Consider the following 72,089-nt stretch of genomic DNA (forward strand, 5'->3'; position numbering starts at 1 on the left):
ACACACAGATATCCCCCTAAAATAGCTAAAACTAAAAACAAACTAGAAACTACTTCCAAAAATATTCAGCTTTGATATTAATGAGTTTTTTGGGTTCATTGAGAACATGGTTGTTGTTCAATAATAAAATTAATCCTCAAAAATACAACTTGCCTAATAATTCTGCACTCCCTGTATGTCACAGGTACAGTAGCGCAGGTTTTGTAAGTGTATGCTCAAATAAATTACACTGAATGTCACAGATATTTAGGATGCGCAAACGTTATACAGGAAATGTAGCGTAGGTAATGTCGCTGTCACCAGCGGCTAAGAAAAAATTACACTGAATATCATAGAAATTTAGGATGCGCAAACATTATACAGGAGATGTAGTGCAGGTAATGTCAAACAATTGCAAGCATTTTAGTGCAGGTTGCGCTAATAATATATATTGCAGCCAGATAAAACAATAGTCCTTAACCTCTTCAGGACACAGGGCGTACCGGTACGCCCAGATGTCCTGGTACTTAAGGACACAGGGCGAACGGGTACGTCCTGTGTATTTCCGATCACCGCCGTCCGGCGGGCGGTGATCGGAACCCGGTCCCTGCTCAAATCATTGAGCAGGCACCTTGGCTAAATGCGCGGGGGGGTCAATTAAGACCTGCGGTTTGCGGATTTATCTGCGGTTTGCGGCGGCAATCGGCGGTGCCATCGGGTCCCCATGCGGCTGTAGTGGGACCCGATGGCATGAAAGGCAGCGCGATGCCTAAGTAAGGCATCGCGCTGCCTTCCGGTGACGAGCCTGTGAGACCCAGCCCCCTGGACCTCATACGCCGGAAGCTGTATGAGTAATACACACAGTATTACTCATACAGCTAATGCATTCCAATACAGAAGTATTGGAATGCATTGTAAAAGATTAGACCCCCAAAAGTTCAAGTCCCAAAGTGTGAGAAAAAATAAAGTGAAAAAAAAAGTTGAAAAAATAAACTGAAAAAAAAAGTTGAAAAAATAAAGTTTTCCCCCCAAAAATTAAAACTTTCAAGTAAAAATAAACAAAAACGTCATTTTCCCCAAATAAAGTAAAAAAAAAAGGTAAAAAATTGGGTGGGGAAAAGTATACATATTAGGTATCGCCGCGTCTGTATCGACCGGCTCTATAAACATTTCACATGACCTAACCCCTCAGATGAACACCATAAAAAATAAAAACTGTGCTAAATAAACAATTTTTTTGTCACCTTACATCACAAAAAGTACAACAGCAAGCGATCAAAAAGGCGTTTGCCCATCAAAATAGTACCAATCTAACCGTCACCTCATCCCGGAAAAAATTACCCCCTACCTGAGACAATCGCCCAAAAAATAAAAAAACTATGGCTCAGAATATGGAGACACTAAATATCTTTTTTTTTTTTTTTTAAATCTGTTATTGTGTAAAACTTACATAAATAAAAAAAAAGTATACATGTTAGGTATCGCTGCGTCCGTATCGACCGGCTCTATAAAAATATCACATGACCTAACCCCTCAGATGAACACCGTAAAAAGTAAAAACTGTTTTGTCACCTTTTTCACAAAAAGTGTAATAGCAAACGATCAAAAAGTCATATGCACCCCAAAATAGTGCCAATCAAACCATCATCTCATCCTGCAAAAAATTAGACCCTACCTAAGATAATCGCCCAAAAACTGAAAAAACTATGGCTCTCAAAAATATGGAGACACTAAAACATGATTTTTTTTTTTGTTTCAAAAATGATATTATTGTGTAAAACTTACATAAATAAAAAAAAGTATACATATTAGGTATTGATGCGTCCGTATCGACCAGCTCTATCCGTATCGACCAGCTCTATAAAAATATGACATGACCTAACCCCTCAGATGAACACCGTAAAAAAAATGAAATAAAAAATGTGCTAAATAAACCATTTTTTGTCACCTTACATCACAAAAAGTGTAAAAGCAAGTGATCAAAAAGTCACACGAACCCCAAAATAGTTCCAATAAAACCACTACCCAAGGTAATCGCCCCAAAAAAAAAAGGGCTCTCAGACTATGGAAACACTAAAACATGATTTTTTTTGCTTAAAAAATGAAATCATTGTGTAAAAGTTACATAAATAAAATAAAAGTATACATATTAGGTATCGCAGCGTCTGTAATATCTTGCTCTATAAAAATATCACATGACCTAACCCCTCAGGTGAATACCGTAAAAAAATAAAAATAAAAACGGTGTAAAAAAAGCCATTTTTTGTCACCTTACATCACAAAAAGTGTAATCGCAAGCGATCAAAAAGTCACACGCACCCCAAAATAGTGCCAATACAACCGTCATCTCATCCCGCAAAAATATTATTACTCTAACCAAGGTAATCGCCCAAAAACTGAAAAAATTATGGCTCTCAGACTATGGAAACACTAAAACATGATTTTTTTGGTTTCAAAAAAGAAATCATTGTGTAAAACTTACATAAATAAAACAAAAGTATACATATTAGGTATCGCCGCATCCGAGACAACCTGGTCTATAAAAATATCACATGATCTAAACTGTCAGATGAATGTTGTAAATAACAAAAAATAAAAATGGTGCCAAACAGCTATTTCTTGTTACCTTGCCTCACAAAAAGTGTAATATAGAGCAACCAAAAATCATATGTACCCTAAACTAGTACCAACAATACTGCCACCATATCCCTTAGTTTCTAAAATGGGGTCACTTTTTTTGAGTTTCTACTCTAGGGGTGCATCAGCGAGGCTTCAAATGGGACATAGTGTAAAAAAAAACAGTCCAGCAAAATCTGCCTTCCAAAAACCGTATGGCATTCCTTTCCTTCTGCGCCCTGCCGTGTGCCTGTACAGTGGTTTACGACCACATATGGGGTGTTTCTGTAGACTACAGAATCAGGGCCATAAATATTGAGTTTGGTTTGGCTGTTAACCCTTGCTTTGTAACTGGAAAAAAATTATTAAAATGGAAAATCTGCCAAAAAAGTGAAATGTTTAAATTGTATCTCTATTTTCCATTAATTCTTGTGGAACACCTAAGGGGTTAACGACGTTTGTAAAATCAGTTTTGAATACCTTGAGTGGTGTAGTTTCTTAGATGGGGTCACTTTTATGGAATTTCTACTCTAGGGGTGCATCAGGGGGGCTTCAAATGGGACATAGTGTAAAAAAAAACAGTCCCGCAAAACCTGCCTTCCAAAAACCGTATGGCATTCCTTTCCTTCTGCGCCCTGCCATGTGCCCTACAGTGGTTTACGACCACATATGGGGTGTTTCTGTAAACTACAGAATCAGGGCCATAAATATTTAGTTTGATTTGGCTGTTAACCCTTGCTTTGTAACTGGAAAAAAAATTATTAAAATGGAAAATCTGCCAAAAAAGTGAAATTTAGACATTGTATCTCTATTTTCCATTAATTCTTATGGAACACCTAAAGGGTTAACAAAGTTTGTAAAATCAGTTTTGAATACCTTGAGGGGTGTAGTTTATAGAATGGGGTAATTTTTGGGTGGTTTCTATTATGTAAGCCTCGCAAAGTGACTTCAGACCTGAACTGGTCCCTAAAAATTTGGTTTTTGAAAATTTCATAAAAATTTCAAGATTTGCTTCTAAACTTCTAAGCCTTGTAACATCCCCAAAAAATAAAATATCATTCCCAAAATGATCCAAACATGAAGTAGACATATGGGGTATGTAAATGAATAACTATTTTTGGAGTTATTACTATGTATTGTAGAAGTAGAGAAATTGAAAGTTAGAAATTTGCAAATTTTTCCAAAATTTTTGTAAATTTGGTCTTTTTTATAAATAAAAATGCATTTTTTTACTTAATTTTACCAGTGTCATGAAGTACAATATGTGAAGAAAAAACTATCTCATAATGGCCTGGCTAAGTAAAAGCGTTTTAAAGTTATCACCACATAAAGTGACACTGGTCAGATTTGCAAAAAATAGCCTGGTCCTTAACCACTTCCCATCTGGGCCCTTTGCCCCCTTCCTGACCAGGCCAAATTTTGCAAAACTGACATATCTCACTTTATGTGGTAATAACTTTGGAACACCTTTATTTATCCAAGTCATTCAGAGATTGTTTTCTCGTGACACATTGTACTTCATGATAGTCATAAATTTGAGTCAAAATATTTCACATTTATTTATGAAAAAATCCCAAATTTACCCAAAAATTTGAAAAATTCGCAATTTTCTAAATTTCAATTTCTCTGCTTTCAAAACAGAAAGTGATACCTCATAAAATAGTTATTATTTAACATTCCCCATATGTCTACTTTATGTTGGCATCATTTTAGAAATGTCATTTTATTTTTTTAGGACGTTAGAAGGCTTAGAAGTTTAGAAGCAATTCTTCAAATTTGTAAGAAAATTGCCAAAACCCACTTTATAGGGACCAGTTCAGGTCTGAAGTCACTTTGTGGGGCCTACATAGTGGATACCCCCATAAATGACCCCATTGTAGAAACTACACCCCTCAAGGTATTCAAAACCGATTTTACAAACTTTGTTAACCCTTTAGGCGTTCCACAAGAATTAAAGGAAAATGGAGATCAAATTTTTAAATTTCACTTTTTTGGCAGATTTTCCATTTTAATCAATTTTTTTCTTTAACACATCGATGGTTAACAGCCAAACAAAACTCAATATTTATTACCCAGATTCTGCGGTTTACAGAAACACCCCACATGTGGTCGTAAACTGCTGTATGGGCACACGGCAGGGCGCAGAAGGAAAGGAACTCCACATGGTTTTTAGATGCCATGTCCCATTTGAAGCCCCCTGATGCACCCTTACAGTAGAAACTCCCAAGAAGTGACCCCATTTTGGAAACTAGGGGATAAGGTGCCAGTTTTATTAGTACTATTTTTGGGTACATATGATTTTTTGATCATTCATTATAACACTTTATTGGGCAAGGTGACCAAAAAATTGGTTGTTTTAGCACAGTTTCTATTTATTTATTTTTACAGCGTTCACCTGAGGGGTTCAGTCAAGTGACATTTTTATAGAGCAGATTGTTACGGACGTGGCGATACCTAATATGTATACTTTTTCTCATTTATTAAAGTTTTACACAATAATAGCATTTTTGAAACCAAAAAATTATGTTTTAATGTGTCCATGTTCTGAGAGCTATAGTTTTTTTTATTTTTTGAGAGATTTTCTTATGTAGGGGCTCATTTTTTGCGGGATGAGGTGACAGTTTTATTGGTACTATTTTGTGGGACATACGCGTTTTTGATCACTTGGTGTTGCACCTTTTGTGATGCAAGGTGACAAAAATTGCTTGTTTTGACACAGTTTTTTTTATTTATTTTTTACGGTGTTCACCCGAGGGGTTAGGTCATGTGATATTTTTATAGAGCTGGTTTTTACGGACGCGGCAATACCTAATATGTATACTTTTTTTTATTTGTTTCACTTTAACACAATAATAGCATTTTGAAACCAAAAAAATGATGTTTTAGTGTCTCCATGTTCTAAGAGCTATAGTTTTTTTATTTTTTGAGAGATTTTCTTATGTAGGGGCTCATTTTTTGCGGGATGAGGTGACGGTTTTATTGGTACCATTTTGTGGGACATACGCGTTTTTGATCACTTGGTGTTGCACCTTTTGTGATGCAAGGTGACAAAAATTGCTTGTTTTGACACAGTTTTTTTTATTTATTTTTTACGGTGTTCACCCGAGGGGTTAGGTCATGTGATATTTTTATAGAGCTGGTTTTTACGGACGCGGCAATACTAAATATGTCTATTTTATTTATTTATTTATTTATTTTTTTATTCCTTACTTGGGATTTTTTTTTTTTTTACATGTGAACCTTTTTTTTATTTTATTTTTTCAACACTTTATTTTATTTTTATTTTATTTTACACTTTTTGTCCCCCATAAGGTCATACAAGACCTCTGGGGGACATTTACTTCACTTTTTTTTTTTTTTTTCACTATTTGATTTCTCCTGTAACTGGGGCTGACATAGTAGCCCCAGTTACAGTGAAAATGCACCCCTATAGAGGCTGTACAGCAGCAATCCTGCGCTGTACAGCCTCACAGCAGGGCTGATCGAGGTCTCTGAGAGACCTCACACAGCCCCTGCACTCTCCGGTCCCGGCGGTCACATGACCGCCGGGCCGGAACAGGAAGCGCACAGCGCTTCCTGCTCTGCAGACACAGCGCTCGGTGAGCGCTGTGTCTGCAGCGATCGTGAAGGCAGGGACACCTGGGCACTGTCCCTGCCTTATCTCTGGGTTGCCCTGCTGTCACTGACAGCGGGCAACCCGATCAGCAGCTGCACGATTAGCGTGCAGCTGCTATTTCTGACAGGACGTTTTAAAACGTGCTGTCAGAAATAGACGTCCACCCATAGGACGTTTATATCCTATGGGCGGACGTGAGGCGGTTAAGGTGAAATAAAGCTGTGTCCTGAAGGGGTTAAAAGGACTTTTGGGTCTCTAACACCTTTCAACACTAAAATCTGCCTAAAAAAATAATAATAATTCCTGTCCCTACACTATCTGTCCCTTCTGCTGCAGCTCGCCCTAACTAGGACTGAGCGAACCACATTTCATTGGGTGCTATATAGCACCTGATGACACGTTCCGGCCAGCCAATCACTGTAATGCCAGTAAACAACATGGCTACGGCATTAAAGTGAGTGCCAGTACTCCCCCACATGTTTATTGGCTGCGTAGCAGCCAACAAACATGTGGGGAGGAGAGTTGAGCATCGCGCTCGAGCACACGCGGTGTTCGGCCAAACACCGCGATATGCCGAGCATGCTCGAGTCAGAATGGTGTTCGGGCAAGCATACTCGCCCAACACTAATAGTTTCCCTTTAATAACCTTGGAATTTACAGAAGGAAATAGCAAATAGCAAAATAAACAAAATATCTTGTAACTTTTTGCCATTTCTACAAGGACATTGCAATTCCTTCCATTTCTCACTTTCAAACAGTCCTAACAATTCTGTTGACTTGTTCAGTGCAGACAGATGTTCAGTTATCCCTGTATCCCTGTTCTGTCTAAGACAAATGTGGTTCATGTCTTCCGGGAATTGTTAAATCAAGTCTCATTAGACTGAAGAAAGGATGTGATAGTGTGAATTGAAAGTGATACATTGTTTCATCCACTGTTGGGACAGGTATTTTCTATGTTTGGGTTTTATTTCTTCTCTGGACACAGTTGAGTAATTTTGAGTCATATTTCAATACAAATGTCAAAATATATTAATATGAGTAATGAGATTTAACATAGAAAGTTTCTCATGATACTCCATGAATTAATTAGTTTGTGATTAATATGTGTAGGCTATCAATTTTGAATGTATTAAAGGGATCTGTCATCATGAAATTTATTTGACTAGCTCGACCAGGGCCAGTTCAAGGATTTATGCCAACACAAGCAAAGCTACATTCCCCCCCCCCCCTCGCAGCTTACCTGGCCCTGGTCCCGTCTGCAGCAGCTGGCTTCTCCTCTGTGTAGTCCTGTTATCTTCTCTCTGCTTCAGACAATCAATGGTTTGACGCACGGGCCCATAAGGTTTTAGAGGAGGATAATAAGAAAAAAATATTTTCCATTGCACCTCAGGTCAGACCAGCAATCAGACCCCCAGTGTTAATCAGACCTCAGATCAGACCCCCAAAGCCTCAGATCAGACCCCCATGTCAGCCATCAGCCATCATGTCAGCCATCATGTCCCCCATGTCAGCCATCATGTCCCCCATGTCAGCCATCATGTCCCCCATGTCAGCCATCATGCCCCCATGTCAGCCATCATGCCCCCATCATGTCAGCCATCATGCCCACCATCATGTCAGCCATCATGCCCCCCATCATGTCAGCCATCATGCCCCCCATCATGTCATCATCATGCCCCCCCATGTCAGCCATCATGCCCCCCCATGTCAGCCATCATGCCCCCCCCATGTCAGCCATCAGCGCATATAAAAAAAAAAAACTTAACTCTTAACCGATCCTCACCACTAGCGCTCTCGTTCTTCTTCCTGGTTCTCAGCTGTCAGCTGTGAAGGCTGCGCACAGTGAGGTCATATGGTGCGCAGGCCTTTACAGCAGACAGCCGAGCGGAGGACCAGGAAGCGGTGAGTACAAATCCTTCACCGCTTCCCGGTCCTTCGGAGTGTACACTAATAAAAAAAAAATTAAAGCCAAAAACCAGTGTTGGCTACCTCATCCTCCTCCACCGCTCCCGATCCTTTGGAAGCGCTTCATTAGTATTCACCCCATAAGGCCCAGGGGCGAAAAATACAGGGTATTTAAAAAAAAAAAAAAAGTTTCATTTTTCCGCCCCCCGTCTCTGCGCACTAAGGCAGCCACTTGGTCTGCCCGATTAGAGCACCGGCCCTGAGCTCGACCTAATGAATGATAACTTTCACTTGGTGGCTTGTTGCTTTATTTTGAATATTGAGCAATAGAATGTTAAGTGAAAGGAATACTAAGTGAAAGGTATCATTACATTCAGCTGAGCTAACGCTACAAAGCATTATGCCTGGTTTTAACATTTTTAGCTACATTATTTTTCTGAAAGATCCCTTCCTTTTGGCTTCATGTACACAGCAGAGCAAATTGTGCAGGTCATTGTGATTATAATTACCATAATTTTACAGTTCACATTAAAAGCTGCTGTTGTGTTCATATCAGTAGTGTTGAGAGGACACCTGGATGTTTGGGTTCAACAGGTTCGGCAGAACTTCACAAAACAGTTCGAGTTCGTGACCCGAACTTGATCTGAACTTGACCCTGAACCCAAACCCCATTGAAGTCAATGGGGACCCGAACTTTTGAGCACTAAAATGGCTGCAAAAATGTCATGGAAAGGGCTAGAGGGCTGCAAATGGCATCAACATGTGGTTAAGAGCATGGCAAGTGCTCTGCAAACAAATGTGGATCGGGAAATGACCTTAAATAACATAAAATACATATAAATTAAAAAAAATAATCTTGATCTAGGAGGACAAGGTCCATATGGAGTAGGAGGTTGAGGAGGCAGTGGATGTGGCGGAATAGGTGGAAGCGGCGGTGGAGAAGGAGGAGGTAGCCTACACTGCTTTTTGGTTTTAAATGCATTTACATTTTTTTTAATTAGGGTACACCCCAAAACATTGGGAAATATAACCTGTGCTAAACACACGTTCAGACAATACACTGGCTGCAGTGCAGGCCAGCACCTCCAAGGCGTAAAGGTCAAGCTCAGGCCATGTGCCCAATTTGGAGACCCGGAAGTTGCAGGGGGCAGACCTATCAGTCAGTTTGTGTAGGCGTGTGCACACATACTGCCCCACCATGTCGCACGTCCCCATGATGTTCAAGATCCAATTGGATATCTGCGCTATCAACTTTTGATGTTCTTTTCTGCACCCACCATGTTGAGCACGGTTAGCGGCGAATCAGGGTTCCATGCCGGAGAGGGAGCGTGCGAAAGAAAGAGAGACCACATCCAAGCGAGATCAATGAATGAAAGTTAATTATGATCGAGCAGAAATGTGGGAAAAGTTATTAAAACTGAAGAATCGAAGGAAAGGAGGGGGCGCGCGGCAATTACCCACTCCCGACTTGTGGAGGTAGTGACGATAAATAACAATACAGGACTCTTAAGATGCCCTGTTATTAGAATGATTAATAAAAAATTATAGGGAATGTCACTGGGGTATTTAGGATTTGGAAACATTAGACAGGAGATGCCCTGCTGCCGCTTTGTTGAGTCTAGATAACTTCTGCCTGATCGCACGTCACCGTGACATCCACGATCCATTTGGATATCTTCTCTATCAACTTTCGACGTTCTTTTCCGAGCCTACCATGTTGATCACGGTTATCGGCGAATCAGTGTTCCACGCCGGAGAGGGAGCGTGAGAAAGAGAGACCACATACAAGGGAGGTTCATTATTTAAAATTAAATATCATCGAGCGGAAAAGTGGGACAAATTATTGAAGCGCAAATGTAGGGCAAGTTGTTAAAGTTTTAGCATTGAATGAAAGGAGGAGGTGCGCATTAATTAAAGAACTTTTGATATTCAATTCCCTGTCACCTATGCAGAGCAGTGGTTTGTATATGGCAAAATTGGTAAAATGTCACCTTGTATCAGATGATTTTTCGAAATTTATGTCCCTATCACCTATGCAGAGCAGGGGTTTAATCACGGCAAAAATGGTCAAATGTCACCCAAGAATGTAACAGACAAATTTGTGATTTTTTTTTTATCTGTCTACTAGGTATAGCAGGGGTATATCACAGCCAAAAATTGGTGAATTTCACCCGAGAATGTAACAGACAAATTAGTGAAATTTGTTCCCCTGTCTACTAGGTACAGCAGGGGTATATCACACCCAAAATTTGGTGAATTTCACCCGAATTTGTAACAGACAAATTAGTGAAATGTTACCTGCCTACTAGGTAGAGCAGGGGTATATCACACCCAAAGATGAGTGAATTTCACCCGAATATGTAACAGACAAATTAATGTTTTTTTTTTTTACCTGTCTTCTAGGTATAGCAGTGGTATATCACAGCCAAAAATCGGTGAATTTCACCCGAATATGTAACAGACAAATTAGTGAAATGTTACCTGTCTACTAGGTAGAGCTGGGGTAAATCACACCCAAAAATTGGTGATTTTCACCCGAAAATGTAACAGACAAATTAGTGAAATGACATAAAATAAAATACGTACAAATTAAAAAAAATAAACTTGATTTATAAGGTGAAGAACCATATGGAGTAGGAGTTTAAGGAGGCGGTGGACGTAACGGTGTAGGTGGAAGCGGCGGTGGAGGAAGACGAGGTAGCCAACACTGGTTTTTGGCTTTATTTATTTTTTTATTGGTGTACACTCCAAAAGAGTGTGAAATATCTAAAATACATCAATGAGCAATTGCGCTGTAGTATAACAGTGGCTGGTTAAGGCCGGTATACATGTCTATTCTGCACAAGGTACAGACAAGTCCTGTGGGATCCATGCCTGGTTCATTTTGTGGACAGGCAACTGCGTTTGTCTGTGATAATGCCCCCTGCCGTGCTAAACACACGTTCAGACAATACACTGGCTGCAGAGCAGGCCAGCAGCTCCAAGGCATAAAGGGCATGCTCAGACCATGTGCCCAATTTGGAGACACAGAAGTTGAAGGCGGCAGACCCATCATTCAGTACGTGTAGGCGGGTGCACACATACTGCTCCACCATGTTGCTGAAATGCTGCTTTCTGCTAAGACGTTCCATATCAGCTGGTGGTGCTGGTTGTTGTGTCGTGCTGACAAAGCTTTTCCACATTTCGGCCATGCTAACCCTGCCTTCTGAGGTGCTGGTGGTGCCCTACCTCCTCCTCTGCCTTCGACTTGTGCTTCCACTGTGCCCCCGCTGTCAGGTGGGAATGCCACCAGCAGCGTGTCTACCAGCGTGCGCTTGTACTCGCGCATCTTACGATCACGCTCCAGTGACGGAATTAAGGACGGTACGTTGTCCTTGTAACGGTGATCCAGCAGCGTGGTCACCCTGTAATCAGCACAAGTTAGAATGTGTGCAACTCGGCGGTCGTTGCGGAGACACTGCAGCATGTAATCACTCATGTGTGCCAGGCTGCCCAGAGGCAACGAAAAGCTGTCCTCTGTGGGAGGTGTATCAACTGTGTCCTCTGTATCCCCCCCAGCCACACACCAGTGATGGCCATGAGCTGGTCTGGGTGCCACCCTGCTGTGAACACAGTTCCTCATCCTCCAGCTCCTCCTCATCCTCCACCTCGTCATCCTCCAGAACTGTGCCCTGGCTGGACAATTGTGTACCTGGCGTTTGTGGGTGCAGTACACACCCTCGGAGCCACTTGTGAATGACTGGCCGGAAACCCTATGAAATTATCCCTCCTCCTGTGCCACATCCTTCTCCATCATCGCCAGCAGCGTTTTTTCAAGGAGGCAAAGAAGTGGGATAGTAATGCTGAGAAAGGCGCTATCAGCACTGGCCATGTTGGTGGAGTACTCGAAACAGCGCTACAAGGAACACAGGTCTCGCATGGAGGCCCAGTCATTGGTGGTAAAGTGGTGCTGTTCCACAGAGCAACTCACCCGTGCGTGCTGCAGCTGAAACTCCACTATCGCCTGCTGCTGCTCGCACAGTCTGGCCAGCATGTGCAAGGTGGAGTTCCACCTTGTGGGCACGTCGCATATGAGGCGGTGAGCGGGAAGGCCGAAGTTACACTGCAGCGCTGACAGGCGAGCAGCAGCAGGGTGAGAACGCCGAAAGCGCGCACAGACGCCCCGCACTTTCTGCAGCAGCTCTGACATTAATTTTTAAAGGGCTTCTGTCACCCCACTAAACTGATTTATTTTTTTGTGTACTTATAATCCCTATCCTGCGATATTTCTATACCTTATGTTATTAATAATTTTCGTTCAGTAGATTTTGCAAAAAACTTACTTTTATGATATGCTAATTACCTTTCTACCAGCAAGTAGGGCGTCTACTTTCTGGTAGCAGCCTCAGAAAACCGCCCCCCTCCTCTTGTTGATTGACAGGGCCAGCCGCGATCTCCTCCTCCGGCCAGCCCTGTCAGCATTTCAAAAATCGTGCACCTGTGTTGATTCGGCGCAGGCGCTCTGAGATAAGGAGGCTCGCCTCCTCAACACTCCCTCAGTGCGCCTGCGCCGATGATGTCACCGAAAGCCCTGTCAATCAACAAGAGGAGGGGGCAGTTTTCTGTGGCTGCTACCAGCAAGTAGACGCCCTATTTGCTGGTAGAAAGGTAATTAGCATATCATAAAAGTAAGTTTTTTGCAAAATCTACTGAACAAAATTATTAATAACATAAGGTATAGCAATATCGCAGGATAGGGATTATAAGTACACAAAAAAAAAATCAGTTTAGTGGGGTGACAGAAGCCCTTTAAGGAATCTCTGCACCACCAAATTCAGCACAAATGCTCCAGGCAAGGGATGTGCGTCAAGCCAGCTAGTCCCAGAGCTGCTACGAGATTTCGCCCATTTATCGCACACCACCAGGCCGGGCTTGAGGCTCACTGGCACCAACCAATCATCAGTCTATTGCTCAAGGCCCGTCCACAGCTCCTTGTCCCCCAAACAGATAAGTTTTAAAACTGCCTGCTGTCGTTTACCCCTGGCTGTGCTGAAGTTGGTGGTGAAGGTGTTACGCTGACCGGATGAGGAGCCGGTAGAGGATGAGGAAGCGGAATAGGAGGAGGAAGCAACAGGAGGCAAAGAAGCGCCCTGCAATCCTCGGTGGTGGAAGGACATGCGCCAAACTGCTATCTGCCTCAGGCCGAGCCGCCACCGCATTTACCCGTGCTTACTGGTCCACGTATCCGTAGTTAGGTGGACCTTGCCACAGATGGCGTTGCGCAGTGCACACCTGATTTTGTCCCCCTCTTGGCTGTGCAGGGAAGGAGTGGCACGCCTGGAAAAGTAGTGGCGGCTGGGCACAACGTACTCTGGGACAGCCACCACCATAAGGCTTTTAAAACTCTCCGTCTCCACCAGACGGAATGACAGCATTTCAAAGGCCAGTAATTCAGGGCCAGGTATCGCGGGTGGGTAGGGGGGTACTTCCTCTTCCGCTCCAGTATTTGGGAGATGGAGAGCTGAAAGCTTCCGTGGGACATTGTGGAGATGCTTGGTGGCCCAGGTGGTTGTGTTGCTGGCAGATCATCTGTTTGCGGGGTGGCAGGTGGCACTGTCACTCCAGAGGTGGATGAAGAGGCCGAGACTGCAGCAGAAGAGGAAGCAGGAGAAGCCAGAGACCTTTCTTGGTTTTTGAGGTGTCTACTTCACTTCAGCTCGTGCTTTGCACTTAGATGCCTGGTCATGCAGGTTGTGCTCAGGTTGAGAACGTATATGCCTCACTTCAGGCTCTGATTGCACAGCGTGCAAACCACTCATGTCTTGTCCTCAGCCAGGGAACTCCTTGGAGCTGGCTTTGGTGTGCTCGGTCCCTTGCTGTGGTGTGCAGTAGCAGGCGTACTGTTTAGGGGACGGCGACTCCGCTTTTCACCCTGCTCCCTCTTCTGCTGTGCTGGCTCTGTGCGACCACTGCCTCTTCCTCCGAACTACACAGGTCACTCGCATGATCTTGATTCCATGTGGGGTCGAGGACCTCATTGTCCTCCACATCATCTTCCACCCAGTCTTCACCCCTGCCCTTCTTGTCGGTCTGCACACTTTCGAAAGCCATAGCAGTTGGCACCTGTGTTTCGTCATCATCCGAGATGTGCTGCGATGGTCCTCCCATGTAATCATCTTGAAACATAAGTGGTTGGGCATCTGTGCACTCAATTTCTTCCACTTCTGGGGTAGGGCTAGGTGGATGGCCCTGGTAAAACCCTGTTAACAGAGTCATCAAAAAGCAGAAGAGACTGCTGCATGACTTGGGGCTCAGACTGCTTGGCTGATTTGCAAGGGGGTGAGGTGAAAGACTGATGGACATCGGCTGCAGGTGCCAACTCTGATCTTTCAGCAGGAGACTGGGTGGGAGACAATGTAAAGGAACTGTAGGCACTGTCAGCAACCCAATCTACTATCGCCTGTACTTGTTCTGGCCTCACCATTCGTAGAGACGCATTAGGCCCGACCAAATACCGCTGCAGGTTCTGTCGCCTACTTGCACCTGAGGAAGGGGTTTCACTTGTGCCTGTAGCTGGCACAGATCGACCATGTCCTCTCCCTGCAACAGGAGCTCCACCAGCAGCACCACGATCGAGGCCACGTCCCTTATTTGACGCTCTCCTTATATTTCTCAAATTTAGGATCTTGCCCTAAATGGGTGTTTTATTAATAGCAGAATAGAACAACAGTATGTAAAGGGTGTATCTCACACGTACAGAAGCAGACTAGGCCGGAATTAAAGATTTTTGGCCAAAATATTTGTTTTTTTAATAGCAGAATAGAACCACAGTATCTAAATGGTGTATCTCACAATGATATATGCAGCAAAGGCTGCATAATTAAGTTTTTTGTCCAAAATGGCTGTTTTTAAAATAACAGAATAGAACCACAGTATGTAAAGGGTGTATCTCACACGTACAGATGCAAACTAGGCTGCAATTAAATATTTTTGTACAAAATGGTTGTTTTATTAATAGCAGAATAGAACCACAGTATGTAAAGGGTTTATCTCACACGTACAGATGTAGACTAGGCCGCAATTTAAGTTTTTTGTCCAAAATGGCTGTTTTTCAAATAACAGAATAGAACCACAGTATCTCAAGGGTGTATCTCACAATGACATATGCAGCAAAGGCTGCAAAATTAAGTTTTTTGCCAAAATTTGTCTTTTTTTAATAACAGAATATGACAGCAGTATATAACGCTTGAATTTCACATGTGCAGATGCAGCAAGGGCTGTAAAATTGTGTATTTTGCCCAAAAAGGGTGTTTTTTTAAAACCCAGAAAATTATAGCTGTATTTCTATCTTAAATTGCACACTGACTAATGCGGCAGAGGCCCAAAATGAAGATTATTGCCAAAAATTTGTGTTTTTTCAAAGTCAGAAAATTATTGAAGTATTTCAAGCTTGTTTTTAACAATCACAGATGCAGCAAGGGCTGCAAAATTAAGTTTTGTTGCCTTAAATTGGTGTTTTTTGATTAACAGAATATGACATCAGTATATAGCACTTGAATTTCACATATGACAGATGCAGCAAGGACTGTAAAATTGTGTATTTTGCCCAAAAAAGGTGTTTTTTAAACCCAGAAAATTATAGCTGTATTTCTAGCTTAAATTGCACACTGACTAATGCGGCAGAGGCCTAAAATGAAGGTTATTGCCAAAAATTGGTGTTTTTTCAAAGCCAGCATTTCAAGCTTGTTTTTAACAATCACTCTGCTGCTCTTCAGTCTTTCAAAAAGCGCCAAGAAATCGCCGAACACCAAACCCAAACCCAAACTTTATTTTTTTTTAAATCAGATATTTTTATTTGATTTTCACAAACATATTAAGAACAGCAATACCCCATACTGCCCTCCCACCATGCCTCCCCACCACTGGCGTTCTGTAAACCCTATGTAGTAAGTACAATTGGGAGACTCTCTGTGTTTCACTAACAGCTAGCGACGGGCAATCCTCTAACACTTTTTCCCACTGTTCCTCAGTGAGGTCCGATATGTCCGACTTCCATTTGGCAAATAATTGTAAAGGTGTATTTTTAATTTGCATATCAATAAATGCACTGTAGTGAAGTGAGATAACACCATTAGTGGTACCACTTGTCGCTGTGAGGTCTATAATGCTGTGCTTTTGAGCAGGGGCAACCTTTTCAGACTTGTCTTGCGTTTTAATGGCGTGTCGGAGCTGCAGGTATAGATAAAAGAACTTCTTAGGGATATTAAATTCCTGTTGTAACTGTGCGAATTCTTTCAATATACCTTCCGAGTACAACTGGGTCATTCTATTCAGATTATACGGATTCCACACCCGTAATTCCGCAAGTTTGTCCAATTCTTTATACATATAGTTAGGCCAAATTGGGGTAAACACCGTATACCCAGTGACCTTTGTAACCTCCCTGGCTTTCCACCACACTTTGTGAATGGTGCTCAGTACTCCAAATCGTTCCCCTTTAATACGAAAGGTACCATCCTCTAGTGCAGACATCAGACATGTCCGCCCTACAAGAAATCTTACTACTTTTCCTACAGTATTCACTTTCTCTATATCTCCCCATCCCCTAACATGTTGTAACTGACTCGCCAAATAATATAGCCACGGGTCCGGTAGGGCCAGACCTCCATTTGTCTTTGGTCGCCGTAGAGTGTCGAGTTTAATACGGGGAACCCCTTTCTTCCAAATTAATTCCCTAAACAGGGCATTTACTTTATAGAAAAAACAAATCGGAACCCAGCAGGGAGCATTATGTAGGAGGTACAATACAAACCCAAACTTTTACTGAAATGTTCGAGTCCGGGGTTCAAAAATCCTAAAGTTCTGTACGAAGGCGAACTTTACAGTTCGGGTTCGCTCAACCCTAATTATAATATAAAATAGTAAGGCTGAGTTCACACGGGCGTTGCGGGAAAAGGTGCGGGTGCGTTGCGGGAATATGCACGATTTTTCCGCGTGAGTGCAAAACATTGTAAAGCGTTTTGCACGCGCGCGAGAAAAATCTGCATGTTTGGTACCCAAACCCGAACTTCTTCACAGAAGTTCGGCCTTGGGATCGGTTTTCTGTAGATTGTATTATTTTCCCTTATAACATGGTTATAAGGGAAAATAATAGCATTCTGGATACAGAATGCATAGTACAATAGCGCTGGAGGGGTTAAAAAAAAATTTAAAAATAATTTAACTCACCTTAATCCACTAGCTCGCGCAGCCCGGCATCTCTTCTGTCTTCATCTTAGCTGTGTGCAGGAAAAAGGACCTTTGGTGACGTCACTCCGGTCATCACATGATCCATCACATGATCTTTTACTATGGTGATGGATCATGTGATGACCGGAGTGACGTCACCACAGGTCCTTTTCCTGCACACAGCTAAGATGAAGACAGAAGAGATGCCGGGCTGCGCGAGCAAGTGGATTAAGGTGAGTTAAAAAAATGTAAATTTTTTTAACCCCTCCAGCGCTATTGTACTATGCATTCTGTATTCAGAATGCTATTATTTTCCCTTACAACCATGTTATAAGGGAAAATAATAATGATCGGGTCTCCATCCCGATCGTCTCCTAGCAACCGTGCGTGAAAATCGCACCGCATCTGCACTTGCTTGCGGATGCTTGCTATTTTCACGCAGCCCCATTCACTTCTATTGTGCCTGCGTTGCGTGGAAAACGCACAATATAGAGCATGCTGTGATTTTCACGCAACGCATAAGTGATGCGTGAAAATCACAGCTCATGAGCACAGCCCCATAGAAATGAATGGGTCCAGATTCAGTGCGGGTGCAATGCGTTTACCTCCCGCATTGCACCCGCGCGGAATACTCGCCCGTGTGAACTAAGCCTAAATGTACAATATGAAAATGGAAAATAAAAAATGACTATACTTGATAGGCTGAGTTTATGAGCTACATTTAATGATCATGTTCTGACTGAATAATAAAAGTAATAATAGGAACAATCATGATTAGAATGCACAACTATGAATGTAGAATAGATAGAATATGATAAAGGAAAATAATGCCTGATATAACACCTATAAAAAACTGTCAGACATTGTTGAATCATAGTAAAAAGTGTAATTTTTCGGATGATAGGGATGCAATTCATATAGATTACCCATTTTTCTTTATTTTAAAAGTTTGAAATAAATAACTGAGTATATGGTTAAATTCCTCTATTTTAAGGCAGATCATTCTGAAATAGATTAAGTGTAAAGACATGCGCAAAAGAGAAGCACTGTTGAAAAATCCATAAGTATAATGCTATTGACCAGTATAATGTTATTCCAGCGCCCTGTCAGATTTATATATTCTATGCTCAAACACCAAAAAGAGAAAAAGCCAATAGGACACATAGATATAACAAATTATATGACAATCTTTATTATACAAAATATAATTATCTGATCAGTTGGCAGAAAGAGTCTAGATGGAAAAGGATGCAGGGAACATAGCAAATGGCAGGTACAAAGGGGTGATCTATATCTTGAATAGTAGATTACAAATATTTAAAGGATACACTCCATATAGATGTCTGTCCTCTTATGCGTGTGCATTATGTAAAGTAATAAACCACTCCATGTACTGTAAACATATGCCCCCACATGCACGGAACGTATACCCTGAGCATGTGTATAATATCATAAAGTAAAATGTCCAATGAACAAATAACGGCACATATGTAAACACAAAATGGTTCAACACTAGCCACCACAATCATGCCAGGAGGCCTGAGTCAAACATGAACAGTTGTAACTCAAAAGTATTCATATACATATAATGAACATACCCTGTGACATGATGCACCACAAGTGAAAAAATCCTGCCCCGAGCGCTGACTCCACGACGCGCATTTCACCTCTATCGGATTTATCAGGAGGTAATCATATGATTAAAAACCAGGGTATAAATAGGGGGAGGGAGGATTTTGAGCGGAGTCACCTGAGCGCAAGCAGTGGTTGAATTCGCCATGATGCCCATCTCCACCATTCAGCGCATCCACGGCATCCTAATGCGCAACAGCGGCGCATACAATGACGTCACGGAGCACGTCCCCGTGGATCGCGCCTAGTGCCCCACGTGACTTCGCCCACAGAATGAGCACCGCATAAACAGGACACAATTCAATGAATAATAAACAACCAGGGTTAGCAATAAATAACATAATTATAAATACTACCCCAGGATCCCCCGCAACACAATAATTACATGATTGTCTTAAGATAATATAATTATATATTAATAATCCATATAGTCTTTTTACATGATTCCAAGATATAATAAGGGAATAATCCATGATATATACCACATAATTAAATATGCACTGGGCAGGTATGCTTGGTGGCCCAGGTGGTGGTGTTGCTGGCAGATCATCTGTTTGCGGGGTGGTATGTGGCACTGTCACTCCAGAGGTGGATGAAGAGGCCAAGACTGCAGCAGAAGAGGAAGCAGGAGGAGCCAGAGACCTTTCTTGGTTTTTGAGGTGTCTACTCCACTGCAGCTCTTGCTTTGCACTTAGATGCCTGGTCATGCAGGTTGTGCTCAGGTTGAGAAGGTATATGCCTCACTTCAGGCTCTGATTGCACAGCGTGCAAACCACTCATGTCTTTGTATAATACTTGTATAATACTCAATGTGCACTACAGTATTATCATCCCAATTATATAAAATAACAAAACTACAGTGTAAACCATAATATCTCGATTAATACAAAATAATAAATATAATAATAAATATTATATCTGAACCCTGTGTTGTGTGTATATATGTGTATAGTGATTACATAAACACATATGTGTATACTAAGTGTATAAAAAATATATATAGTGTAAAAACTATATAAGAAATGATGAAAAGTGTAAAAAAGTGTGCAAAGGTGAGAAATACTCAAAAATCTATGTGCACTATCCTGTGAAAAATTGTATGATAAAACGTCACTATCGATCAATGAGGTACATGCTGGGTAAAACACAGTCTCCACAACCAAACCCCAAATATGGGCTAATGGTAAGGGGAATGTGCCTTTGGCCTCATGCACACGACCGTTGTGTGCATCCGCGTTCGTGGTTCCGTTTTCCGTTTTTTTTGTGGACCCATTGACTTTCAATGGGTCTGTGGAAAAATTGGAAAATGCACTGTTTGGCAGCCGCATCCGTGATCCGTGTTTCCTGGCCGTGAAAAAAATAGGACCTGTCCAGTTTTTTTCACGGTCAACGGTTCGCGGACCCATTCAAGTCAATGGGTCCGTGAAAAATCACGGATGCACACAAGATTGTCATCCGCGTCGGTGATTCGTGTCCGTGATCCGTGTCCGTTTTTTCCTATCATTTCTATGGCAAACTTGACTTCGATTTTTTTTTCATTTTTCATGTCCATGGATCGTTCAAAAATCAAGGAAGACCCACGGAAGAAAAAACGGACACGGATCACGGAACAACGGAAACCGTTTTTGCGAACCGCAAAAAAAAGTCTGTGTGCATGAGGCCTTTACCAGATTAAGAAACCCTCAATCAGCTACTACCCTTAATAACAAACCATGTAAAAAGTAATATATGTTGGGGTATGAGGGATGTAAAACCCATGCAAAATGTCAAAGACCTATGACTTCCCCCCGCCCCAGCAATAAAGTGCTAAGTGCAAAATAAAAAATAAAATCGCCAACACACTTATACTATTAAAATACAAATTCATAATCTGCCCAAAAATAATTATTATATACCTCGCAAAGTAGTACCCAGTTGATTGCTAAGTATCCCCCATGGGCCAACTCCCACATGATAAGAGTGAAATTACCAATGTAAAAAAAATATATAAAAAATGACAAGATGTCAGTCGGTCCCACCTGGAACCCCCCTAAAAAAAAAAAGGGGGGGGGGGGGGTTTCAGGTGGAGAGAGCGCATCAAAACCATAATTTATGGACGGGGCGTATTAATCCTGAAGTCATATAATTGTATTATAGTCCTGAGAAACAGAAATTCCAGTATCATTCCCATATTGTGCTGTATTATTTCCTATGTTTTTTTCTTTGTCTATTTCTTTAAAAGAACATCTTTTCTTCAACTTGTACTTTGTCTTCGTGTCCAATTCAATGCTCATATATCGTCCATCCCCACACCAAATAGAAGAAAGAAAGAACCGATAGATGCAATTAAGGTTAACCTGTTACGGACACAGGGCGTAGAGGTACGCCCTGATGTCCTGCTACTTAAGGACACAGGGCATACTTGTACGCCCTGTGAATTTCCGATCACCGCCGCGCGGCGGGCGGTGATCGGAACAAGGTGCCTGCTCAAATCATTGAGCAGGCATCCTAATACAATGCCCAGGGGGTTTCTGTGACCCCCCCGTGTTGGCGATCGCAGCAAACCGCAGGTCAATTCAGGTGACCCGATAACCCGGAATAGGACGGTGATCGGTGGTGTCACGCCACCTCTCAGGATCGCTTCTGATTGGTCGGCTGGGCATGTGGGCGGGCGGAGCGGCAGTTTTGAATTGCCGGAGCTCCTCTCCCCGCTCATACCGGTCAGTGGAGAGGCAGAGAGAGGAGCCCGACTGTGCTGTGAGTTTTTTTTGTTCCACCATGCACAAATCTGTGTTTTTTGGTGAGGTAGGGAGAGGTAGATTAGGCAGGGATAGAAAGGGAGAGTTAGGGGGAAAAAAAAGGTTTTTTATTGGGTTGTAGCACCGGATCGGGTGTCTGGGGTCTACAGCACTCAGCTGTGTGACCCTAGACCCCCCAGGGGTGCTGCAGCTTGCTCCCCCGACCCCACACACACTTTTTTGGGGGCGCAAGTGTTTTTTTTCCGCATGCGCTGACTTTGGCTGGCACTCTTAGCGTCCGGCCACTGTTAGCGCATTGCCCACCCCACCGCTGATCTGCTTCGTACCACTGATCAGCGCATTTAAATCTTTTATTTATTTTTTTACACTTTTTGTGAGTTTCTAATTGTTAGTGTTTTTTGTTAGTGTTTTTTTCTGTTAGTTTTAGGGCAAAGTCCGTGAACACCCGTCCCCCACACACACGCACACTGAATAAAGTTTTCCACGCACGCACACACACACACACACTCCCCTATGGCCCGCCAGACGTTCTCGGCCGAGGAGGCATACGCCCTGCTTGCCTCTGACTCCGAGAGCCCCAGTGAGGACGAGGATGACTCCACTTTCCTTTTGGCATTCGCGTCCTCATCATCATCTAGCGATGATGATGAGCCCCCAAGGCGGCGGAGACGCCGCCAGGCGGAGCGAGGGGACCGCCATGCTAGGGACCCTGTGGCCCACACTAGTACGAGCAGCTCTGGGGCTCGTACTAGTTTTCCAGTCCACCAGATAAGTCCACCTGAGCCCCCTACCGGTGAACTTGTCTGGTGTACCCCAGAGCATTTTGAGCCTGTGATTCCTGATTTTGTTGGCAAAGCAGGAATCCAGATTCCCACAGTGGGCTTTACTGAATATGACTATTTTAGTCTTTTTTTCAGTGACCACTTTGTGAATCTTATGGTGGAGCAAACGAACCTGTACACCCAACAGTTCATTGCTCAACACCCGGGCTACTTTTTGGCTAGGGCCGGTGGCTGGACTCCGGTCAGTGCAGCCGAGATGAGGACATTTTGGGGCCTCGTGCTGCACATGGGCCTAGTCAAAAAACCAGTGTCAGGCATTACTGAAGTGAGGACGTCCTCTACCAGACCCCACTTTACAGTAAGGCCATGACACGTACCCGGTTTGAGGCCATCCGGAAATGCCTGCATTATGGAGATAATGCAGCATGTCCCCCCCAAGGTGATCCTGTACAAAATAAGGCCGGTCATCGATGACTTTGGGGCCAAATTTTTGGAGGCCTATGTACCTGGAAGGGAGGTCGTGGTTGATGAGTCTCTCATTGCTTTCAAGGGGATACTCATTTTCCACCAGTACGTTCCCTCTAAGTGGACGAGGTATGGCGTGAAGCTGTACAAACTTTGTGAGAGTACCTCAGGGTACACTTACAAGTATCGTGTGTACGAGGGGCGAGATTCCCGTATTCAACCCCCAGAATGTCCCCCCACTCTGGGTGTTAGCGGGAAACTTGTGTGGGACCTTTTGCACCCACTGCTAGATAAAGGTTACCACCTATACGTGAATAACTTTTATACTAGTATCCCCTTGTTCCAGTCCCTCGTTGCCAGATCCACGTCCGCTTGTGGGACTGTGCGGAAAAATTAACGCGGCCTCCCTACCCACCCCCTCCAGGTACCTATCCCCAGGGGTGAGACCCATGTCCTTACCAGTGGAAACCTGTTGATGATCAGATATAAGGACAAAAGGGATGTCCTTGTACTGTCCACAATTCACGGTAACGGCATCACCCCTGTCCCTGTGCGAGGTACCGCGGCAACGGTCCTCAAGCCCGATTGTTTGGTCCACTATAATCGGTATATGGGAGGAGTTGATCTCTCTGATCAAGTCCTCAAGCCATATAATGCCATGCACAAAACCCGGGCATGGTACAAAAAAGTTGCGGTCTACTTAATACAGGTTGCCTTGTACAACTCTTTTGTGCTGTCCCGGAGCGCTGGCAACACAGGTAAATTCCTCCAGTTCTATGAGGCAGTCCTCAAGGCCCTGATATTTTCTGACAGGGAAAGAGCAGGCCAGAGTACCTCAGGAACTGAAGGCGCCCGGATCGTCCCTGGCCAACACTTTCCAGGTGTGGTCCCCCATACTGGATAGAAGGGACGGTCCTAAAAAAAAGTGCAGAGTGTGTAACAGGAGGGGGATACGGAAGGACACCACCACTCAGTGTGACACGTGCCCCGATCATCCGGGCCTCTGCATTGACGGTTGCTTCAGGGAGTACCACACTTCCATGGAGCACTAAATTTATATTCCCCTTCCCTAATTTCGGAAAAAAACTATGGTTGAGACTTGAGACACTAAAACAAAAATAAAGAATTTTCAAAAATATTATTTTGTAAAACTAAAATAAATTAAATAAGTATACATATTAGGTAACCCTGCTTCCGTAAGAATCTGCTCTATAAAAATACCCCATGACCTAACCCCTCAGATGAACACGGTCCAAAAAATAAAATAAAAACGGTGCAAAAAAGGAATTTTTTTGTCGCCTTACATCACAAAAAGTGTAATAGCAAGCGATCAAAAAGTCATATGCCCCCCAAAATATTGCCAATAAAACCGTCCTCTCATCCCACCAAAAATGAGCCCCTACCTAAGATAATCAGCTAAAAAAAAAAAAAAAAACTGACTCAGACTATGGAGATACTAAAATGTTTTTTTTATTTTTATAAAAGGATAATATAGTGTAAAACCTAAATCAATAAAAAAAGTATACATATTAGGTATCGCCGCATCCGTAAAAATCTGCTCTATAAAATACCCCATGATTTAACCCCCCAGATGAACACGGTCAAAATAATAAAATTAAAACAGTGCCAAAACTTAATATTTATTACCCTGATTCTGCAGTTTACAGAAACGCCCCATATGTGGTTGTAAACTGCTGTATGAACAAACGGCAGGGTGCAGAAGAAAAGGAAAGCTGTATGGTTTCTGGAAGGCAGATTTTGATGGCCTATTTTTTTGGCACCATGTGCCATTTGAAGGACCCCTGATGCACTAAGAAACTACACCCCTCAAGGTATTCAAAACTGATTTTACAAACTTTATTAGCTCTTCAGGTGTTCCTCAACAGTTAATGGCAAATGGAGATGAAATTTCATAATTTCTATTTTTGGTAACCTTGCCTCACAAAAATGCAATATAGAGCAACCAAAAATTATATGTACCCTAAAAATGGTCCCATCAAAACTGCCACCATATCCCATAGTTTCCAAAATGCGGTCACTTTTATGGAGTTTATACTCTAGGGGTGTTTCAGGGGGGCTTCAAATGGGACATGGTGTAAATAAACCAGTCCAGCAAAATCTGCCTTCCAAAAACCACACGGCGCACCTTTCCCTCTACGCCCTACCATGTGCCCGTACAGTAGTTTACGGCCACATATGGAATGTTTCTGCAAACTACAGAATCAGGGCAATAAATATTGAGTTTTGTTTGGCTGTTAACCCTTGCTTTGTTACTGGAAAAAAATGATTAAAATGGAAAATTTGCCCAAAAATTTTAATTCTGAAATTTCATCTCCATTTGCCAATAACTCTTGTGGAACACCTAAAGAGTTAACGACATTTGTAAAATCAGTTTTGAGTCGTTTCTATTATGTAAGCCTCAAAAAGTGACTTCAGACCTGAACTGGTCCTTAACCAGCTCCCGACCGCCTAACGCAGGGATGCGTCCTGCGGGCGGCCGGGTTATTCCTCGTCGACGCATCTCACATGATCGCGAGGTAAGCAAGTTGATCTACAGCCTGCCAGCGGCGATCATTCGCTGGCAGGCTGAAGATGCGATTTTTTTAACCCCAAAAAGGTATATTAGACGCAGTTTTGTTAACAGCGTCTAATATACCTGTTACCTGGTCCTCTGGTGGTCCCTTTTGCTTGGATCGACCACCAAAGGACACAGGCAGCTCTGTAAGTAGCACCAAGCACCACACTACACTACACCCCCCCTGTCACTTATTAACCCCTTATTAACCCCTGATCACCCCATATAGACTCCCTGATCACCCCCCTGTCATTGATCACCCCCCTGTAAGGCTCCATTCAGACGTCCGTATGTGTTTTGCGGATCCACGGATCCGCGGATCCGCAAAACACGGACACCGGCAATGTGCTTTCCGCATTTTGCGAATCCGCACATTGCCAGATCTATATAGAAAATGTCTTTTCTTGTCCGCAATTGCGGACAAGAATAGGACACGTTCTATATTTTTGCGGAACGGAAGTGCGGACCCGGAAGTGCAGATCCGCAATTCCGGATCCGAGCGGGACAAAGTCTGTCCCCATAGAAATGAATGGGTCCGCAAAATGCGGAACAGAATTGCGGACGTGTGAATGGGGCCTAAGGGTCCCTTATCACCGCCAGTTAGGCCTATTGCACACGGACGTTTTTTTTTCCTGTTTACTGGACGTTTTTTGCGTTCCGTATACGGTCCGTATACGGAACCATTCATTTCAATGGGTCCGCAAAAAAAACGGAATGTACTCCGTATGCATTCCGTTTCCGTATTTCCGTTTTTCCGTTCCGTTTTAACATAGAACATGTCCTATTATTGCCCGCAAATCACAGTCCGTGGCTCCATTCAAGTCAATGGGTCCGCAAAAAAACGGAACACATACGGAAATGCATCCGTATGTCTTCCGTTTCCGTTCCGTTTTTTGCTGAACCATCTATTGAAAATGTTATGCCCAGCACAATTTTATCTATGTAATTACTGTATACTGTATATGCCAAACGGAAAAACGGAACGGAAAAACGGAACAGAAACGGAAACACAACGGAAACAAAAAACGGAACAACGGATCTGTGAAAAACGGATCGCAAAACACTGAAAAAGCCATACGGTCGTGTGCAATAGGCCTTAGTTAGTCACTTGTTAGGTACTTAGCGCCCACCACACCGCAGTCACTGATTAGTCGCTGATTAGCGTCATCGCTGTCGCTAATCAGCACTAGTACTATATAGTATCTGTAAGTGATCAAGACTGATCGTAATCAGATCTATATCAGTACATTAGGGTCACCTTAGGCTCTACAAAAAAAGCAGTGTTCGCCCGATTAGGCCTGATCTTGTGCGCACACTTGCGTTCAGTCCGCCCCACCGCAGTGACAGAAATGTTTTTTTTCTGATCACTGCAAAAACACCGAAAAATAGCTGCGGCGCTATAAAGATCACTTTTGAGCTTTTTGGATCTTTATTAGCGATTGCAGCTTTTTTTTTTTTTTTTGCACATTTTTTGGCAGAGATTTTTTCATCCACATTGATCGATGCGAATGAAGAAATCTGTGCCGCTCATTTTTTCTTTCAGCCCAGAGGATGAACGAAAAAAAAATACCTCATTACCCGTATGCTCAATATAAGGCCTCATGCACACGACCGTGCAGTTTTTTGCGGTCCGCAAACCGCGGACGCGCAAAAAACAGAAGGCGTCTGTGTTGAATTCTGCAATTTGCAAAGCGCGGACAAGAATAGGACATGTTATATTTTTTTAGTGGGGCCGCGGAACGGAGCCACGGATGCGGACAGCATCTTTTGCGGCCCCATTGAAATGAATAGGTCCGCATCCGAGCCGCCAAAACGGCAGCTCGGATGCGGACCCAAACAACGGTCGTGTGCATGAGGCCTAAGGAGAATAGCAGAAACTCCTAATGCTGGCCATACATGTAATGATTGCGGAGACCATCAAATGCCAGGGCAGTACAAACACCCCACAAATGACCCCATTTTGTAAAGAAGACACCCCAAGGTATTCGCTGAGGGGCATATTGAGTCCATGAAAGATTGAACTTTTTGTCACAAGTTAGCGGAAATGGAGACTTTGTGAGAAAAATAAAATAAAAATCAATTTCCGCTAACTTGTGCCAAAAAAAAAGTCTTCTATGAACTCGCCATGCCCCTCACGGAATACCTTGAGGTGTCTTCTTTCCAAAATGGGGTCACATGTGGGGTATTTATACTGCCCTGGCATTTTAGGGGCCCTAAAGCGTGAGAAGAAGTCTGTAATCCAAATGCCTAAAAATGCCCTCCTAAAAGGTACTCGTTTGACTTTCGGCCCCTTTGCGCATCTTGGCTGCAAAAAAGTGTCACACATGTGGTATCGCCGTACTCAGGAGAAGTAGGGCAATGTGTTTTGGGGTGTCTTTTTACATATACCCATGCTGGGTGAGAGAAATATCTCTGTAAATTGACAACTTTGTATAAAAAAATGGGAAAAGTTGTAATTTACAGAGATATTTCTCTCACCCAGCATGGGTATATGTAAAAATACACCCCAAAACACATTGCCCTACTTCTTCTGAGGACGGCGATACCACATGTGTGACAATTTTTTGCAGCCTAGGTGTGCAAATGGGCCCAAATTCCAATGAGTACTTTTAGGATTTCACAGGGCATTTTTTATGCATTTGGATTCCAAACTACTTCTCACGCTTTAGGGCCCCTAAAATACCAGGGCAGTATAAATACACCCCAAGGTATTTCGTGAGGGGCATGGTGAGTTCATGTAAAATTTAATTTTTTGTCACAAGTTAGTGGAATATGAGACTTTGTAAGAGAATTTTTTTTTTTTAAATCTTTTTCCGCTAACTTGTGCCAAAAAAAAAATATTCTAGGAACTCGCAATGCCCCTCACGGAATACCTTGGGGTGTCTTCTTTCCAAAATGGGGTCACTTGTGGGGTATTTATACTGCCCTGGTATTTAAATTAAATCACACCTCCTGGTATAAAAGTATAAGACAAAAATGAAAATGGCACTCCTTTTTGGATGGGAAGCAGGGATGCAGCTCCTTTTTTTATATTTTTTTATTGACCCTGGATGTTCTGGAGTGACCCCTGACCTCCTGTCATACTGCCCATTAACCCTTTCATCCCCTTTCTTCCATCACTGCTCTAGCTCTGAAGCAGTGATGGAGAAGGGAGCAGTAATTTATATGGAGAGCTAAATGTGATCCCAACCCTGACAACCAGCAGTGGCTATCATAGCGGTTCATGAACCAGGAAGCTCAGGATGAGCACAACTACAGCTCCTTCCATAAAGAAAGAGTGTTTCAAAGCATTGGATTGAGGAAGGGAATAGGAGAGGCCTGGTGTGTACTGTTCATGAATCAGGAGGCTCAGGATCAGCTGCACATCCCTCTACATTGTGAGGAATTATGGGTGCGCATAGGACAGAACTGGTATTCTGAGCACTAACCAGGAGGTTCAGGATGAACAGAGCTACAGATCCTTTCTAATAAGGGGCGAGCTGTGGTGACAAGGACATGTGAGAGGCGGAATAAGAGACCTGGCATTCTGTTCATGAATCAGGAGGTGCAGGATGAACAGTGCTACAGGTGGAACTTACTAATAAGGGGCATGCTGTGGTACCAAGGACATGAGAGCGGAGGAAGAAGAGACCTTTAATTTAGTTCATGAACCAGTGGACGCAGGATGAACAGTGGTTCCTAGAGGTGCGACGGAGCATGGGATTGGTTGAAGACAAGTGAATGTAAATGGTTCATCATCAGTGACATTGCTACATCTGAGGCCCCGTTCTGTTAGGGCCCCAGGTGGGTTTCTTTTTGTATACAGCAGATGCTTTGTGTTACCTGGCGGTTGTATATGATGTAAGTTATATTGTGTACCTTGTGTTACATTATAAAGAAAACTTTATACGTGGTGTCTCCCGATCCTTGTACACAGAGAATAAAGGAGCGCGGTGCGGGGTCCGGCACGGTCACTGCTGGGGGCCCTCGGGTGATTGTTCAGGGCGATGCCACCCATGTGATGCAGAGTCTCCATGCTGATCCACCCTGGTCCTTCCTGGATGAGAGACATCACTGCAATCAGTCTTTGAGTCCAGAGACGGTCATCGCTCGTCAGTCCAGCACACTCTGCTGTGTGTTGGAGTTATACTGTATACTGTAGTTGCTTGATCTGTATCCAGTGTTTGTCTCAAAGGTTACTGTGTAGCATAAGGCTCTATCAGGAAATAAGAGCTCAAAGCTCGATGGCCATTGGAAGCGCTTGGTTTTTATTATTATTACACCATATAGTATATATGCTATACATAATATATACTACAACTGTAGCCTCTGTTGACCAGCATAATGCTTTTCCAGCGCACTGTCAGATTTATATATCCTATGCGCCAGTAAAATGCCCGTCCCTGGTAATGTGATTGTCCCAGAATAACTAGACATTGATCGGTGTCCTTGTTGTGTGTTTTGATGTGGTTGCTGGAGGGGGAGGGGTATTTTGTTTTGTCCGGCCATATTCCCACTCTCCCCTCCCTTCCTTCACTCATGACTATCAGTATTTGCTTTACTGGCAAGCACTGGCTTTTCTCTCCTCTCTCCTTTGCCCGCTCCCTTCTTCTCATCACTTTGTATGCCTTAACTAGAGTTGAGCGAACACCTGGATGTTCGGGTTCGAGAAGTTCGGCCGAACTTCCCGGAAATGTTCGGGTTCGGGATCCGAACCCGAACCGAACTTCGTCCCGAACCCGAACCCCATTGAAGTCAATGGGGACCCGAACTTTTCGGCACTAAAAAGGCTGTAAAACGGCCCAGGAAAGAGCTAGAGGGCTGCAAAAGGCAGCAACATGTTGGTAAATCCCCTGCAAACAAATGTGGATAGGGAAATGAATTCAAAAAATAAAATAAAAATAAAAATGACCCAATATCAATTGGACAGAGGTCCCATAGCAGAGAATCTGGCTTCACGTCAGCAGAGAATCAGTCTCTTCATGCCATAGCAAAGAATCTGGCTTCATGTCAGCAGAGAATCAGTCTCTTCATGCCATAGCAGAGAATCTGGCTTCATGTCACCCACCACTGGAAGAGGCCACTGTCACATATTTAGGCCCAGGCACCCAGGCAGAGGAGAGAGGTCCTGTAATAGAGAATCTGGCCTTATGTCAGCGCAGAATCTGTCTTCATGTCATAGCAGAGAATCAGGCTTCACGTCACCCACCACTGGAACAGGCCACTGTCACACATTTAGGCCAAGGCACCCAGGCAGAGGAGAGAGGTCCCGTAACAGAGAATCTGGCCTTATGTCAGCGCAGAATCTGTCTTCATGTCATAGCAGAGAATCAGGCTTCACGTCACCCACCACTGGAACAGGCCACTGTCACACATTTAGGCCCAGGCACCCAGGCAGAGGAGAGAGGTCCTGTAATAGAGAATCTGGCCTTATGTCAGCGCAGAATCTGTCTTCATGTCATAGCAGAGAATCAGGCTTCACGTCACCCACCACTGGAACAGGCCACTGTCACACATTTAGGCCCAGGCACCCAGGCAGAGGAGAGAGGTCCCGTAACAGAGAATCTGGCCTTATGTCAGCGCAGAATCTGTCTTCATGTCATAGCAGAGAATCAGGCTTCACGTCACCCACCACTAGAACAGGCCACTGTCACATATTTAGGCCCAGGCACCCAGGCAGAGGAGAGAAGTCCCGTAACAGAGAATCTGGCCTAATGTCAGCGCAGAATCTGTCTTCATGTCATAGCAGAGAATCAGGCTTCACGTCACCCACCACTAGAACAGGCCACTGTCACATATTTAGGCCCAGGCACCCAGGCAGAGGAGAGAGGTCCCGTAACAGAGAATCTGGCCTTATGTGAGCGCAGAATCTGACTTCATGTCATAGCAGAGAATCAGGCTTCACGTCACCCACCACTGGAACAGGCCACTGTCACACATTTAGGCCCAGGCACCCAGGCAGAGGAGAGAGGTCCCGTAACAGAGAATCTGGCCTTATGTCAGCGCAGAATCTGTCTTCATGTCATAGCAGAGAATCAGGCTTCACGTCACCCACCACTAGAACAGGCCACTGTCACATATTTAGACCCAGGCACCCAGGCAGAGGAGAGAGGTCCCGTAACAGAGAATCTGGCCTTATGTCAGCGCAGAATCTGTCTTCATGTCATAGCAGAGAATCAGGCTTCACGTCACCCACCACTGGAACAGGCTACTGTCACACATTTAGGCCCAGGCACCCAGGCAGAGGAGAGAGGTCCTGTAACAGAGAATCTGGCCTTATGTCAGCGCAGAATCTGTCTTCATGTCATAGCAGAGAATCAGGCTTCACGTCACCCACCACTGGAACAGGCCACTGTCACATATTTAGGCCCAGGCACCCAGGCAGAGGAGAGAGGTCCCGTAACAGAGAATCTGGCCTTATGTCAGCGCAGAATCTGTCTTCATGTCATAGCAGAGAATCAGGCTTCACGTCACCCACCACTGGAACAGGTCACTGTCACACATTTAGGCCCAGGCACCCAGGCAGAGGAGAGAGGTCCTGTAACAGAGAATCTGGCCTTATGTCAGCGCAGAATCTGTCTTCATGTCATAGCAGAGAATCAGGCTTCACATCACCCACCACTGGAACAGGCCACTGTCACATATTTAGGCCCAGGCACCCAGGCAGAGGAGAGAGGTCCCGTAACAGAGAATCTGGCCTTATGTCAGCGCAGAATCTGTCTTCATGTCATAGCAGAGAATCAGGCTTCACGTCACCCACCACTGGAACAGGCCACTGTCACACATTTAGGCCCCGGCACCCAGACAGAGGAGAGGTTCATTCAACTTTGGGTTGCCCCGCAATATAATGGTAAAATGAAATTAAAAATAGTATTGAATGAGGAAGTGCCCTGGAGTAGAATAATATATTGTTAAGGGGAGGTAGTTAATATCTAATCTGCACAAGGGATGGACAGGTCCTGTGGAATCCATGCCTGGTTCATTTTTATGAACGTCAGCTTGTCCACATTGGCTGTAGACAGGCGGCTGCGTTTGTCTGTAATGACGCCCCCTGCCGTGCTAAATACACGTTCAGACAAAACGCTGGCCGCCGGGCAGGCCAGCACCTCCAAGGCATAAAAGGCTAGCTCTGGCCACGTGGACAATTTGGAGACCCAGAAGTTGAATGGGGCCGAACCATCAGTCAGTATGTGGAGGGGTGTGCACAGGTACTGTTCCACCATGTTAGTGAAATGTTGCCTCCTGCTAACACGTTCCGTATCAGGTGGTGGTGCAGTTAGCTGTGGCGTGGTGACAAAACTTTTCCACATCTCTGCCATGCTAACCCTGCCCTCAGAGGAGCTGGCCGTGACACAGCTGCGTTGGCGACCTCTTGCTCCTCCTCTGCCTTCGCCTTGGGCTTCCACTGGTTCCCCTGTGACATTTGGGAATGCTCTCAGTAGCGCGTCTACCAACGTGCGCTTGTACTCGCGCATCTTCCTATCACGCTCCAGTGTGGGAAGTAAGGTGGGCACATTGTCTTTGTACCGGGGATCCAGCAGGGTGGCAACCCAGTTGTCCGCACACGTTAAAATGTGGGCAACTCTGCTGTCATTGCGCAGGCACTGCAGCATGTAGTCGCTCATGTGTGCCAGGCTGCCCAGAGGTAAGGACAAGCTGTCCTCTGTGGGAGGCGTATCGTCATCGTCCTGAGTTTCCCCCCAGCCATGCACCAGTGATGGGCCCGAGCTGCTTTGGGTGCCACCCCGCTGTGAACATCATGCTTCATCCTCATCCTCCTCCACCTCCTCCTCATCCTCGTCCTCCTCGTCCTCCAGTAGTGGGCCCTGTCTGGCCACATTTGTACCTGGCCTCTGGTGTTGCAAAAACCTCCCTCTGAGTCACTTCGAAGAGACTGGCCTGAAAGTGCTAAAAATGACCCCTCTTCCTCCTCTTCCTCCTGGGCCACCTCCTCTTCCATCATCGCCCTAAGTGTTTTCTCAAGGAGACATAGAAGTGGTATTGTAACGCTGATAACGGCGTCATCGCCACTAGCCATGTTGGTGGAGTACTCGAAACAACGCAACAGGGCACACAGGTCTCGCATGGAGCCCCAGTCATTGGTGGTGAAGTGTGTCTGATCCGCAGTGCGACTGACCCGTGCGAGCTGCAGCTGAAACTCCACTATGGCCTGCTGCTGCTCGCACAGTCTGTCCAGCATATGCAAGGTGGAGTTCCACCTGGTGGGCACGTCGCATATGAGGCGGTGAGCGGGAAGGCCGAAGTTACGCTGATGCGCAGACAGGCGAGCAGCGGCAGGGTGTAAACGCCGGAAGCGCGAACAGACGGCCCGCACTTTATGCAGCAGCTCTGACATGTCGGGGTAGTTGCGAATGAACTTCTGCACCACCAAATTCAGCACATGCGCCAGGCAAGGGATGTGCGTCAAACCGGCTAGTCCCAGAGCTGCAACGAGATTTAGCCCATTATCGCACACCACCAGGCCGGGCTTGAGGCTCACCAGCAGAGACCACTCGTCGGTCTGTTGTTCTATACCCCGCCACAACTCCTGTGCGGTGTGGGGCCTGTCCCCCAAACATATGAGTTTCAGAATGGCCTGCTGACGTTTACCCCGGGCTGTGCTGAAGTTGGTGGTGAAGGTGTATGGCTGACTGGATGAGCAGGTGGAAGAAGAGGAGGAGGAAGCTGAGTAGGAGGAGGAGGAGACAGGAGGCAAAGAATGTTGCCCTGCGATCCTTGGCGGCAGAAGGACGTGCGCCAAACAGCTCTCCGCCTGGGGCCCAGCCGCCACTACATTTACCCAGTGTGCAGTTAGGGAGATATAGCGTCCCTGGCCGTGCTTACTGGTCCACGTATCTGTGGTTAGGTGGACCTTGCCACAGATGGCGTTGCGCAGTGCACACTTGATTTTATCAGACACTTGTTTGTGCAGGGAAGGCACGGCTCTCTTGGAGAAGTAGTGGCGGCTGGGAACAACATACTGTGGGACAGCAAGTGACATGAGCTGTTTGAAGCTGTGTGTGTCCACCAGCCTAAATGACAGCATTTCATAGGCCAGTAGTTTAGAAATGCTGGCATTGAGGGCCAGGGATCGAGGGTGGCTAGGTGGGAATTTACGCTTTCTCTCAAATGTTTGTGAGATGGAGAGCTGAACGCTGCCGTGTGACATGGTTGAGATGCTTGGTGACGCAGGTGGTGGTGTTGGTGGTACATCCCATGTTTGCTGGGCGGCAGGTGCCAACGTTCCTCCAGAGGCAGAGGAAGAGGCCAAGGCGGCGGCAGCAGCAGCAGAAGAGGCCGAGGCGGCGGCATCAGCAGAAGAGGCCGAGGCGGCAGCAGCAGAAGAGGTAGCAGGGGGAGCCTGAGTGACTTCCTTGTTTTTAAGGTGTTTACTCCACTGCAGTTCATGCTTTGCATGCAGGTGCCTGGTCATGCAGGTTGTGCTAAGGTTCAGAACGTTAATGCCTCGCTTCAGGCTCTGATGGCACAGCATGCAAACCACTCGGGTCTTGTCGTCAGCACATTGTTTGAAGAAGTGCCATGCCAGGGAACTCCTTGAAGCTGCCTTTGGGGTGCTCGGTCCCAGATGGGGCGGTCAGTAGCAGGCGGAGTCTCTTGGCGGCGGGTGTTCTGATTTTGCCCACTGCTCCCTCTTTTGCTACGCTGTTGGCTCGGTCTCACCACTGCCTCTTCCTCCGAACTGTGAAAGTCAGTGGCATGACCTTCATTCCATGTGGGGTCTAGGACCTCATCGTCCCCTGCATCGTCTTCCACCCAGTCTTGATCCCTGACCTCCTGTTCAGTCTGCACACTGCAGAAAGACGCAGCAGTTGGCACCTGTGTTTCGTCATCATCAGAGACGTGCTGAGGTGGTATTCCCATGTCCTCATCATCAGGAAAAATAAGTGGTTGTGCGTTAGTGCATTCTATCTCTTCCACCCCTGGGGAAGGGCTAGGTGGATGCCCTTGGGAAATCCTGGCAGCAGAGTCTTCAAACAGCATAAGAGACTGCTGCATAACTTGAGGCTCAGACAGTTTCCCTGATATGCATGGGGGTGATGTGACAGACCGATGGGCTTGGTTTGCATGCGCCATCTGTGCGCTTTCTGCAGAAGACTGGGTTGGAGATAATGTGAAAGTGCTGGATCCACTGTCGGCCACCCAATTGACTAATGCCTGTACCTGCTCAGGCCTTACAATCCTTAGAACGGCATTGGGCCCCACCAAATATCGCTGTAAATTCTGCTGGCTACTGGGGCCTGAGGTAGTTGGTTCAGTAGGAACGGCCACGTCCTCTCCCAGCACCAGAGGGTCCACTAACACCACCACGACCATGTCCACGTCCGCGTCCCTTATTAGATGCTTTCCTCATTGTTCCCGTTCACCACAATTTTGAGAATGGCAAATTTGGGAATAGTTTTTCAACCCAGAAAAAAAAATGTGCTTTTACGGTCACTACAAATAACTTGACCAGCTAAAACAGTACAGATTTGGTTGAATAGAGATGTGAGGCCTGTTTTTTTTTACGCTGTGTGACAGGTATAGGTTTAATCACAGAATCAGACTTCTATCTGCACGGTAGCGTGTGTCTTAGGTTTTTCTGAATGACACTATCAGCACCTTCAATGTAAGATAACCTTTTTGGGATAGATTTCAAGTAGGCCTCAAATACCAGAAACTAGTTATTTTGAGAATGGCAAATTTGGGAATAGTTTTTTAACCCAGAAAAAAAAAAGTGCTTTTACGGTCACTACAAATAACTTGACCAGCTAAAACAGTACAGATTTGGTTGAATAGAGATGTGAGGCCTGTTTTTTTTTGCGCTGTGTGACAGGTATAGGTTTAATCACAGAATCAGACTTCTATCTGCACGGTAGCGTGTGTCTTAGGTTTTTCTGAGTGGCACTATCAGCACCTTCAATGTAAGATATCCTTTTTGGGATAGATTTCAAGTAGGCCTCAAATACCAGAAACTAGTTATTTTGAGAATGGCAAATTTGGGAATAGTTTTTCAACCCAGAAAAAAAAATTTGCTTTTACGGTCACTACAAATAACTTGACCAGCTAAAACAGTACAGATTCGGTTGAATAGAAATGTGAGGCCTGTTTTTTTTTTGCGCTGTGTGACAGGTATAGGTTTAATCACAGAATGAGACTTCTATCTGCACGGTAGCGTGTGTCTTAGGTTTTTCTGAATGGCACTATCAGCACCTTCAATGTAAGATATCCTTTTTGGGATAGATTTCAAGTAGGCCTCAAATACCAGAAACTAGTTATTTTGAGAATGGCAAATTTGGGAATAGTTTTTCAACCAAGAAAAAAAAATGTGCTTTTACGGTCACTACAAATACCTTGACCAGCTAAAACAGTACAGATTTGGTTGAATAGAGATGTGAGGCCTGTTTTTTTTTGCGCTGTGTGACAGGTATAGGTTTAATCACAGAATCAGACTTCTATCTGCACGGTAGCGTGTGTCTTAGGTTTTTCTGAATGACACTATCAGCACCTTCAATGTAAGATATCCTTTTTGGGATAGATTTCAAGTAGGCCTCAAATACCAGAAACTAGTTATTTTGAGAATGGCAAATTTGGGAATAGTTTTTCAACCCAGAAAATAAAATGTGCTTTTACGGTCACTACAAATAACTTGACCAGCTAAAACAGTACAGATTTGGTTGAATAGAGATGTGAGGCCTGTTTTTTTTTTGCGCTGTGTGACAGGTATAGGTTTAATCACAGAATCAGACTTCTATCTGCACGGTAGCGTGTGTCTTAGGTTTTTCTGAATGACACTATCAGCACCTTCAATGTAAGATATCCTTTTTGGGATAGATTTCAAGTAGGCCTCAAATACCAGAAACTAGTTATTTTGAGAATGGCAAATTTGGGAATAGTTTTTCAACCCAGAACAAAAAGTGTGCTTTTACGGTCACTACAAATAACTTGACCAGCTAAAACAGTACAGATTTGGTTGAATAGAAATGTCAGGTCTATTTTTTAGGCGCTGGGTGACAGGCTCAACTTGCCCCTGATGTAGTATATGGCCAAAAAATAACCACACTATTGATGGTTAAATGCACTTGGGTGACACAGGCTCAGCCTGCACCAGATGTAGTATATGGCCAAAAAATAATCAGACTGTTGATGGTTAAATGCACTTCGGTGACACAGGCTCAGCCTGCAGCTGATGTAGTATATGGCCAAATAATAACCAGACTGTTGATGGTTAAATGCACTTCGGTGACACAGGCTCAGCCTGCAGCTGATGTAGGATATAGCACAAAATAACCACACTATTGATGGTTAAATACACTTGGTGATAGCTTGTGCTGGCGCACCACAAGTCACAAAATGGCCGCCGATCACCCCAGAAAAAAAGTGATCTAAAAACGCTCTGGGCAGCCTCAAAAAAGTGAGCAAGTCAATATTAGCACTTCAATGATCCACAGCTCCAGATCGATCACAGAATGAAGTCTTTTGGAGGAGTTAATCTGCCTAATCTCGCCCTAACGTCGCAGCTGCAACCTCTCCCTATGCTTGAATCAGCAGAGTGACGTGCAGCGCAACGTGACCCAAGCTTATATAGAGGCTGGGTCACATGCTGCACTGGCCAATCACAGCCATGCCAATAGTAGGCAAGGCTGTGATGGCCTCTTGGGGCAAGTAGTATGACGCTTGTTGATTGGCTGCCTTTGCAGCCTTTCAAAAAGCGCCAAGAAAGCGCCGAACACTGAACCCGAACCCGTACTTTTACGAAAATGTCTGGGTCCGTGTCACGGACACCCCAAAATTCGGTACGAACCCGAATTATACAGTTCGGGTTCGCTCATCCCTAGCCTTAACGTGTCTGTTCCTTTATTTAATACCTCGCTGGTGCTTGTGTTTTCGCATACAGATACATATCACCATCTCCCATATTCCTGCAGGTTTCCTGAAATTTGCTCAACGAATATCACATTATTGTATTCTCCTTCCTCCTCTTTTCTTATTAACCGAGACCTGTGCCTTTAAGAGACTTTGTAACAAACTTTGATTCATTTCAACTTTTTTTTCATTTTTTATTTTTTTTTGCATTTTGCAATTTAAAAGTTTAAATACAACAGAAAATAAAAGTTAACGTTGGAAATCAGCGGCACAGATCCTACAGCCACTGAAAAACCCTATAATCAGCGGCGCCGCTCCAGGGGCAGCCCCTTCTTCTGGTCGCCAGCTTGCATGTCCACAGCCCCACATGCAGGGGCCACAGTCCTTGCAGAGTCAGCGCTCACTCCTTCCTGCTCTTCTTGCACTCGTAGTCGTGCTCATGACTATCAGTAATTGCTTTACTGGCAAGCACTGGCTTTTCTCTCCTTCTCTCTCCTTTGCCCGCTCCCTTATTCTCATCTTTCTGTGTGCCTTAATGCGTCTTGTCCTTTATTTAATACTGTACCTCGCTGGTACTTGTGCTTTCTCATACTAGTTATTCTGGGACAATCACTTTACCAGAAACTGGAATTTTACTAGCGCATAGGATATATAAATCTGACAATGCGCTGGAATAGCATTATACTGGTCAACAGAGGCTACAGGCAATGTATAGAAATATACTGTACATACAGTAAAAGCACCTGAGTAATACAAGGTTGGGTGCGCTAATTGTACTCATGAGCATGTGATAATTTCACCATGAGTAATGTTATAAGTATATTTGTTATACATTATGTACCTGGCCATTTTCAAAGTGCTGTAGAGAATGTACAGTATTCTTTTACATATTTCAAAGCCTAACGCTGTATACAGTAACTAAAAAGTTGTTTTGACGGCACTCCTTTTGATTTGTTCTGGTGCTCAGCGGTAAGTTAAATGGTCATATAATATATATAACCGCGGCACTCGTATTCATAGATAAATTGTAATTCCTTATTATCCATCCAGGAAATTAATAAATAAACACTGGCCAACGTTCCGGTCTCATCCCAAGACCTTGTTCATGGCCTAAGGCAAAAATAAAAATTGTAGTACATATAAGCATAAATGTATATATAACTATATAAACAAATGAAATACCTGGATAATAGAAATATACATCGAGATACATGGATTGAATAGGGTATACAAGACATGAAAACAAGATAAAAAAACAAAACAAAAATTATATGCAGAGGAGACTTGTTGAAACTCAAGGAGATTGGTTGTCAAAATATGGCGAGACATCATATACCTAAAGGAGGTCGCTATATTATACAGGTTGCAGAGTAACGCAAGTGTCAGAGGATTCCTATTACATATAGTCAGAACCTGTTGAGTATAGAAGATGTAGTTATGTCTCTGGGTTAGTATGGATTAGTCCTAATTTCAGTAAAATATTAATAATATTTATGAGCATATGTATATATATCTGTATTCACATGCTAATAGTTGTTCACAGTATCTTGCCACAAGGGTCCGTTAGCGGTGCATCAATGGGGATAGAAGGACTATAGAGAGAACGCCATGAGGAAATCCATATGGGACATACCTTAGTGCAAAAGACGTCTGGTGTGCTGGATGGCTTGGTTAGAATGCGCCGCATCCCAGTCTTACGTCATCGCGCTGATGCGCGGAAACTCAAAAGGGGCAACTAAGGGCACTGGCAACAGGCGCTTATGCTGAGATGATGGAGAACAGTGATAAAGATAGGAAATGATGCAAATATTGATTGGAACTAATAGAATAGCTCTGCGGGAACATGGATCAGTATATCCAACTAGGATATATTCGGCAACATGGCACCTTTGAAGATGTGGGGGCATAAAAAAGTAAATATAGATATATATACAGGACTAATACTCATATATATAGGATAACCAAAATTCAGACTATACTATATGGAGTCACGAACTACCTGTTGTTGTACTTTGGGAGTCATTTTGTTTATAGGGACTGAAGTAAAAAAGAGAATATTATTAATAATGAATACAACATAATATCAATAATTGTAATTACGAAACAATATTTTGGCATATAACACGTATATCTTAAGTCAACGTTAGTCAAGGTAGCATGCTAATGACCCATATGTATAAATTGAGGTATAGAAGAATGTAGTCCATATGATTTTATGGACACAAATTCTATATAAGCAGGATTTATGGAACACAAAAATCAAAATCCCTATTTATCCCATATGGTGACAAGGTGTTTAATTCAAAAATCCAAAAGGATTCACGTTGTTTTAAACTTGCAATCCGGTTACTTCCTCTTCTTGCCATCGGTACGTGTTCCAAAACTTGAAATTGAAGTTGATTGATATGATGCTTCGCGGAAATAAAATGACATGGGATAAGAAGTTCAGTTTTTTGGCAATGAATGTCAGACTTATGTTTCGAGATGGGATCTCGAACGTTCTGAATAGTCTCACCCACATAGGCTGATCTGCACGGGCATTTAATCAAATAGACTACATAGGAGGAATTGCATGTGAAGAAAGCTCTAGAGTGGTACACTTTGCCTGAATGTGGATGTATAATTCTATTGCCTCTGATCACATTAGTACATTGGGCACAATTAAGGCAGGGGTATGTACCGTTTTCTGTGGGTGCTAGAGTGGTTTGTCTGAATCTAGGTTTCAGTGGACCTATATCGGCACGTACTAATTTATCTTTTAAATTAGACAGTCTCCTGTAGCACATGCAGACAGGGTGTTGGAATTCAGTGACGCTTAGATAGGATTGTTGTAGAATGGGCCAGTGTTTTTTGACTATAGACTAAATTTTAGGTGCAAATGGATGGTAGGTAATTACCAAGGGAACACGTTGGGGAGATGCCGTTTTGGGTATAGTGGATGAAATAGATTGAACTGAGGAGAGTTCCTGTTGGAGAAGTGTAGTGGGATAACCTCTCTTGGAATTTTTGTGCCATTTCAGTCAGACGCTGATTCTTGAGCACATGATTTTGAACAATTCTAGCTACTCGTTTGAATTGAGAACGGGGGAGGGAATGTTTGGTATTTTTAGGATGGCAACTAGAATAATGGAGTAATGTATTGCGGTCCGCAGGTTTTCTATGTAGATCCGTGGTGAGTTTACCCATTTGTGTTTTAATGACTACGGTGTCCAGAAAATGAATGGATTGTAAATCAACATGAGAAGTGAAGGTTAGGTCTGGGTCCTGTCTGTTGATATAATCGAGGAAGTCAGAAAATGAGTTTAAGTCCCCCTTCCAGCTACAAAAGACATCATCTATGTATCGATACCAGGTGTTAGCATATGTTTGGAAAAGTGGATGTGGATAAATAAAATCCTCTTCAAATTTAGCCATAAAAGTATTTGCATATGGCGGCGCTACGTTTGCCCCCATAGCAGTACCCCGTTTCTGGATGTAGTAATCATCCCCAAACATGAAATAGTTATTTTGCAATACATACTGTAGCAATGTCACACAGAAAGATTGTGCGTTTGGAGAATAGTTTGAAAAGGCCAGGAGTGATGAAACAGCCTGGACACCCCTATCATGAGAGATTGAGGTGTACAGGCTGTTAACATCTGACTAAAAGGGAATCGGGAGTAATATCAACCAGGTTGGAAATAATTGACAGAAAATGAGAGGTGTCTAGTAGAAAAGACCGTGTTTGTTTCATGAGTGGAGTAAGGATTTTTTCCAGAAAAATTGAAATTGGAGACAGGATGGAGTCTGTTGAGGCCACAATTGGTCTACCTGGGGGATTAGTGAGATTTTTATGTATTCAGTGTATAAAAAACTGGAGTGACCGGAGAAAAATATATGTAGCCTTATCAATAGTACCTAAAAGTAGATGATAATCAAGTAGGGTGCTTATTTCTTTTTTAATGCGAAAAATAGGATTACAAACTACTTTTTCATATGTAGATGTATCGGCTAACTGCCTATTGATTTCAGATATGTATGCCGAGGTGTCAATGACGACAATTGCCCTGCCCTTGTCAGCTGGTTTTATGGTAATAGTATTGTCCTCTCTTAGTATATTGAGTGCAATATGTTCTTCACTCTTAAGGTTACGGGGGGTGTGCATGGTCCTACTTTTAAGTTGTTTAATGTTACTATTAATGTCTTGTTGTACTAAATTGATAAAGGCTTCTGCTGCGTGATAATGTTTTGGGGGGATAAAGCTGCTTTTATTTGTTAGATTAAGTGATTTAATTGATAGTTCTATGGTTGTCGTCAAAGTTGACGGCAAAACTGAAGTGGGTTTTTGAGAAAAATGTGCTTTTAGTCGAATAGACCTATAAAATCATTGAAATTCTTGTTCCAGGGAGAAGTAGCGAAGGGTGCCATACTGGCAAGATGACAAGCCTTTTGAAAGTACAGTAAGTTTGGCAGGTGATAGTGTTCGGCAAGTGATGGTGTTCGTACCCTTGTGGCAAGATACTGTGAACAACTATTAGCATGTGAATACAGATATATATACATATACACATAAATATTATTTATATTTTACTGAAATTAAGACTAATCCATACTAACCCAGAGACATAACTACATCTTCTATACTCAACAGGTTCTGACTATATGTAATAGGAATCCTCTGAAACTTGTGTTACTCTGCAACCTGTATAATATAGCGACCTCCTTTAGATATATGATGTCTCGCCATATTTTGACAACCAATCTCCTTGAGTTTCAACAATTTTTTGATCTTGTTTTCATGTCTTGTATACCCTATTCAATCGATGTATCTCTATGTATATTTCTATTATCTGGGAATTTCATTTGTTTATATAGTTATATATACATTTCTGCTTATATGTACTACAATTTTTATTTTTGCCGTGAACAAGGTCTTGGGATAAGACCGAAACGTTGGCCAGTGTTTATTTAGTACTTTCCTGAATGGATAATAAAGAATTACAATTTATCTATGAATACGTGTGCCGCGGTTATATATATTATATGAATACAGTAACTAGACTCCAATCCCATCCAAAGCTACATCCATTGTAATGTATTGTAAAACTGTATTGTAATGTACAGTATACATTACAGATGGGGAAGCCGCAGGGTACTATTCATTCATTACTTCATTATGTACAGTACAAATACTACAGTATGAAACTGCAGTTCCATGCGCCATCTGCTGTTTACAAATCCAAATTGCAACCTGAATTTTCTCACTACACTACTACGCGATTCGTTAGCAAATGAAACAGGATATCGCTCTGCGCTCACGCGTTTCTACTGTGATCGCTAGCGCTGCTACATCTGTATCTCGTCATGCTCTTTGGTCTGTGCAATGCTCCCGCTGTATTCCAGAAGTTGGTAAACGATATATTCAGCAACCTGCTCTATGTCTGTGTGATAGTGTACCTGGACGATATACAGTACTGATCTATTCTCCTGATTTGACCACTCACCGGAGGCATGTACATTTAGTTTTACAGAGGTTGAGAGAGAATCGACTTTATGCCAAACTCGAGAAATGCATTTTTGAAAAATCTACTGTACCGTTCCTCGGATACATCATCTCAGCATGTGGCACTGCGGGTTTACACGCGCTGGTTTGTGACAGTTACTACTAAAACTTTAATAAAAACTACTTGATTTAAAAAAAAGATTGTACCGCATTGAGAAAATGTGACTATATGCCAGTTACCCCACGCAAGACTGTAACCACTTTAGCCATACAGCTTGTTGACTCCATTGATCTCAGTAAAACCTTTGTTTTCTATTTATAATAGTGTCTGCTTGCCTTGAGTGGGTACCGATATACCGTACACCACCCACAGGCTTGAAATAAACCTTGTTATTGTGGGCTCACAAGTAAACATTTTCCATTGCTATTGTGATGATGTATTATGGTATTACATTGCAACAGTTAGACTAAAATACAAACCCAATAAAAATATATTCTCCTTTATTTATTTTCTAATTTCTATTCTCTGTTTTACTATTATTCTAACTCAACAATGAACATTCAATTTGGCCATAACTGCTAGCTGGCTCTTGCTTAAAAAATAGCAAAGGAATAAAAAATAAAGGAAAAAAACCCTAAATATAATAAAACATTTGTCTTATATCCTGTTGTTCACACATTGAATTCCATGAGGTCTTGGTTATTATAGTGATTAAAATCTAATCTTAAAATGTAATTTTGGTGGCTGGGACACAGAAAGAAATTGGACTGCCTCAGATTACAATATACTGACATAGTGGTTTTTTAGATTGCCTTCTGCTAGCAATGTTCCTTTTTTCCCTGGAATTGCTGCTGCATATACCCTATTCTATATATTTCCAAAATACCCAGCAAGATTGTATTTGGAGATGAGCAAAGTTTTGAAAAATGTGATTTGGCAACTTCATTAAAGTTAGCCAAGAAATTGGATTCATTCCGAAATAATTTTTCACGAATCGCTATAAATCAGGTGTACCCAGGCAACTCTGGCTTAGGGTACCGCCACACATAGTGGCCGGGCTGCGGGCAGGTTGCAGCCATGCTGCCTTTTATTTAATAATGAAGACTGCACTGTATAGTCATTCTTCATTGTTAATGGCCGCGCGAGGGGCTGTTGCTAGTATGGGGTCTGACAGGTTAAATGGGTGGACAATATGCATATTATTGCTGTTTTTGCCTGCAATCTTCTGAAGGTTATTTCACAGTAAACACTGACTATTAATCAGCTTTGGCATACCCACTTTTCCAACCCCATTGCTCTCCTTCCCTACAGGTGGGAGCCCATCTTCTGCCATCTGCTTTTCCTCCTTTTCCACATCATCTAATATCGATGAGAATATTCAATCAGGAACATCTAGCTCCTCCTGTCTCTGTATCTTGATGACTTTTCTAGGACATGGAGACTTTGAAGGATGATTTGGAAGAAGTAAAGCCAGCAAAAGATGAGGATGGTCTTCATTAAGACCTGGACCCCCTAAGGATGCAGACTGAATGGTATTGGTTGGCACGCTGGCACAGGAATAATAAAGGCTTCCATCTTATTGGTATTGAATTACATTTACTTATGTAAGAATAAGTAAATGTAGAAATCAATAAATAAAACTGAAGCAGAATAAGATGTGGGGTTTTGCTCTGGTAGACAGACTAGCGGACGCAGTATAGAGGCAATCACAAAGTCTTTAACTTAAACAGTTCGGTGTTTATTCACACATAAGGAAAAACAAAATGACCGTTCACAGTCTTGGTGTTTTTTCACACCATGCAATGTCCATAGAACAAAATCTTCACCTGGTTAGCAGTTTTCCACCCGCAGTCCACAGCAGGCTTTAGGGGCCTGTTTCCCGGCATGCGGCTCTCAGCCCTTTAGCACGGCATAAATTCAAAGGTCCCAAAACACAGAGACTCCTTAGTTTCTCTGTCAGATGGTGGATAAACCACAACCAGCTGAGACTGCTGGCTGGGTTGTATATAGGCCAAAAAAGACCCGGCCTGGAGCGTTGGGAGATGCCATCCACCCAGCACTTTGGCTACTCCCAGTAAGAGCTGGCCTGCATCGGCTTTACAGCCATACTAACAACAAACAGTATCAGTCAGCACTAGCTGCCTCTGACTCTTAAAACTACCGGCTCTTACCTCACAGAGGCCAGGAATCTCGGTGACACATACCTTCCATCAATTACGGCCCCTTGCGCCTTCTTACATACCTCCCCCCTTTGTTCAACCCTGAGGGGATGAACACCTGCCATACAGTGTACCCGGGACAGGGCATCTGCATTTCCCTGTAACCTGCCTGCTCTATGTTCCACGGAAAATTTAAAGTTTTGTAACGACAAGAACCACCTGGTGACCTGAGCATTCCTCTATTTGGCCTGGCTCATTCACTTGAGAGGGGAGTGGTCAGTCACCAGACGGAACTTTCTCCCCACAGGTAATAGCGGAGAGACCCTAGTGCCCATTTGATGACCAGGCACTCTCTCTCCACTATACTGTACCTAGTCTCGGCTGGGGTAAGCTTTCGGCTCAGGAAAACAACAGGATGTTCCTCTCCATTGATGTCCTGAGAAAGTACAGCTCCGAGGCCTACTTCAGAGGCATTGGTCTGTACCACAAACTCCCTCTTGAAGTCAGGCGTCACGAATACTGGGGACCCACACAGGGCAGACTTCAAAGCGGAGAAAGCCTTTTCCGCCTGCTCATTCCACTGAACCGTCACTGACTTGCGTCCCTTCAAAAGGCCTGTCAATGGTGCGGTGACTGTAGCAAAATTGGGGACAAACCTCATATAGTACCCCACCATACCCAGGAACGACTTTACTTGCCGAGTAGCGACAGGTTCGGGGCCAATTCCTAATTGCCTCAATTTTGTTTTCCTAAGGTTTGATAATTCCACTCCCAATTACATACCCCAGATACTTGGTCTCTTCTAACCCTATCGTGCACTTTTTTGGGTTAGCGCTTAAGCCAGCCTTCCTAAGGGAGTCCACTACAGCCTGTCCTTTAGGTAGGTGACTTTCCCAGTCAGTGCTGTGGATAACGATATCGTCCAGGTATGCCGAAGCGTACCGACAATGTGGACTGAGTACACTGTCCATTAGCCTTTGAAACGTGGCGGGAGCGCCATGTAGACCAAAGGGTAATACCTTTTACTGATACAGCCCCTCTGGCATGATTAAAGCCATTTTTTCCTTGGCATCCTCCGTCAAGGGTACCTGCCAGTACCCTTTGGTGAGGTCCAACACAGAAAAATACCGGGCTTGGCCCAACTTCTCAATAAGCTCATCCACTCGGGGCATGGGATATGCGTCAAACTTGGACACCTCAGTTTTCGGTAGTCATTACAGAACCGCAATGTCCGGTCCGGCTTGGGTATTAAGACTATCGGACTGGCCCATTCACTTTTTGACTCCTTGATGACACCTAGCTTGAGCATTAGCTTTACTTCCTCCGCAATGGCTTGTCGCTGAGCCTCAGGTACCCTGTATGGTTTTAACCGGACTTATGCCTGAGGCTCAGTGATAATGTCATGTCGGGCTATGGAAGTGCATCCATGCAGGTCCTTGAACACATCCGTGTTCCGACTAATGAACTCCCTGGCATCCTGAGCCTGTTTAGAGGAGAGGCTGTCAGCAAATTTCACTGTGGCAGCCGCTTCCCTTGCTTCAGACAGAGGGGCCGAAACCGCTTCCCCTAGAAACCCTGGTCGTGGGCTGTCTTCCGTACAGGTTCCCCTATCTTTCCAGGGTTTGAGCAGATTCACATGGTAAACCTGCTCCGGCTTTCGCCTCCCTGGCTGGTGTACCTAGTAATCTACCTCTCCAATTTTTTCAAGCACCTCGTAGGGCCCCTGCCATCTAGCTAGGAACTTACTGTCTACGGTTGGTACCAGAACCAATACCCGATCACCCAGGTTAAAGGTCCGAGCCTGCCGATTATAGATCCTACTCTGGGCTCACTGCGCTGCCTCCATATGCTCCCTAACCAGAGGTAAAACTGTTTCAATCCATCCTTGCATCTGGGTCACGTACTCAAAAACACTTCTGTGCGGTGTGGGTTGTTGTTCCCACAGCTATTTTGCCACGTCCTACAGACTGCGAAGGTGTCTGCCATATAGCAGTTCGAAGGGCGGGAACCCAGTAGAGGCCTGGGGCACCTCTCGCACTGCGAACATGAGATAGGGCAGAAGAAGGTCCCAGTCCCTTCCATCCTTAGAGACCACTCATTTTAGCATATTTTTAATGTTTGATTAATCCTCTCTACCAGGCCATCCGTTTGCGGATGATACACAGATGTCCGTAGCTGTTTTATGTGGAGCAACTTACAGCGTTCCCTCATGACCTTGGACTTAAACGGGGTCACTTAGTCAGTCAGAACCTCCTTAGGCAGACCCACGCAAGAAAACATCTCCATTACCTCCTTAGCTATGAGTTTGGCTGATGTATGCTGCAGTGGCACCACCTCGGGGTACCGAGTGGCGTAGTCGAGGACAACCAAGATGTGTTGGTGTCCTCTAGCAGATTTCGGTACCGGGCCCATGAGATCCATAACGATTCGCTCGAACGGGACCTTAATAATCGGGAGGGGTACCAGGGGACTACAGAAATGTGGCTGGGGGCTCATTATCTGGCAGGTTGGGCAAGACTTACAATATTTTTCTACCTCTCTGAACACACTGGGCCAGTAAAACCGCTGTAGAATCCGGTCCTGCGTTTTTTGCATTCACAGATGACCCCCGAGAACATGCTGGTGGCCTAATTCTAACATGAGTTTGCAATAAGCCTGGGGCACCACCAACTGTTCAATGGATTCACCTCACAGCTGGTTTACTCGATACATCTCTTGATGAACCACAAAACGGGGAAACACTGACTCTGCCCCCGGTTGTTGTGGTTCCCCATCTATTATTAATAAATTTTCCCAGGCTCGGGATTGTTTTGGGTCCCGATGTTGTGCAGTACCAAAATTATCCCCGGAGACATTGAGGTCGGCTAGCTCCGGACTTGGAGGCAAGTCCTCTATGTCTCCCACCATCACACTTAGCGGAGTTGTCTCCCTCTCTTCCACAGAAGTTGCGGTCACCCCTACCGCTGAATCCAGCAATGCCACCACCAGAGTGTCCCCCACTTCCACCTGGCACAGGTGGCTATTTTCTACAGTCTCAGAGGTACCTGTGGTACACAGCTTCCTGACATACAATGAGTAGCGGTAGCCATAGTTGGTATCCATGGGTTCACCCCGATGGGGACAGTCAGCCCTTATGTGTCCAGGCTCGTGACACCACCAACAAAACACCGGGGCTGGGTCTGCAGGGGATACGTCCCGGGCGGGTTTGGCTGGCACCGGCCGCCGAGTCTGGGGTGGAGATTTCCAGGGTTTGACTGGCCCCCCAAAAGAACCCCCCTGCAGATTTATGGTGGCCTCGTAGCGCTCCACCAGGTCGACTATCTCTAAGGCATTACCAGGAGACACCTGGCCGATCCAGTGCTGGAGAGGGTATGGCAAAGCCCTCCAAAACACATCCGCCAACAGATGGTCCAGTACAGGCCGGACTTAAGGCTGCAAGACTGGGGGTAGGCCTGGCATGACAGGCGTTTGGAGGGAGTGAGTTGGGAGGCTTAGGGTTAAGGGGTATTGCAAGGATGGGGGGTGGGGGGACGTTAGGGGAGGAGTGTAGGGTTTAAAAGGGACAGCGGGAGGCGGGATCAGGGTCATCTCGTGCGGGTCAACAGTCTTTCAGCAGCCCCCTCCCACCCACCCTTTGGCTGCTGGTTGGGTAGGGAAGCTAGCGGCGGTCATGGTTGATGTGGTTTATGGGTGGATTTTGGTCCAGCAGGGACGGCATTGTCATAGCGGCCATGGCGGGGGTGGGTCTTTGGAGTTGGTGGTTATGGTGGCTCTGGCGTGGTGGGGAGGGAGCCAAAGGGGCTCTGGACTCCCCAGTTATTGGATGTTTGGGTGTGATATGGCGGGTATCTGCCCCACGGTTGTTGCCCATGGTTACCGGTTCTGCCTCCGAGCTGGCATTTATCGGCTGGAGGTAATTTAATTGAGGGCACGGGCTGTTATCCGTCAGGTTTTATGGGGCTCCAAGGACCCTCTCCGTGCTGGGCATGTTTCTCTGTGGTCTGGAAGTTTTTCTTGGGCGGGGGGCCTTCAGGTGGGAAGGCCTTGGATTGGTTATGTTATATGTTATTTATGCTTAAATTATTATTATTAATAAATAAATGGCTGCTGTGGCCAATAAAATCCACCAGTGGAGTTGTGTCTTTATTTGGGGAAGGAGGGGAGAGTGGGAGGTAAAACGACTTGACAATACGCTGGTCAAGCATAGTAGTGGGAGTCAATATGTCAGGCTACAGCCATTTCTGCAACCGGTGTAGCAGGTCATAATATTGTGGTCTGGTGGGTTCAGCCAAGTTAAATTCCCACTGGTGCACCTGCTGAGCCCGGACTTATACATTCACCCCCTGTCTCGCCAGGATCTCACCATTCACGGTCGGGTAATCAGCCGCTTGATCATCGGGGAGATCAAAAAACACTTGCTGGGGTCCAGACGCCTGGAACAGAGCTACTACCTCAGCCCACTGGTCTCAGGATAACTTCTCCCTCACGGCCACCTTTTCGAACCTTTTCGCCAGATAGGTCTCAACATCATCCGAAGGGGACATCTTAGGGATCGCCTCCATTTTATCCGGGGACACGGGTCGTAACCTTGCCGGTTTAATATAGGACATGCACTTGTACCCGGGAAAAGCAAAAAAACTTTTCGGCCTTCAGGCCTGCCTCACTGTTTTTGAACGCATCCTCCACCAATTGTGGGGTTTTGCTCTGGTAGACAGGCTAGTGTATGCAGTGTAGAGGCAATCACAAAGTTTTTAACTTAAACAGTTCGGTGTTTATTCACACATAAGGAAAAACAAAATGACCGTTCACAGTCTTGGTGTTTGTTCACACCATGCAATGTCCATAGAATAAAATCTTCACCTGATTAGCAGCTTTCCACCCACAGTCCACAGCAGGCTTTAGGGGCTTGTTTCCCGGCATGCGGCTCTCTTTAGCATGGCACAAATTAACAGGTCCCAAAACACAGAGACTAGGGTTGAGCGAACCCGAACTGTAAAGTTCGGGTTCGTACCGAACTTTAGGATTTTTGGGGCCTGGACCCGAACCCGAACATTTCAGTAAAAGTTCGGGTTCGGTGTTCAGCGATTTCTTGCAGAGCAGCCAATCAACAAGCGTTTAACTGTCTGACCTTAGAAGCCATCACAGCCATGCCTACTAATAGCATGGCTGTGATTGGCCAGTGCAGCATGTGACCCAGCCTCTATATAAGCTGGAATCACGTAGCGCTGCACGTCACTCTGCTGTTACTAATGTAGGGAGAGGATGCTGCTGGTGATTTCAGGGAGAGAATAGGAGAGAATCTGTGATCAGAACTCGAACCTAACTCAGCGATCTACATACATTTAGTTGTGTGGGTGCAGGGCACAATCTTTTTACCCTGCCCTGTGCCCAGTGACAGAAAAAAATAACTTTTATCCGTCTGTTAGGTGGGAGGCGGCGGCGGACATTTTATGCAAGCTCAGCGCACCAACACTGCATCTGAGCTTTTGTGACATTCAAATCCAAGCTTGAAATACTGCACTAATAATCTGGTTTTAAAAAATCACCCTTTTTTGGCAATATCCAACATCTGGTGCATTTGCAGGATTAGTCAGTGTGCAATTTAAACTAGAAATACAGCCATAATTTTCTGGGTTTTTAAAAACACACTTTTTTGCCAAAATACACAATTTTACAGCCCTTGCAGCATCAGCACGTGTGAAATTCAAGGGTTATATACAGCTTTCATATTCAGTTAGTAAAAAAAAAAAACTTTTTGGGCAATATCCAACATCTGGATTAGTCAGTGTGCAATTTAAGCTAGAAATACAGCCATAATTTTCAGGGTTTTTAAAAACACCCTTTTTTGGCAAAATCCACTATTTTACAGATCTGCATGTGTGAAATTCAAGTTTAATATATACTACAGTTTTCATATTCTGTTACAAAAAAAACACACTTTTTTGGCAATATACAACATCTGGATTAGTCAGTGTGCAATTTAAGCGAGAAATACAGCCATACATTTCTGGCTTTTTAAAAACACCCGTTTTTGGAAAAATCTACTATTTTACAGCCCTTGCAGCATCAGCACGTGTGACATTCAAGGTTTATATACAGCTTTTATATTCAGGTAGTAAAAAAACACATTTTTTGCCAATATCCAACATCTGGATTAGTCAGTGTGCATAATTTTCTGAGTTTTTAAAAACACACTTTTTTGCCGAAATAACCAATTTTACAGGCCTTGCAGCATCAGCATGTGTAAAATTCAAGGGTTATATACTGCTATCATATTCAGTTTTTAAACAAATACCCAGTTTGGGCAAAAAACTTAAATTGTGGCCTAGTTTGGATCAGTACGTGTGAGATGCACCCTTTACATACCGTGGTTCTATTCAGTTATTTGAAATACAGTCATTTTGGGCAAACAAATTTAATTGCGGCCTAGTCTGGATCAGTCGGTGTGAGATACACCATTTAGATACTGTGGTTATATTCTTGTATCAATAAAACACCCTTTTTTGGGCAAAATACATAATATTTCTGTCCTTGCATAATCAGCACATGTGAAATTCAAGGGTTATATACTGCTGTCCTATTCAGTCATGAAACAAACACCCGTTTTGGGCAAAAAAGTTTATTTTGCAGCCTTTGCTGCATATGTCATTGTGAGATACACCCTTTACATACTGTGGTTCTATTCAGTTATTTGAAATACAGCCATATTAGGCACAAATCTTTAATTGCGCCTAGTCTGGATCAGGGAGTGTGAGATACACCCTTTACATACTGTGGTTCTATTCAGTTATTTGAAATACAGCCATTTTGGGCAAACAAATTTAATTTGCGGCCTAGTCTGGATCAGTCGGTGTGAGATACACCATTTAGATACTGAGGTTATATTCTTCTATTAATGAAACACCCTTTTTTTGGGCAAAATTCACAATTTTTCTGGCCTTGCAGCATCAGCACGTGTGGAATTCAAGGGTTATATACTGCTGTCATATTCAGTTATTAAACAAACACCCATTTTGGGCAAAAAAGTTTATTTTGCAGCCTTTGCTGCATATGTCATTGTGAGATACACCCTTTACATACTGTGGTTCTATTCAGTTAATTAGAATACAGCCATTTTGGCAAACAAATTTAATTGCGACCTAGTCTGGATCAGTCGGTGTGAGATACACCATTTAGATACTGTGGTTATATTCTTCTATTAATAAAACACCCTTTTTTGGGCAAAATACACAATTTTTCTGCCCTTGCAGCATCAGCACATGTGAAATTCAAGGGTTATATACTGCTGTCATATTCAGTTAATAAAAAAAACACCCGTTTTGGGCAAAAAAGTTTATTTTGCAGCCTTTGCTGCATATGTCATTATGAGATACACCCTTTACATACTGTGGTTCTATTCAGTTATTTGAAATACAGCCATTTTGGGCAAACAAATTTAATTTGCGGCCTAGTCTGGATCAGTCGGTGCGAGATACACCATTTAGATACTGAGGTTATATTCTTCTATTAATGAAACACCCTTTTTTTGGGCAAAATTCACAATTTTTCTGGCCTTGCAGCATCAGCACGTGTGAAATTCAAGGGTTATATACTGCTGTCATATTCAGTTATTAAACAAACACCCATTTTGGGCAAAAAAGTTTATTTTGCAGCCTTTGCTGCATATGTCATTGTGAGATACACCCTTTACATACTGTGGTTCTATTCAGTTAATTAGAATACAGCCATTTTGGCAAACAAATTTAATTGCGACCTAGTCTGGATCAGTCGGTGTGAGATACACCATTTAGATACTGTGGTTATATTCTTCTATTAATAAAACACCCTTTTTTGGGCAAAATACACAATTTTTCTGCCCTTGCAGCATCAGCACATGTGAAATTCAAGGGTTATATACTGCTGTCATATTCAGTTAATAAAAAAAACACCCGTTTTGGGCAAAAAAGTTTATTTTGCAGCCTTTGCTGCATATGTCATTATGAGATACACCCTTTACATACTGTGGTTCTATTCAGTTATTTGAAATACAGCCATTTTGGGCACAAATCTTTAATTGCGGCCTAGTCTGGATCAGGGCGTGTCAGATACACCCTTTACATACTGTGGTTCTATTCAGTTATTTGAAAAACAGCCATTTTGGGAAAACAAATTTAATTGCGGCCTAGTGTGGATCAGTCGGTGTGAGATACACCATTTAGATACTGTGGTTATAGTCTTCTATTAATAAAATACCCTTTTTTGGGCAAAATACACAATTTTTCTAGCCTTGCAGCCAGGGGCGTACATAGAAATCACTGGGCCCCATAGCAAGAATCTGACTTGGGCCCCCTAACCCCGCCCACTGTCCTGGCTCCTCCCCCTGCCACACCCCCATTTGACAATAAAGCAATGTATACTTAACCTACTGAAACCGTTAAGGATAAATCTTTTTTATTTTATTTTTTATTAACTCTCATACACCGCTGATATGACAGTGCTGTATGGAAGTAAGAATTTCACTGGGGCTGTAGTAAGTGATGTACAGCACCCATCACTGCTCCTGCCTGTCTGCTTTGGTAAAGCCGGACATAGATGGGCTATGTGGACTTTAGCAGAGTGGGCATAGGACAGTGGATACAGGGCGCGATATGTATGCGAGCACAGCTGAACGAGTGTCTGTGTCCACTGTGCTAAAGCCTGACATAGCCCATCCCCCACATCTTAACCCCTTTGCTACCAGCGCCATTTTTTCATCACTTCTCTAACCCCAAAAAATGTGATAAAAAAGGCACACACATTCCAAAAGGGTATCAATAAAAACTACAGTTCATACCACAAAAAATGAGCACCCACACAGATCAGTAGATATAACTATAAAAAAAAGTTATGGGGGTCAGAATATGGTGATGTGAAAAAGTAAAAAAAAAAATTTTTTTCAAAGTTTGAATTTATTTTTACACTATTTACACATAAAAAAAAACTATACATATGTGCTATCATTGTAATTGTACTGACTCAGAGAATGAAGGGCACAGGTCACTTTTGCCGCAAAGAGAAATTGTTTTTTTTCCCACCCCATTTGGAATTTTTTTTGCCCGATTCCCACTACATTGTATGCCATAATAAAGTACAACTTCTCCCGCAAAAATTAAGCCCTCATATATCTATGTGAATGGAAAAATAAAAAATAAAAAGTTATTCAAAAACGAAAAAAAATAAAAAAAACTCCAGTATCCTTAGGGTTAAAGGGGCTATCTAACCCCTATTATGCTAACCCAAAATGCCCAGGCACCGCATACAGATAATACTTATGCCCAGTGGGGGGGAGGGGGGCAGCCAATAGCAGGCCGTGTCGGAAATGAGCCTCCCTAGCGTCACCCTTAGGATACTGGAGTTTTTTTTTTTTTCGTTTTTGCATTTTCTTTTTTGTAACGATGGTAGCGATGCTAGGGAGGCTTGTTACCATCGTGGCCTGCTATTGGCTGCCCCCCCCCATGTCGCTGGATGTTTTCATCTGCGTGACGGGAGGGAGGCAGTGGCGGCTGTGTGGGCATCAGGAGCAATGTGGGTGCCGGAAAATGAGGTAAGTACGGTGCCCTGGCATTTTGGGGGGCATTATAGGGGTTAGATAGCACAGTGTGAACATAGCCACTAATCATATGTCCCCCCCCACCCCCGCAAGGTGACTGATGTGCTGAGGAGGGGCGGCCCTTTAGGCTCATAGAGGACTCAGGAGGACAGTGTGCTCCCCCCGGGGGAAGGGGGAGGATTAGGAGGAAACTACACTGTCCTCTTGAGTCCTCTATGATCTTACAGGGACCCCCACCTAAAAAAAACAAAAAAACAAAAACAAACACTGCTTGCTGCTGCCCTCCCCCCCATCAAGAATACCCATCCAACCATACATGAACTTTAACTTTTTATTAAGTCTGACTGCTGTCTTCTTAATGTGGCAGGCACACTATGAAGCGGTCCTTCAGTCTGTGTCGGGGAGGCTGCACTCACTGGCTGATTGGCAGATGGCAGGCAGCGCGTAAGCGCAGAGCGGAGGACAACTACGAGCGCACTCTGTTTGTGATTGTTGAGCCTGCTCCTGCTGCGATACACTAGCCAATTAGCAGCAGGATCTTTGCGCTGCTAAATGCTGATTGGCCAGTGTGGATCAGTCGGTGTGAGATACACCATTTAGATACTGTAGTTATATTCTTCTATTAATAAAACACCCTTTTTTGGGCAAAATACACAATTTTTCTGCCCTTACAGCATCAGCATGTGTGAAATTCAAGGGTTATATAATGCTGTCATATTCAGTCATTAAACAAACACCCATTTTGGGCAAAAAACTGTAATTGCGGCCTAGTCTGGATCAGGGCGTGTGAGATACACCCTTTACATACTGTGGTTCTATTTAGTTACTAACCACCTCAGCTCCCCTAGCTTAAACCCCCTTAATGACCAGACCACTTTTTACAATTCTGCACTACACTACTTTCACGGTTTATTGCTCGGTCATACAACTTACCACCCAAATGAATTTTACCTCCTTTTCTTCTCACAAATACAGCTTTCTTTTGGTGGTATTTGATTGCTGCTAAGATTTTTCGTTTTTCCGATATTAATCAAAATAGGCCGCAATTTTCTAAAAAAAATTGTATTTTTAACTTTCTCTGGTTAAATTGTTCAAATATAATTACATTTCTATACAAGTTTGTGACAGAATTTATTGTGCTACATGTCTTTGATAATAAAATCCAATAAGTGTATATTTATTGGTTTGCGCAAAAGTTATAGCATTTACAAACTATGGTACAAAAATGTGAATTTCCGCATTTTGAAGCAGATCTGACTTTCTGAGCACCTGTCATGTTTCTTGAGGTGCTAGAATGCCAGTATAGTATAAATACCAACCAAATGACCCCATTTTAGAAAGAAGACACTCCAAAGTATTCGCGGAGGGGCATGGTAAGTTCATGTATGATTTTTTTTTCACAAGTTAGCGGAAAATGACACTTTCTGAGAAAAAAATAAATAAATAAAGTTTACATTTCTGCTAACTGCTGGCAAAAAAATAAAAAAATCTCCCACGGACTCACTATGCCCCTCAGTGAATACCTTGGGGTGTCTACTTTCCGAAATGGGGTCACTTGTGGGGTGTGTTTACTGTTCTGGCATTTTGGGCGGGGCTAAATTGTGAGCAACCCGAATCCAAATGCGTAAAAAATGCCCTATGAAATCCTAAAAGTACTCATTGGAATTTGGGCCCCTTTGCGCACCTAGGCTGCAAAAAAGTGTCACACATGTGGTATCGCCGTACTCACGAGAAGTATGGCAATGTGTTTTGGGGTGTATTTTTACATATACCCATGCTGGGTGAGAGAAATATCTCTGTAAATTACAACTTTTCCCATTTTTTTATACAAAGTTGTCAATTTTCAGAGATATTTCTCTCACCCAGCATGGGTATATGTAAAAAGACACCCCAAAACACATTGCCCTACCTCTCCTGAGTACGGCGATACCACATGTGTGACACTTTTTTGCAGCCAAGATGCGCAAAGGGGCCGAAAGTCCAACGAGTACCTTTTAGGAGGGCATTTTTAGGCATTTGGATTCCAGACTTCTTCTCACGCTTTAGGGCCCCTAAAATGCCAGGGCAGTATAAATACCCCACATATGACCCCATTTTGGAAAGAAGACACCCCAAGGTATTCCGTGAGGGGCATGGCGAGTTCATAGAAGATTTTTTTTTTGGCACAAGTTAGCGGAATTTTTTTTTACAAAGTCTCCCTTTCCGCTAACTTGTGACAAAAAGTTCAATCTTTTATGGACTCAATATGCCCCTCAGCGAATACCTTGGGGTGTCTTCTTTCCAAAATGGGATCATTTGTGGGGTGTTTGTACTGCCCTGGCATTTGAGGGTCTCCGCAATCATTACATGTATGGCCAGGATTGGGAGTTTCTGCTATTCTCCTTAGGCCTCATGCACACGACCGTTGTTTGGGTCCGCATCCGAGCCGCCATTTTGGCGGCTCGGAAGCGGACCCATTCATTTCAATGGGGCCGCAAAAGATGCGGACAGCACTCCGTGTGCTGTCCCCATCCGTGGCTCCGTTCCGCGGCCCCGCTAAAAAAAATAACATGTTCTATTCTTGTCCGCGCTTTGCGGACAAGAGTAGGCATTTATATTGCCGGCGCCCGTTCCGTTCCGCAAATTGCGGAAGTTAACACGGACACCTTCCATTTTTTGCGCATCCGCGGTTTGCGGACCGCAAAAAACGGCACGGTCGTGTGCATGAGGCCTTATATTGAGCATACGGGTAATGAGATTTTTTTTTTTCGTTCAGCCTCTGGGCTGAAAGAAAAAATGAACGGCACAGATTTCTTCATTCGCATCGATCAATGTGGATGAAAAAATCTCTGCCAAAAAATGTGCAAAAAAAAAAAAAGCTGCGATCGCTAATAAACATCCAAAAAGCTAAAAAGTGATCTTTATAGCGCCTCAGCGATTTTACGGTGTTTTTGCAGTGATCAGAAAAAAAACATTTCTGTCACTGCGGTGGGGCAGACTGAACGCAAGTGTGCGCACAAGATCAGGCCTGATCGGGTGAACACTGCTTTTTTTGTAGAGCCTAAGGTGACCCTAATGTATTGATATAGATCTAATTGCGATCAGTCTTGATCACTTACAGATACTATATAGTACTAGTGCTGATTAGCGACAGCGATGACGCTAATCAGCGACTAATCAGTGACTGCGGTGCGGTGGGCGCTAACTACCTAACAAGTGGCTAACTAACTGGCGGTGATAAGGGACCCTTAGGCCCCATTCACACGTCCGCAATTCTGTTCCGCATTTTGCGGAACGTAATTGCGGACCCATTCATTTCTATGGGGACAGACTTTGTCCCGCTCGGATCCGGAATTGCGGATCTGCACTTCCGGGTCCGCAAAAATATAGAACATGTCCTATTCTTGTCCGCAATTGTGGACAAGAAAAGGCATTTTCTATATAGATTTGGCAATGTGCGGATCCGCAAAATGCAGAAAGCACATTGCCGGTGTCCGTGTTTTGCGGATCCGCAAAACAACTACGGATGTCTGAATGGAGCCTTACAGGGGGGTGATCAATGACAGGGAGGTGATCAGGGAGTCTATATGGGGTGATCAGGGGTTAATAAGGGGTTAATAAGTGACAGGGGGGGTGTAGTGTAGTGTGGTGCTTGGTGCTACTTACAGAGCTGCCTGTGTCCTCTGGTGGTCGATCCAAGCAAAAGGGACCACCAGAGGACCAGGTAGCAGGTATATTAGACGCTGTTAACAAAACAGCGTCTAATATACCTTTCTGATGTTAAAAAATCGCATCTATAGCCTGCCAGCGAATGATCGCCGCTGGCAGGCTCTAGATCAACTCGTTTACCTTGCGATCCTGTGAGCGCGCGTTCACAGAAAATCTCGCGTCTCGCGAGATGACGCGCCGATGTGTCCAGGAGGAATAACCCGGCCGTACGCAGGACGCATCTCTGCGTTAGGCGGTCGGGAGGTGGTTAAACAAACACCCATTTTGGGCACAAATCTTTAATTGCGGCCTAGTCTGGATCAGGGCGTGTGAGATACACTCTTTAGATACTGTGGTTCTATTCAGTTATTAAACAAACACCCACTTTGGGCACAAATCTTTAATTGCGGCCTAGTCTGGATCAGGGCGTGTGAGATACACCCTTTACATACTGTGGTTCTATTCAGTTATTAAACAAACACCCATTTTGGGCACAAATCTTTAATTGTGGCCTAGTCTGGATCAGGGCGTGTGAGATACACCCTTTACATACTGTGGTTCTATTCATTTATCAAACAAACACCCACTTTGGGCACAAATCTTTAATTGCGGCCTAGTCTGGATCAGGGCTTGTGAGATACACCCTTTACATACTGTGGTTCTATTCAGTTATTAAACAAACACCCATTTTGGGCAAAAATCTTTAATTGTGACCTGGTCTGGATCAGGGCGTGTGAGATACACCATTTACATACTGTGGTTCTATTCAGTTATAAAACAAACACCCATTTTGGGCACAAATCTTTAATTGCGGCCTAGTCTGGATCAGGGCGTGTGAGATACACGCTTTACATACTGTTGTTCTATTCAGTTACATAGAAACATAGTATGTGTCGGCAGATAAGAACCATTTGGCCCATCTAGTCTGCCCAATATACTGAATACTATGAATAGGCCTTGGCCCTATCTTATATAAAGGATTGCCTCATGCCTATCCCATGCATGCTTAAACTCCTTCACTGTATTTGCAGCTACCACTTCTGCAGGAAGGCTATTCCATGCAAGCACTACTCTCTCAGTAAAGTAATACTTCCTGATATTACTTTTAAACCTTTTGCCCCTCTAATTTTAAACTATGTCCTCTTGTAGCAGTTTTTCTTCTTTTAAATATTCTCTCCTCTTTTACCTTGTTGATTCCCATTATGTATTTAAAAGTTTCTATCATATCCCCTCTGTCTCGTCTTTCTTCCAAGCTATTCATGTTAAGGTCCTTTAACCCCTTAAGGACTCGGCCCTATTTCACCTTACGGACTTGGCCATTTTTTGCAAATCTGACCAGTGTCACTTTAAGTGCTGATAACTTTAAAACGCTTTGACTTATTTTGGCCATTCTGAGATTGTTTTTTCCTCACATATTGTACTTCATGACACTGGTAAAATGAAGTAAAAAAAAATCTTTTTTATTTATAAAAAAATACCAAATTTACCAAAAAATTTAAAAAAATTTCACATTTTTAAGTTTTAATTTCTCTACTTCTATAATACACAGTAATACCTCCAAAAATAGTTATTACTTTACATTCCCCATATGTCTACTTCATGTTTGGATCATTTTGGGAATGATATTTTATTTTTTGGGGATGTTACAAGGCTTAGAAGTTTAGAAGCAAATCTTGAAATCTTTCAGAAATGTTCAAAAACCTAATTTTTAGGGACCAGTTCAGGTCTGAAGTCACTTTGCGAGGCTTACATAATAGAAACCACCGAAAAATAACCCCATTCTATAAACTACACCCCTCAAGGTATTTAAAAATGATTTTACAAACATCGTTAACCCTTTAGGTGTTCCACAAGAATTAATGGAAAATAGAGATACAATTTCAAAATTTCACTTTTTTGGCAGATTTTACATTTTAATAATTTTTTTTCCAGTTACAAAGCAAGGGTTAATCGCCAAACCAAACTTAATATTTATGGCCCTGATTCTGTATTTTACAGAAACACCCCATATGTGGTTGTAAACTACTGTACGGGCACACGGCAGGGCGCAGAAGGAAAGGAATGCCATACGGTTTTTGGAAGGCAGATTTTGCTGGACTGGTTTTTTTGACACCATGTCCCATTTGAAGACCCCCTGATGCAACCCTTGAGTAGAAACTCCATAAAAGTGACCCCATCTAAGAAACTACACCCGTAAAGGTATTTAAAACACATTTTATAAACGTTGTTAACCCTTTAGGTGTTCCACAAGAGTTATTGGCAAATGGAGATGAAATTTCAGAATTTAAATTTTTGGGCACATTTGCCATTTTAATCCATTTTTCCCAGTAACAAAGCAAGGGTTAACAGCCAAACAAAACTCAATATTTATGGCCCTGATTCTGTCGTTTACAGAAACACCCAATATGTGGTCGTAAACAGCTGTACCGGCACATGGCAGGGCGCAGAAGGGAAGGAATGCCATACGGTTTTTGGAAGGCAGATTTTGCTGGACTGTTTTTTTTTACACCATGTCCCATTTAAAGCCACCCTGATGCCCCCCTAGAGTAGAAACTCCAAAAAAGTGGCCCCATTTTAGAAACTATGGGATAGGGTGGCAGCATTGTTTGTACTAGTTTAGGGTACATATGATTTTTGGTTGCTCTATATTACACTTTTTGAGGCAAGATAACAAGAAATAGATGTTTTGGCACCGTTTTTATTTTTTGTTATCTACAACATTCATCTGACAGGTTAGATCATGTGATATTTTTATAGACCAGGTTGTTACGGATGCGGCGATACCTAATAAGTATACTTTTTTTTATTTATGTAAGTTTTATGATTTCTTTTTTGAAACACAAAAAATTATGTTTTATTGTTTCCATAGTCTGAGAGCCATAATTTTTTCAGTTTTTGGGCGATTACCTTGGGTAGGGTATGATTTTTGCGGGATGAGATGATGGTTTTATTAGCACTATTTTGGGGTACGTGTGACTTTTTGATCGCTTGCTATTACAGTTTTTGTGATGTAAGGTGACAAAAAATGGTTTATTCAGCACAGTTTTCATAAAAAAAAATTACGGTGTTCATTTGAGGTGTTAGGTCGTGTGATATTTTTATATAGCCGGTCGATACGGACGCGGCGATACCTAATATGTATACTTTTTTTTATTTATGTAAGTTTTACACAATGATTTCATTTTTGAAGCAAAAAAAATCATGTTTTAGAGTTTCCATAGTCTGAGAGTCATATTTTTTTCAGTTTTTGGGCGATTATCTTAGGTAGGGTCTCATTTTTTGCGGGATGAGATGACGGTTTGATTGGCACTATTTTGGGGTGCATATGACTTTTTGATCGCTTGCTATTACACTTTTTGTGATGTAAGGTGACAAAAAAATGGTTTATGTAGCAGTTTTTATTTTTTATTTTTTACGGTGTTCATCTGAGGGGTTAGGTCATGTGATATTTTTATAGAACCGGTAGATACGAATGCGGCGATACCAAATATGTATACTTTTTTGGGCGATTGTCTGAGGTAGGGGCTCATTTTTTCAGGATGAGGTGATGGTTAGATTGGTTCTATTTTGGTGGGCAAACGCCTTTTTGATCGCTTGCTGTTGTACTTTTTGTAATGTAAGGTGACAAAAAAATTGTTTATTTAGCACAGTGTTTATTTTTTTATTTTTACGGTGTTCATCTGAGGGGTTAGGTCATGTGAAATGTTTATAGAGCAGGTAGATACGGACGCAGCGATATGTATACTTTTTTTTCCCCCCTATTTTTTACCTATTTTTTTTTACTTTATTTGGGGAAAATGACGTTTTTGTTTATTTTTACTTGAAACTTTTAATTTTTGTGGGGGAAAACTTTATTTTTTCAACTTTTTTTTCACTTAATTTTTTGTCCCACTTTGGGACTTGAACTTTTGGGGGTCTAATCCTTTACAATGCATTCCAATACTTCTGTATTGGAATGCATTGGCTGTATGAGTAATACTGTGTGTATTACTTATACAGCTTCCGGCCTGTGAGATCCAGGGTGCTGGATCTCACAGGCTCGTCACCGGAAGGCAGCGCGATGCCTCAGGAAGGCATCGCGCTGCCTTCCATGCCATCGGTCCCCCCTACAGTCCTATGGGGACCCGATGGCACCACCACCTGCAGTTTGCGGCGATCGCCGACACGGGGGGGGGTCACGGGACCCCCCCGCGCATTTAGCCAAGGTGCCTGCTCAACAATTTGAGCAGGCACCGGGTTCCGATCACTGCATGATGTACCGGTACGTCATGGGTCCTTAACCGCCTCCGGACCGCCTAACGCAGGATCGCATTCCGGAGGCGGCAGCCCTGCGCACAGTCATGCATATATGCGTCATCTCGCGAGACGCGAGATCTCGCTCAAAGCCGGCCTGCGCATGCGCATCGCGGGCCAGCAAAAGTTAAAGAAGTATTTCGTCACCAGCCTGCCAGCCAATGATCGTTGCTGGCAGGCTGGCGATTTTCAAAAAATCAAATCACAAGCCATCTAACACATTATATTTGTAAATATGATGTGTTAAATGGCTTGTCTGCTCCTCTGCTGGTCCTTTTCGTCGGTTGGTTCCACCAGAGGAGCAGACATCACAGTGAGTAGCCACCAAACACTACACTTAGCCCCAGATCACCCCCCATCACCCCAATTAACCCCTTGATCACCCTTTGATCGCCCCTGTCAATCACCTAGCGAAAGGAAAAAAGTGATCAGTGTAAACTGTCACTTTTTTTTCCACTGGTATTGACTGATAGGTTTTAGGATAGTTTAGGTCCCTTGGTTAGGTAGTTTAGCGTCGGTTAGCGCCCAGCCCACCGCACCACAGTCACTGATTCGCTGATTAGCGTATCGCTAATCAGCATTTGTACTTTTATAGTATCTGTAAGCGATAAAAACTGATCACAGTCAGATCTATAATTGTATTAGTGTCACCTTAGCTCACCCTCCACCCAAAACGCAGTGTTTGCCTGATCAGGCCTGATCGGTCGCCCACACGTGCGTTCACCCACGCCCGCCCCGCCGCAGTGACAAAAAATATATATTTTTTTTATCACTGCACAATCACTTTCCAAGCGCTGCGGCGATAAAAAAATCAGTTTTGATATTTTTATCAATCGCAGCGGCCTCCGGTACTTCGCTAGCCTCCCCTTTGTAAGACAGGCTTGCTTTTTTTCTTGGGTAGTCTCAGGGAATACCCCTAAATTTTGTAGTTGAAATGTCAAACAGGGGGTATTCTTCTGAAGAGGCCTACAGGATTCTGACCCAGTCGGATGAGGAATGGGAACCCTCATCTGACGAATCTAGCGGGTCAGAATATGAACCTGTAGAAAGCAGTGGCAGTCTGACCCAAAGTTCGGACGAGGAGGTTGAGGTCCCTGATAGCACCAGGCGTACCCGGCCCCGTGTCGCTAGACCACAGGTTGCGCAGGATCCGCTTCAAGAGCAGCAGAGTGGGGCTGGCGCTGTTGGATCACGTGGTGAGGCATACACCAGCAGCGCAGGACTCCCTGGACCTAGTACCAGCACTGCCGTACAACATGGTGAAGTGGCGAGCACCAGAAGGGCAGTTGAAGCTGGTACGGTGACACATGCAATAGTTACCCCGTCGCAGCCACCGCACAGACAGGCCCGTAGACCCCCTAGAGTTCCTGAGGTGCTGGCAAATCCTGATTGGCAGTCCCCAACTTTAGCCGCACCATTAGTTCCCCTTTTCACCGCCCAGTCTGGAGTTCGGGTTGAGACAGCTCAGATCGGTTCGGCCCTGGGATTTTTTGAGCTGTTCTTGACTGCGGAGCTCTTGGACTTAGTCGTGGCAGAAACAAATCGGTATGCCACTCAATTTATATCCGCCAACCCGGGAAGCTTTTATGCCCAGCCTTTCCGGTGGAAACCAGTCCAAGTTTCCGAAATTAAAATTTTTCTGGGCCTTCTCCTGAACATGGGTCTAACCAAAAAGCATGAATTGCGGTCATATTGGTCCACGAACCCGATTCATCACATGCCCATGTTCTCTGCTGCTATGTCCAGGGCACGATTTGAGGCCATCCTGCGTTTCCTGCACTTTAGCGACAACACCACCTCCCGTCCCAGAGGCCACCCAGCTTTTGACCGGCTCCACAAAATTCGGCCCCTCATAGACCACTTCAACCAGAAATTTGCAGATTTGTATACCCCAGAGCAAAACATCTGCGTAGACGAGTCCCTAATACATTTTACCGGGCGCCTTGGCTTCAAACAATACATCCCAAGCAAGCGCGCCCGGTATGGGGTTAAATTGTATAAGCTCTGTGAAAGGGCCACAGGCTATACCCGCAAATTTCAGATCTATGAGGGAAAAGATCAGACCCTGGAGCCGGTCGGTTGCCCTGACTACCTGGGGAGCAGTGGGAAGACAATCTGGGACTTGGTGTCGCCCTTATTTGGCAAGGGGTACCATCTTTATGTGGACGATTTCTACACAAGTGTGCCCCTCTTCAGGCATTTGTTCCTAGAACAGATTGGCTGCTGTGGCACCGCGCGAACTAGTTGCGTGGGCTTCCCCCAACGGCTCGTTACCACCCGTCTTGCAAGGCGGGAGAGGGCTGCCTTGTGTAACGAAGAACTGCTCGCGGTGAAATGGAGAGACAAGCGTGACGTTTACATGCTCTCCTCCATTCACGCAGACACAACAATACAAATTGAGCGAGCAACCCGTGTCATTGAAAAGCCCCTCTGTGTCCACGACTATAATTTGCTCATGGGAGGGGTGGACTTCAATGACCAGATGTTGTCTCCGTATTTAGTTTCCCGACGCACCAGACGCTGTTATAAGAAGGTGTCTGTATATTTAATTCAATTGGCTGCATATAATAGTTTTGTTCTCTACAGTAAGGCTGGGAGAACACGATCCTTCCTCAAATTTCAGGAAGAGATCATCGAGAACCTCCTGTATCCAGAAGGTTCCGTGGCCCCATCCACCAGTGTAGTTAGCCGTCTACACGAGCGACATTTCCCCAGTGTCGTTGCCGGTACCTCAACCCAACCGTCACCCCGAAAAAGATGTCGCGTCTGTAGCAGGAGTGGAATAAGGCGTGACACCCGCTATTTCTGTCCTGACTGCCCTGACCACCCTGCCCTATGCTTTGGAGAGTGTTTCCGGAAGTACCACACACAGGTACACTTAGCATAGGGATTGCATCTCACAGGACAGGCACACAGGGCTATTAGGGCCCTTTTACTCACAGCTGCTGCAAACCTCTCCTTTCACCTGGGATAAAGTGCATAATGTACTTCGCCACATCTTTGGGCAATTTGCGCTTTGCACATTGTCCCATGGGGAAGGAGAGGTTTGTCCTATAAAAGGTAAAAAAAAAAAAAAAAACACCAGTAAGCAAAAAAGTTAACTTTCAGTTCAAAAAGTTAAAAAAAGTTTATATGTTCTGTTCAAAAGTTATTATAAAATTAATAAAATTTATTGCGTTGCGGCCTGGTTTTTTCTTTTTTGTTTTGTTTTTTTTACCTTCCAGGTGGACCAACCGATCGACTAGCAGCAGCACTGATGTGCATTCTGACAGAAGCATTGCGCTGCTGTCAGATTACACACAAGTCGGTGTATGCGGCGCTGCAAGACGAGATTTCTCCTCTGCAGTAAAAGATACGTTTGCCGAGGCATATGAGCTGAGGAGGCGGCGGTGTTCATATGCTTTGGCAAACACTTAGTATATATTAAAAAAAAATAATCCCGGCAATGATTTATTCATCCACATCAATTGATGTGAATGGAGAAATCTGGTTTGCCAGGGCATACGGACTAAGTGGGTATGGATGTTGGGCGGAGCTCCTATGTCCTGGCAGACGCCTTTCCCCTGCTTTTTTTTTTTTGCCAGAGATTTTTTCATCCACATTGATCGATGCGAATGAAGAAATCTGTGCCGTTCATTTTTTCTTTCAGCCCAGAGGCTGAACGAAAAAAAAAAATCTCATTACCCGTATGCTCAATATAAGGAGAATAGCAGAAACTCCTAATGCTGGCCATACATGTAATGATTGCGGAGACCCTCAAATGCCAGGGCAGTACAAACACCCCACAAATAACACCATTTTGGAAAGAAGACACCCCAAGGTATTCGCTGAGGGGCATATTGAGTCTATGAAAGATTTCAATTTTTGTCTCAAGTTAGCGGAAAGGGAGACTTTGTGAGAAAAAAACAAAAAAAATCAATTTCCGCTAACTTGTGCCCCAAAATCTTTTTTTCTATGAACTCGCCATGTCCCTCATTGAATACCTTGGGGTGTCTTCTTTCCAAAATGGGGTCACATGTGGGGTATTTATACTGCCCTGGCTTTTTAGGGGCCCTAAAGCGTGAGAAGAAGTCTGGGATCCAAATGTCTAAAAATGCCCTCCTAAAAGGAATTTGGGCACCTTTGCGCATCTAGGCTGCAAAAAAGTGTCACACATGTGGTATCGCCGTACTCAGGAGAAGTTGGTGAATGTGTTTTGGGGTGTCATTTTACATATACCCATGCTGGGTGAGAGAAATATCTTGGTCAAATGCCAACTTTGTATAAAAAAATCCGAAAAGTTGTCTTTTGCCGAGATATTTCTCTCACCCAGCATGGGTATATGTAAAATGACACCCCAAAACACATTGCCCAACTTCTCGTGAGTACGGCAATACCACATGTGTGACACTTTTTTGCAGCCTAGGTGGGCAAAGGGGCCCACATTCCAAAGAGCACCTTTAGGATTTCACCTGCCATTTTTTACAGATTTTGATTTCAAACTACTTACCACACATTAGGGCCCCTAGAATGCCAGGGCAGTATAAATACCCCACAAGTGACCCCATTTTGGAAAGAAGACACCCCAAGCTATTCCGTGAGGGGCATGGCGAGTTCCTCGAATTTTTTTTGTCACAAGTTAGCAGAAAATGATGACTTATTTATATATTTTTTTTCTTACAAAGTCTCATATTCCACTAACTTGTGACAAAAAATAAAAACTTCCATAAACTCACTATGCCCATCACGAAATACCTTGGGATGTCTTCTTTCCAAAATGGGGTCACTTGTGGGGTAGTTATACTGCCCTGGCATTCTAGGGGCCCTAATGTGTGGTAAGTAGTTTGAAATCAAAATCTGTAAAAAATGGCCGGTGAAATCCTAAAGGTGCTCTTTGGAATGTGGGCCCCTTTGCCCACCTAGGCTGCAAAAAAGTGTCACACATGTGGTATTGCCATACTCAGGAGAAGTTGGGCAATGTGTTTTGGGGTGTCATTTTACATATACCCATGCCTGGTGAGATAAATATCTTGGCAAAAGACAACTTTTCCCATTTTTTTATACAAAGTTGGCATTTGACCAAGATATTTATCTCACCCAGCATGGGTATATGTAAAAATACACCCCAAAACACATTGCCCAACTTCTCCTGAGTACGGCAATACCACATGTGTGACATTTTTTTGCAGCCTAGGTGGGCAAAGGGGCCCACATTCCAAAGAGCACCTTTCGGATTTCACCGGCCATTTTTTACAGATTTTGATTTCAAACTACTTTGCACGCATTTGGGCCCCTAAAATGCCACGGCAGTATAACTACCCCACAAGTGACCCCATTTTAGAAAGAAGACACCCCAAGGTATTTCGTGATGGGCATAGTGAGTTCATGGAAGTTTTTATTTTTTGTCACAAGTTAGTGGAATATGAGATTTTGTAAGAAAAAAATATTTAAAAAAAATCATCATTTTCTGCTAACTTGTGACAAAAAATAAAAAATTCTAGGAACTCGCCATGCCCCTCACGGAATACCTTGGGGTGTCTTCTTTCCAAAATGGGGTCACTTGTGGGGTAGTTATACTGCCCTGGCATTCTAGGGGCCCTAATGTGTGGTAAGTAGTTTGAAATCAGAACCTGTAAAAAATGGCCGGTGAAATCCTAAAGGTGCTCTTTGGAATGTGGGATCCTTTGCCCACCTAGGCTGCAAAAAAGTGTCACACGTGGTATTTCCGTACTCAGGAGAAGTTGGGCAATGTGTTTTGGGGTGTCATTTTACATATACCCATGCTGGGTGAGAGAAATATCTTGGTCAAATGCCAACTTTGTATAAAATAAATGGGAAAAGTTGTCTTTTGCCAAGATATTTCTCTCACCCAGCATGGGTATATGTAAAATGACACCCCAAAACACATTGCCCAACTTCTCGTGAGTACGGCAATACCACATGTGTGACACTTTTTTTGCAGCCTAGGTGGGCAAAGGGGCCCACATTCCAAAGAGCACCTTTAGGATTTCACCTGCCATTTTTTACAGATTTTGATTTCAAACTACTTACCACACATTAGGGCCCCTAGAATGCCAGGGCAGTATAAATACCCCACAAGTGACCCCATTTTGGAAAGAAGACACCCCAAGGTATTCCGTGAGGGGCATGGCGAGTTCCTCGAATTTTTTTTGTCACAAGTTAGCAGAAAATGATGATTTATTTATATATTTTTTTTCTTACAAAGTCTCATATTCCACTAACTTGTGACAAAAAATAAAAACTTCCATAAACTCACTATGCCCATCACGAAATACCTTGGGATGTCTTCTTTCCAAAATGGGGTCACTTGTGGGGTAGTTATACTGCCCTGGCATTCTAGGGGCCCTAATGTGTGGTAAGTAGTTTGAAATCAAAATCTGTAAAAAATGGCCGGTGAAATCCTAAAGGTGCTCTTTGGAATGTGGGCCCCTTTGCCCACCTAGGCTGCAAAAAAGTGTCACACATGTGGTATTGCCATACTCAGGAGAAGTTGGGCAATGTGTTTTGGGGTGTCATTTTACATATACCCATGCCTGGTGAGATAAATATCTTGGCAAAAGACAACTTTTCCCATTTTTTTTATACAAAGTTGGCATTTGACCAAGATATTTCTCTCACCCAGCATGGGTATATGTAAAATGACACCCCAAAACACATTGCCCAACTTCTCCTGAGTACGGCAATACCACATGTGTGACACTTTTTGTGCAGCCTAGGTGGGCAAAGGGGCCCACATTTCAAAGAGCACCTTTCGGATTTCACCGGCCATTTTTTACAGATTTTGTGTCACAACCAGACAGCTGAGAAGCTCTGACAGGAGCCTTCCAGATCCTCCTCCTTGAGTTTCTTTGTTTTGGTTTCAGTTCCTCATCTCGTTAGTCTATCTCAGCTGTCATGCAGTTGGACTGATTGCTTCCCTTTAAGTTCCTCCCCATAATGCAGTAGTGTGCGGCTTATACAACTTCCTGGAGTGTGTGTGCATGCTGTTCCTATTTCCCAGTCCTCTGCAAGATAAGTGCTGTTCCTTTATTTGTGATTTTCTGTCTGCTGGATTTTAGGAGACCCTGACTCCCTCCGTGTCTAGTGTAGGGAGCCGGTGGTCGTGTCCCCTCACTATTGTAGGGTCTTCAGGTATTAGATAGCCGAGGTACGTGGATATGCGCCCATCCACCTTTTGGGTGTTCGCATAGGCTGAGCAGTCAGGGAGAGTAGCAGGTCTCATGCAGGGGTCTCCCTTTTGTTCCTTAGTTGTGGATCCAGTGAGTCATTGATTATATTGCATTGTCTTGTTTCCTGTACACCATCCGTGACATTATAAGCCGCCAAAACCGTCTCAAGCATGGATCCGGTTTCACTTTTGGCTGAACGCTTCCAGGGTCTTTCATTGGAGGTAGCTGATCTCCGTAAGACTTTTTCTCAGTTTCAAGTGACCGGTTCAGCTTGCGTTCATGGAGTTTGTTCTGAGCCTAAGATCTCGCTCCCGGATACGTTCTCCGGGGGTAGTGAGTATTTTGTGCGTTTTAGAGAGGCTTGCAAACTCCATTTTCGCCTTCTTCCCCATTCCTCTGGTGATGAGGAACGGAGGGTGGGGATCATTATATCGCTGCTCAGGGGTAACGCTCAGTCCTGGGCCTTTTCGCTGCCGGAGGGGGCACGGCCCCTCCGTTCAGTGGATGAATTCTTTTTAGCCCTGGGTCAGATATATGATGATCCGGATCGTATTGCTCTGGCTGAGTCTAGACAACGTCTGTTATGCCAGGGTAAACAATCCGCAGAGATATACTGCTCAGAATTTCGGAGATGGGCAGCTGATACTGGTTGGAATGATGCTGCACTCCGAAGTCAATTTTGCCATGGTCTTTCAGAGGGATTGAAGGATGCATTTGTCTTTCATGAGAGACCTACCTCCTTGGATTCTGCTATGTCTCAGGCCGTTTGTATTGACAGGCGTCTTAGAGAGAGAGGAGAGATCTCTCCTTCCTGTCATACTCAGTCCCGGGACAGTGCAGCGGTCTCTTTCTGTGCGCAGGGGTCTCAGTCGCTGTCAGCCCCTTCTGAGCAGGAGCCCATGCAGCTGGGGTTGATTGCCTCTGACAATAGAGGATTCAGCCCGCATGGGAGGGTTTGTTTTTGTTGTGGAGGTATAAATCATTTGGCAAATGTTTGTCCCTCTAGGAGATTCAGGCAGTCTTCTGGGAGTAATAAAGAAACAAAAAGGAAAAAATCTTTTAAAAATGTTCCGTCTGTTACTATTGGCAGGGTTGAGGCGGAAATTGAAGGTTTTCAGTTTGCTTGTAGTTCCCGTTTTGTCCTGCCTGCTAGGGTGGCGCTAGAGAGCAAGAGCATTTTTTGTGAGATTTTTGTGGATAGTGGAGCAGCTGTCAATCTCATTGATAATCAATTTGCAATAACTCATGGTTTCCAGGTATGCACTTTGGGAAAGGATATTCCTGTTTTTGCTATTGATTCCGCTCCACTTTCTCAGAAATCATTAAAGGGCATAGTTCACAATATCCGTTTAATTGTGAGTGATGCTCATGT

This window comes from Bufo bufo, chromosome 2 (assembly GCF_905171765.1).
Source record: "Bufo bufo chromosome 2, aBufBuf1.1, whole genome shotgun sequence".
In the NCBI taxonomy this organism is placed as follows: domain Eukaryota; kingdom Metazoa; phylum Chordata; class Amphibia; order Anura; family Bufonidae; genus Bufo; species Bufo bufo.